This window comes from Physella acuta, unplaced genomic scaffold, assembly GCF_028476545.2.
Source record: "Physella acuta isolate Inbredline_101_S28 unplaced genomic scaffold, ASM2847654v3 ptg000161l, whole genome shotgun sequence".
Lineage (NCBI taxonomy): Eukaryota > Metazoa > Mollusca > Gastropoda > Physidae > Physella > Physella acuta.
The window spans coordinates 802,059-858,037 of record NW_026731680.1 but is presented as its reverse complement, the minus strand read 5'-3'; the positions used below and the strand labels follow the sequence as shown (position 1 = coordinate 858,037).

Sequence of the window (55,979 nt, the reverse complement as noted above, 5' to 3'; positions counted from 1 at the left end):
TAAATTGTACAATTCAACCTAATCCTCGATTTTTATACATTGAGAACAAAAATGAATAGGCCTATAGAATCTGGGGTAAAATGCGTAGCTTTTTATCAATATAAACAGTGTTTCTTCCAGACTTTTTTCTCCCGGGGGGGGGGGGGGGGGGCACTTGAAATTTTCGGGGGGGGGGGGGGGGTGGGGCGGTAGACTTTCTTCTCCCCCCGCCCCCCCCCCCCCCCCCCCCTCCGAAGAGATGCCTGGAAGAAACTCTGAATATAAAGCCTATTAAAAATTGTTGCTGCAGGCGATGTTTATGCTAATGGTAAAACGGGTAGAGTGAGCATCCTTACAAAAAATTTAAGACAATTACAGGCACAGTGGATGTTTCGACCCAATGTCTAAGTCAGCACCCAACAGTATGGTTAAAAAAAGATACTAGATCTAGGTCTAACTGTATTACTAATATTACTACAAATTTATTACTACCCGTTTTATCACTAATAGCTATTTATAAACAGTCGATGACTAGGAAAAGACTACCGTGAAAAACTTTCAAGAAAATTAGGTTGTCAGTGTAGCCTCCCTTGATTAGTGATAATTTCCTTTCGGAGCGATGGCGGGTTAGAGGAGGAGGGGTTATAACGTCCTCTCCTCTCCCTTGGGACCCACTACACAGAGGCGTAGCGAGGGGGGGGGGGCGGGACATATGTCCCCGGGCGCCGACCTTAGGGGGGGGGGGCGCCAAATTGAAAGTTTGAGGGGGGGGGGGTGCAAATGAAAAGTTCGAGGGGGGGGTGCAAATTGAAAATTTGCTCCCGAGGGGGGCGCCAAATTGAAAGTATGTCCCCGGGCGCCGGGAAGGGTCGCTACGCCTCTCCACTACAAATTAAAAAATTGTGTATCGTAATACCACTGTTACTTTCTTAGCCCTTTTCCCGGCAAAATATTCACTATTCTGTCCCAGTAACTTTGTAGATCACACCCAAAGACTGTCTCATAGAAAATAAGTTTCATTTTAATTGTAGGGTGGTTGACACGGCGACAGTTTATGATATTCAGGGCATAGTTGCCAATGTGAGAGCCGCAAGGTGATACTACAGGTTAATCGTACGCATAAGTAATAGTAAACCCATAGGAGACATGTGATTTGTGATTTGTGCTTTTTTCTGGAGCTCTGACAAGCAGTTTAAAAAAAAGTGCTGCCGTTTAGAATTACAACAGGCTAACGAATTACAGGTGTATAATTGCTTGAGGGAGGACTAAGGAACTTAGATCAGTATGTGTTCCAACTTTTAAAAAATGCATCTGCCGAAAATTGTCAATTAATTTACAAAGAACGGCGTGAAACTATTTTTTCTCTTTGAGGTACGATAACATCATCAAGGGGTATAGCTCTTCACTACCAGCTACTCCTAGTTACCAAATTTATATTTTTTAATAAATAAGAAAAATGGGAACCCTTCTTAAAACAAAATTCCTGGCTACGCCACTGTTATATATATATATATATATATATATATATATATATATATATATATATATATATATATATATATATATATATATATATATATATATATATATATAATTTCTAACATTTCTTTTAACATGTACCAATCAAAGTTTTTTGAGTTCCGCCTGCTTCAAAGGTTTCCAATACATTGACGTGGGGGAAAATGAAACCTCCATGTTCTTTACGAAATATTGGCTACACATGATTAAGAATGATTTTTTTTAAAGGACTCTAAGTACGTATATAACCCCTATGAACTACAAATAGATCTAAAAATTTAGATCTATGCACTTTTAAACATAGATTGGATTTTTTTTAAAGCACCATCTGCAGCTAATGATGAACTGGTGCGAACTATAAAAAAAAATGGCATGAAAACAAAAGACAGCGTAAAATAATTTGTAAATTTGTTTGTACGGTTTTATAGTTGAATGATGGAGGACCCCAATCGATCGACCTCAAATGTAGATTTTGTAATAGAGTAAGTGGTCTATCCACCCATGTGTTTTGAGCATAAAGGGTTGTCCATAAACGACGCCAGACTTTCTAAACGTATCCCCCTCACCATCGCCACACATCTTCATTAAAGTTCGAGCCCACACACCCCCACCTATCCCCTATTATTGTAACATCATTCAAGGGCGACATAGTATCTTTAATTTTTAGTCACAACAGCAAATTGGTAATTTTTTATTTTTTTTTGTGAATATGATACAAGTATTTTTCCTATAAAAACACTGATGTGAGAATTATTTTCAATCAGAGTTAAGAAAAACAAAGTCAAGCGCAAATCGAAAATCGAGACGACTAGACGAGCGTACACATTCGACGATGTTGAGGACAAATACACTTATAGTAACAAAGAACCTATCACACAAGTCAATGAGGGATTCAGCTGCTCCAGGTTAGTATGGCACGGCAGTGGCGTAGCGATGGGGGGGGGGGGGGGGCAGGGGGGTGCATATGTCCCCGGGCGCCGACCTTAGGGGGCGCCAAAATGGGTTGTAAAGACAAATTAAAATGTCATTTTAGCTTCATTTTTGCATTGTAAATAGTTTGAGGGGAGGTGAAAATCGAAAGTTTGAAAGGGGGGGGGGGGGGTGCAAATCGAAAGTTTGCTCTCGAGGGGGGCGCAAAATGGAAAGTTTGTCCCCGGGCGCCGGAAAGGTTCGCTACGCCTCTGTGGCACGGTGCTGTTCCAATTGTATGTCGTGTGGATGTGTAACCACATGTATATTTTAAATATACATAGCTTTTTGTGGATGTATAAAGGAAGTTACCCGTTCGAGCACGGCAACAGATGAAGTAGAACTCATCTGTTTTTGTGATTTAAGCCTTATGAAGGCATAATATGAAGGGATGGCGTTTTCAGTACTATGCCCAGCCGCTTTTACTTTCCTTAATACATCCGTGATCCGAACTCGTTTAGCCGTCGGGAGCTCTGCTATAATGCTTCTCTTAATCCGGTTATTGCCCAAGATTCCAGACCTTTTTCTCCGGGAGGGGGCACTTGAAATTCGCGGGGGAAGGGGGGGGGCGGACACTGTTAAAAGTATGTATTTTCTAGGCGGGGCGGTACACTTTCTTCGAAGCCCCCGAAAAGATGCCTTGAAGAAACACTGTAAAGTATAGTTCATCTGATTCATAGACCTGGCATATGAAGGGATAGGTGCAGTAGCGTAGCGAGGGGGGGGGGACATATGTCCCCGGGCGCCGACCTTAGGGGGGGGGCGCCAAATTGAAAGTTTGAGGGGGGTGCAAATGAAAAGTTCGAGGGGGGTGCAAATCGAAAGTTTGAGGGGGGGGGGGGTGCAAATGAAAAGTTCGAGGGGGGGGGGGGGTGCAAATCGAAAATTTGCTCCCAAGGGGGGCCAAATTGAAAGTATGTCCCCGGGCGCCGGGAAGGGTCGCTACGCCTCTGGATAGGTGTGGTCAGCACTATGCCCAGTCGCCTTTATTTCTCTAACGTAAGCTAGGTACCCTTCAGAGCTGGGTGGACTCAGGGACGTTCCACTGATTTGAACCCGGGTTAGCCGTCTAGCTCTCTACCGCTAGGCCATGTCATCCCTTCTGCCATAGTGCACGCATAGCCAAAAAAAATATTTTGATACGTTTATTGAACCCTGACCCAATTTCCGCGCAGTGTATCGTTACAATTGTTTAGCTTAGGGGAGTGGATTGAAATTTTCATTGTGCGTTTCTTTATCCACGAAAGCCTGAAATTTAAGCCTTGGTGTGAATGGTAAAATGGAGATATACCAACAAATTTTCTTTTTTATCAAAACACTAATAGGACTATTACAGCATATATATATATATATATATATATATATATATATATATATATATATATATATATATATATATATATCCAGAATCTTGCCGGTGATTAATACAGTGAAGACTTACAACGTGAAAGCCTATATGTACAGTGATATCGTGGCCGGTTTATCTGTGGGCTTCCTCCATATGCCCCAGGTAAGTTAACACACAGATAGGTAAGTTAACATACAGGTAGGTAAGTTAACACACAGGTAGGTAAGTTAACACACAGGTAGGTAAGTTAACACACAGGTAGGTAAGTTAACACACAGGTTAACACACCGGCAGGTAAGTTAACACCCAGGCAGGTAAGTTAACACACCGGCAGGTAAGTTAACACGGCAGGTAAGTTAATACACAGGCAGGTAAGTTAACACACCGGCAGGTAAGTTAACACACCGGCAGATAAGTTAACACAGGCAGGTAAGTTAACACATCGACAGGTAAGTTAACACACAGGCAGGTAAGTTAACACACCGGCAGGTAAGTTAACACACTGGCAGGTAAGTTAACACACCGACAGGTAAGTTAACACACCGGCAGGTAAGTTAATACACAGGCAGGTAAGCTAACACACCGGCAGGTAAGTTAACACACCGGCAGGTAAGTTAACACACAGGCAGGTAAGTTAACACACAGGCAGGTAAGTTAACACACAGGCAGGTAAGTTAACACACCGGTAGGTAAGGCAACACACCGGCAGGTAAGTTAACACACCGGCAGGTAAGTTAACACAGGCAGGTAAGTTAACACACAGGTAGGTAAATTAACACACCGGCAGGTCAGTTAACGATTTGTTGGCTGTCCCCATAGACATTAGGTGATTTATCTACCACCTAACAGGTGATTATGATATACCTGACCACTACTTGTTATAGTAGTGTATACGGTACCGTAATTAGTGACATTGTGATTTTTTTTTGGCTTAAAACACAAAATATCTTCTCCTTAATCTGTTTCCAAACAAAGGACATTTTTGGACAAGGATATCTCTACAAAGGGCGACTATAGAGTCCTTGCAAACACGTGACCTAAATCACGTGATACCTACGCCCGCCGCCACAGTGGTGTACATCAGACGTAAACACAATCAGCTGTTCGCCAGCGCTGGACGTGTTCACCGTATGGAAAGAATCGCGCCCGCGGAAAAGGAAAAATATGTTAAAAAACTTGAACTCTTAGGAATTGAAGATCCTTATACAGTTATTGACAGTTTCGTGGATAATATAAATATGTGGCCGAAATTTCTAAATAAAAATACTGTTAGTAATACCGTTTGCGTTTAGAGTTTAAGTAGACGAAGCTGATCAAATGCAGTAATATATTAGAGGTTATCTACTGTAGCAAACGTGAGACCACTTAACTCCTACAAAACCCACACTACAACGGCTAATATAATCCATGGGTAATAACCAATCTGGGTAGCATGTTATACAATTTAAGACCCTTATAATCCAGCAGGGAAGTAATCAGACACATTAATACTGACGTTCAACCCTCATAATGGCTGCCTCCACCTGTATCTAGCCCACAATAAAACCAAAGAGGAGTCTGCCCTGCCCTCCCCTGAAAATGTCTCACCTCCGTGATACCCAGCCCCACAGAGATAGTATTTCTTATATAATTTTGACCCTCAGGGCCCAGCAGGGAGAACAAAGGGGAAAATCCCACTGCTCTCCCCTCAACACTTCTCACCTCGGTGTCATGTTATGTCATTTATAGCACACACGGCTTATCAGGGGAAAGCATTAAGGCATTAAGAATCTTAACTCTGGACAGCTACACACTAGTATACTAGCTACACACTAGGTGCCTACTGTAAACTACTAGACTGTAGGCCCTATGTAGACCTGCAATTGTATCAATTGTAGACTGGGTCCATTGTTATTATTCTAAACCATCTCACTTATAATGTTTCTAGCTTGATTTGTTTCTTTTATAAACAGTGGATTTAAAAAAAAATTAGCCTAATCATTAACCACATAATAATAATGTGGTTATTTGTTGTTGGCTGGTATGATCTAGATTGTACTACTAGGCTACAAAAACTTAGTAGACCAATTACTAGATATGAATTTGAATTTAATTAAACTCAGTCCAGTATCAGATACATATTGCTGTAAAAAGACAACAAAGTAGGTAGGCCTTAGTAATTTATTAAAGCCTTCTACTACAATAATATCAACTACATGCTTGTATAAAGTTTTTACAATTTAATTTAAGTAGCAGATTCTAGATCTAAGTCTAGTCATATAATCTATTTCAATTTCAGAAAATTTCGTTTGCTAAAAAAATGATTAGATAATAGAGCGAGATTTTAGATCTTAGAGACAATTAAATGCTTTATTAGGCCTATTATGACTACTTTTGATTTATTATGGGTGTATTTTGAATCGAATGTAGATCTAAAGTAATTAAATTTAAGTAAAGAAGTAGATTCTAGATTCTATGTCTACCCAGCGGAGCCAGGTATTAGGCCTACTATTAGATCTTATTATTCTTATTAGCCTATTACTTTTGACTTTGTCTTTTACTATTAGTATTTGTGAAGGTCGAGCATATTTGTTTTATTAATAGTTATCTTTTATAATTAAAATGAAGTTTATTATTTTACTGTCCTTACATGAAACAAAGTATCGAGAACTGCATTTGATCAGATTCGGCTACTTTAACTCTAAACGCAAACAGTATTACTAACAGTATTTTTATTTAGAAATTTTGTCCACATATTTATTTATACGAAACTGTCAATAACAGTATAAGGATCTTCAATTCCTAAGCGTTCAAGTTTTTTAACGTATTTTTCCTTTTCCGCGGGTGCGGTTCTTTACATACAGTTGATACAGTGAACGCGTCCAGCGCTGGTGAACACGTCCAGCGCTGGCGAACAGCTGATTGTGTTTACGTCTTGTGTACACCACTGTGGCGGCGGGCGTAGGTATCACGAACGGACGTGACGTCATATGAAAGGACTCTATTGAAGAGTCTCGAGTTTATATATATATATATATATATATATATATATATATATATATATATATATATATATATATATATATATATATATAATAGAAATATGTTGTATCGTGGTGCTAAGCAATAACATCCATCGCTCCCTCCCACCTTTCAGACCCGCCTGTAGTTCTGTCTGATACAAAAAATCAGAAAAAAATATTAATTAAGAATGTATCAAATCTGAATTTCCCCTCAGGGTTTGGCCTACGGACTCCTGGCATCGTTGAGCCCAATATCCGGTCTGTACACGTCCTTCTTCCCCGTGTTGCTGTACATCTTTTTCGGCACTTGCCCTCATATATCCATGGGGACTAACTCGGTTTTATCCCTCATCACCGCTGCCATGGTGGAAAATCAAGCTTTAGTAGCCGGGTATGGACAATCAGGTACCTTCGTTTGTTTTTCCTCTTAAGTCATGTATTAAAAACTATAAGGGAAAGTATTGTAATAGAGCAACAACAACAATATTGAAATCTCGATTTTAACAAATCTTGTGCAGGCAAAAAAAAAATGTTGCCATTCTGTCAGTATGTGCCTATCTGTGTGTATGTGTTTGTGCGCATGCGTGTATATGACTGCTCCGACGTTGCCCTTTTGTATAGATGAAGTAGAGTTCACCGGTTTCCATGAGCTCGTCGTGTGAAGTGATAAACTAAACAGTACAGTTATCAAGCTCGATCGCCTTAAGTTTTCGTAACGTTGTATCATGCACACATCAAAACTTTGGCGGACTCATGGGCCGTCCAATGGACTCGTCCAGGAATCCAACTTTTATACTTAAGCCGTTGTGCGTTCGACTGTATGACCGTACATAATAATATTGAATTAATCGTGTGGGTCATTCATGGAGCAAAGAGTGCAACTACACCCTTCAAACGCACTCTAATCCGGGTGGCTCTCTTTAGTTGGGTCCATTAATTCCAGCAGCCTTTACTTCACTTTCTATAGACATCCAGTACGCCTTTTTTGTCTGCCCACTTTCCTTTTTCCTTGAGGATTTAAATATAGTGTTTGTTGACTATTAGGCGATAGTCTATTGCGTTTATCTCAGTGGATGCCCAAGCTATCCCAAAGCGTATTTTCATAGCCTTATTAATGGGATTTTGCCTTGTACTTTGCCACTAGGGGTTTTCACATAGTTTTAGAATGCTTCGTAGACATAATTTGTTAGTGAAGGCCGTACGATAATAATATACAGTATACAAATTGTATAGCTTACAACATAATTAAAACTTATTATCATATATGACCGCAGCAACGCGCGGGAAGGGTACGCTATATTATATTTATGTAAAGAATTGTTCAACTTCAATCTAGACTATCTAAATTGTATGCATTTTTCTTTTCTAGAAAAGGAGCCGGATCCCAATGCAACCTTACCGACTGCTGAAACCCTGGCGTCTGACTCTGAGGCAGCTATGAACTACAAAATCCGGTTGGCTATGACGTCGGCGTTCTATTCGGGCGTCATCCTCATTCTAATGGGGCTCCTGCGCGTGGGTTTCGTCACGAGCTACATGCCGTCCTCCTTCGTGGGCGGCTTCACCACGGGGGCGTCTGTCCACATCGCCACTAGCCAGGTAAGGATAGCGGCACTGAGGTGAAACGGGCGGCCATATTGGTTTATTGTTATTAAAGTTATTTATACTTTAGGGGATTGGGAGGGAGAGTTTTTGGAAAGTTTTGACGATGTGCTACGTGGGGAAGGGGTTGAAAAGGACGAATTGAAACGGGGCATATACTTAGTGTCTGTCTTAAAAATAAATAGGTAACATGCAGAGACGTAGCGTTTTGCACCCCCCCCCCTTTCCAACTTTCGATTTGCACCTCTCCCTCAAGCTTTCAATTTGTTTTTCCAACCCATTTTGGCGCCCCCTAAAAACGGCGCCCGGGGACATATGTCCCCCCCCCCCCCCAGCCCCCCCCCCCCCCCCATTCTCGCTACGCCTCTGGTAACATGATACTAATTCAAGTTGTGGGATATTGGCCAAGTGTACGATTGAGCCCAATCAGTACTTATAGGTACCGGTAATTATACTGGTAAAATTTACGCGGGCAGGTCGCAGGATAGCAATTCCATCCCTTCCTTAAAAACTACAAGAACCTTATCACTATTCTCTTTAAAAGCGCTTTAAAATGCTTCAGCGGTATAAAGTAGCTGTAAATGACTTACTCAAAATTAAGTTTATTAAGTTTTAATAAATAAAATACGTCGTTAATTAAAATGTTACATTTATTTCACCGTGCAGATGAAGCATGTATTTCACATCAAAGTCAAGACGCATTCGGGCGCGGGAAAGTTAATCAAGACGTATAGAGACATCTTTAAAGAAATCCACAACACCAATTACCTAGACGTGATTATATCCATCACAAGCATCGTGGTTCTTCTCTTCTTTGTTGTCTTCGCTAACCCTCGCTGCAAACGTCGCTATGGCTACGAGCCACCCATTAATCTAATCCTAGTCATACTTTTTACCTTCGTCTCCTACGTGACGGATTTGAATAAAAAATATGGCGTCAATATCGTCGGGCACGTGCCGCTGGGCTTTCCCAAACCGGAATTGCCAGATTTTTTAGCGATTGGGCAAATATTCGGCGACACGATTGTGCTGACGATGATCGTGTTCGCCATGACGATATCGATGGCGATGCTGATGGCGAAAATCCACGGGTACGATGTGGATAGCAACAAGGAGCTTATCGCCTACGGAATCTGCAACCTGGGGTCGTCGTTCTTCAAATGCCAGGTGTCCAGTGTGTCCCCACCCCGGACTATGATCCTCAGCAACGCCGGGACTAAAACGGTCCTCAACGGCGTGGTGACGGCGGCTTTTTTGTTCTGCATGTTTTTCGCCGGCACGCTTTTGGAGACATTGCCGATTCCTTATCTAGCCGCTATGATCATGGTGGCCGTCAAGGATCTCCTCCTTCAGTGCTTGACCATCTTCAGGATATACGTGGTCAGCAGGACGGATTTCATCGTCTGGGTGTTCACTTTCCTGATAACGGTCTTCGCGGATTTGCATTACGGGATCGTCTGCGGGATTCTGCTGTCTGTTTTCGGGATCATCGTCAACAACCAGCGCGTGGAAGGGACGCTTATCGCTAAGGCGGACGACGAGAACCTTCTCGTGCAGGGAGAGAACCGGGAAGGCGTCAGCAACATCCCTGGGATCCGGATTTTTTACTTCCCTTCCCAGCTTTTTTTCGCCAACGCCGAGACGTTTAAGAAACAGCTGTACGGCAAGGTGTTCGACCCCACGACGGTCCACGACATCACGTACCAGCTGGACGACGACCCGGACAACGAACTGATGAACCTGCGCAACGAGGAAGAGTCCATCAAGTGCATCATCATCGACTGCTCGGCCATGACCTACGTCGACCTGGACGGTTTCAACATGCTCAAGATGGTGATCGTTCTCTACCACCAGGCCGGGATCCAGATGTTGCTGGTTCGAGTCCCGGCCAGGACGATGGCTACCTTTGAACGAGGGGGTCTGTTCTCGATCATCCCGCGGAGGTGCATCCTGCATGACGTGGAGGACGCGCTCCACAACGAGGAAGACACGAGGGATGGCGTCAGCCGTCTCTCTATAGCACCGCCCTCGGGGTTCGCTCAATTCTCTACGGCAAGACAGTCGTTTGCTAGTCGGCTGTCTTCTGTTCTTTAAGTACCGGTACGGACATAAGACAGGAACAAATGTTCGGGTTCATTATTCTAAAGCAAGGGTTACTGGACTACCAGGTTAAAAGCCCTGTATAATGATTGCATAGGAGTGTGATTGGGGTAGAAATTTGATGGCTGTACAGGTGCATTATTGGATTGAAAATGATAGCATCATAGAATAAATGTAGGCTACGTGTGTGTCAGTGGGATACTAATTACATTAGATTTACTATGTTGAAAGAAATGGCGTATCTGCTCACTTCAATACCCCACTGCTGACGCTTATCATCTCGTGTATTTAGTTTTAAAGCGTGCATAGGGTGGGATTCCCGCCTCCCGCCTTCATACTAGCACTTGGGATAAAGTGCTTCATACTTTCTGCAATACCACATTGCAGGGTTGTGTTCAGCACTTTTTTTTATTCAAGCTCAGTATATTAGTTATCATACCATCGATGATGGTAATGATTTGTGGGTTTAAATGAATTCTCAAGTCAAGTGGGCTACAATGATGGGTTTTTAAAGACCTTTTTTTTTTTTTTACCAATAATGATGGTAGTGTTTTATTGGGTTAAATTGTCATGGCATATTCCATTAATGATGGTAGTAATACGTTATTTTATTTTTTTTACACAACCATGGTAGTGGTTTATAAATTAAGATGTCAAGCACTATCAACACTGGTAGCTGGTATGTCTATTTTTTTCCAAGTATGATATTACAAATGTGTTATAAGTATAAACTTCTGGAGTGTTAGTTATACTTGCTTTGAATACATTATTTGTACTGTGATTATTTAATGATGTCAATTCATTCATTCACTTGGATGGGTTTCTACATTACTTATATTAAAATAGAAACTTCTCATATTTGGCTTGTTAAAAATTATTAGTTATTCACATGACAGAGTAAATAAACAAAAATGTGACTGTTTTAACAGTAATACTTTCATTACTATTTAACAAGGGAGTTAATCATCATTAGACATGAAAATTACCAATAAATTTCTGTAAAATTTTAAAAAAAAATGAAAATACCTAAATTCAATACAGTAGCATTCTGATAAAGAAAAAAAAGAGAAAAACAAAATAGTTGCCATTTAAATTTGATTACTTTTGTTTATTATTTTTAGAGCAATAGAAGTCTTAAAAGAACCGACTTCTCTATTGTCTTATCACAAAATACAAACAATCCATAAAAAACCTTGCGGGCAGGTATTTATGGAAACGTGTGCATACAATTTATAAATATTTTTCAGTTTCAAACTAATCGATAGAATAGCATGAAATTAATGAAAGCCTACATTTTTAAAGGTCGTGATTAACATAAATTCTCCATTTGAAATTATACATTAAAAATGTAAAAAAAACAACCAAAGTTAAACAGTTCAACAAAGTTAGACCTTCTCTAAAATAACTGTGATACCTTGACCTCCACCGATGCATGCACTGCCCAATGCATACTTGAGGTTTCTGCGCCTGTAAAATACAAATCATAAATTTAGCTATATATATAAGACGTCTTTTGAAATGAGAGGTTAACTCTTCTGTGTAACTATTCCAAGGTTGAAATATTTTGTTCAAACATGTTTAAACTGTTAAATTTGTAGATGGTCTAGGAGTAGAGCACACACTTTTAACCAGCAAGACACCAGTTCTGCATCTTGGTTTATCATGTACACACATCCAAACCAGGTGGTGCGATGCACCTAGAGCAGCCAGGTAGAATCATATGAGTCTAGTAGCTGGCAACATGGATAGAGGAAGTACTCATTACTACCTTCTCTTGTTGTCTGTGTAGCTTAAGATCAAATCACCAGCAAGACTGAGTGTGTGGGTTCAAATGACACCCAACATTAATTCCTTTGCTGAAATGGTAAAATAGGAATCTGCAGTAGATTTATTTAGTTACCTGATTTCATAGACCAGGTTCGTTGTTATCCTAGCACCTGTGGCCCCCAAGGGATGACCCAAGGCAATGGCGCCTCCATTCACATTGGTCTTGTCGTTGTCCAAGCCCAGCTCTTTACTGACAGCCAAAAACTGAGGGGCAAAGGCCTCGTTCACCTGCGGAATCAAATAGTCAAAGACATTGGCGTTAAGTTAACATGAAACAGATGACATAAGCAGCTGAAAAAATGTCAAGGACAGAGGAATCCCCCCAAAAAAATGTCAAGGACAGAGGAATCCCCCCCAAAAAATATGTCAAGGACAGAGGAATCCCCCCAAAAAATATGTCAAGGACAGAGGAATCCCCCCCCCCCCCAAATGTCAAGGACAGAGGAATCCCCCAAAAATGTCCTTAAGACATCCGAACTGAAGACAGCAGGGATGTATATTTTGTATATTTTAATTGAATGAGCTTTAGACCTTTTTATAGAGCCAATAAATCTAAAATTAGACAACTGACCTCAACAACATCCATATCTTTAACAGTTTTGTTCAGGACAGCAAGAGCAGCTTTAGATGAGGGCACTGGTCCAATACCCATGATTTTAGGGTCACAACCTGTGAAATATAGTACAAGATATAATGGTACAATTTTCATTGTTGTTTAAAAAATTTTTGTTCCTATTTAATTTGTATGTCAATTAAAAATTTAAAGAACTAAGAATAAAATGTACTTCCAATGAAAGAAAGCATTTAAAAATCATGTACTTTATACAGGCAAGAATGTCAGGAAATTAGAAAAAAAATACATTTAGGACAGACAGTGTAGCTTTTAATAAAATCTAACCTAAACAAAATTTCAGTAGCAAAATGGTTAGACACACTAGTAAGATTCATGTAACACATTACTCATTTTTTTATTTCAATAATCCAAACAAATCCAATTTGTGTTTGTGGAATAATTTACCAGAAATTCCATAAGCAGCCAATCTGGCAAGTGGAGTTAGGTTTAATCTTTTTACAGCAGCCTCACTGGCCAGGATTAAAGCACTGGCTCCATCAACAATTCCCTTAAAATACAGTTCAATCACAATTTATTATTTTGTTTAAAAATTTGAAAAAAAATTCAATGTTAAAAACTTAAAAGATTCAATATTAATAATTTTAAAATGTTTTTATAAAGTAGGTTTGCTTTTTACAAAAAAAGTTTAAAAATTAATTCTGTATTTTTAAAAATGGCAATATCTGCATACCATTAACAAGTAAAGCATTTTTTCCAATAGTTCTGTATATAAAAATGTAATGAATACTTACAGAAGCATTTCCAGCGTTTACAACACCATTCTTCTTGAAAACTGGAGGAAGTTTGGCAATAGCCTCAAGGGTCGCTAACCTGGGGTGCTCATCAACTTCAAACACCTCATCACCTGAAATTGTTTTAAAGTCATCAGTGTATGGTTGTAACTTGAATGTTTATAAAAGAAATGTTATGTAGGAGCCTTTATAGTTTTTACTTAAAGACTTATAATGTAGGAGCCTATATGGTTGTTACTTAGAGGCTTATAATGTAGGAGCCTATATGGCTGTAACTTGGATGCTTATAAAACAATCTTCATAAAATTTCAAATTAGTTTTTTAAGATATATTATAAGATATAAAGTCTATATATCTATTATTATTTTCAAAATGAAATAAAATTTACAAACTTAAAAATATGACTAGTACAATACAAATATCTGGTAGAAAACAAATTACCTTTTTTCCCTTTGAGTGTAATAGGCACAATTTCATCTTTAAACACTCCACTTTCATTTGCTACAGAGAAAAAATATACAAGTTTAGTTAACAATAGCAGTTAAAGTATCCCATAACACAACAATATTTATCTTAATTTAACATTAAAGGGAAGTAACAAGTATATATATATGTGACACTTATTTTCTAAGAGGTAAAAACATTCATATACCTTTCTTCCACCTAGTCTGGGACTGAACAGCATATTTGTCACAGTCTTCCCTAGAAAGGTTGTATTTTTCTGCCAGGTTCTCGGCTGTCATGCCCATGGGCAGCTTCACATATGTATCTGTTAATCCTTCCCATAGCATGTCTTGCAACTAAAAACATATTTTTTTTTATTAATCATTAAAAGTAAAAACAAAAAAAAAATGATACTAGATAACCTAAAAAATAAATTTTAACATGACAGTTAATAATAGTAAAGTAGACGATTTTTTTTTTTATTTTTAAGATAAAGGGACATTTAGTATTTTAAAAAAAAAAGAAAAAAGTTGAATATTTTCTAGAGAAATAAACTTTTACCTTGAGCTCTTCCCCAAGTCTAGTTCCAAATCTGATGTTCCTGACAGCATAAGGAACCTGTGTCATGTTCTCCATTCCACCCACCAAGACCACCTGGCTGTCCCCTAACATTATTTCCTGAAGATTAAAAAAGTCATAGGTTTTAACAGCATCGTGTCAGTAATATTAATACAATAACATGCCACCTACTAAAACAACATCAATCATATAACATTATAAGTAAAACAAGTGAAGTTTCCGTCCTGGGGTAAGTGAAGTAAAGTTCCCTTGTTTCTATGACTCTGAAGGGGTAGCGTGGTCAGCACTATGACCAGCAGACTTAACTTTCCATTATGTTAGTCAGGTACCCGCCTAAGCTGGGCGGACCAAGGGACATTCGACAGACTTAAAGCCAGATTTGAACTCAAGACTTTTTGGTTACCAGTCATATGCTCTATCATTCAAACAGGCCGTCCAAAATCTCATATGATTTTCTAAAACATCTGAACATGGTTATCATGCCACATCTGGTAAGAATGATTTATTACAAACATTCCAAAACTGAAAAAAAAACTAGTTCCATTTTGCTCAATCTCCTTCAAATTAACATTTATACTGATTTGACATTTCTGTGTGCAACCCTCAACAAAACTCTAATTAAACCATCAAACAAAGAAAACACTATACCAAAATTAGTTATCTGAATTTAATACAAAGTTACAAAATATAAAATAACTTTTCAAATACCTGAGCACCATTTACAACAGCTTGGAACCCTGAGCCACATAACCTGTTGACTGCGAGACTTGGAACAGCCTCTGGGATGCCACTCTTAAGGCTGATATGACGTGGTCCATAAATACCATCTATTGCAGACTAAATTAAAACATGAAAGATAAGATAACATAATTTTTAATTTTTAAAGATTTTTTTTTGTTTAATTTTTTTAGACATTTAAAAGAAATAAAATATTTATTATATATTATTTAGTGTAAGCATTTTAGACCTAGTAACAGGGCAGTTGCTTTCTAACTATTGGCATTATTGCTTAAATTACATATATTTAGAGTCTACAAAAAATATTGGTTTTAACATCTAAATGAATTATAGTAATAATAACAGATTTTTTGTTTTAAATCCCTGTTTCATGAGTAAGTTGTTACAATTATAATGTTAAACGTTAAAAATATAATATTGGTACGTAAAAATAATAGAAAAAAGTGCTAAATATTTTCCCTTGATTATTGTCTCCCCCTTGTTAACAATATATTTTGTAAAATTGCAAATTATACCCTGAAATATTTTGTAAGAAGTGACATCATACTATAAGCCAAATACTTGGAAAATATGATAATTTACAAGCGTGAAATAAAAAAATTACTACACTACCGCAATGACATTGCCAAACACAACAGAATTGATGTCCTGGGGGTTGACTTTCCCCGACTGTAAGGCCCCTTGAGTTGCATAGACACCTAGGTCTGTGGCTGATATATTCTTTAGCTTGCCACCAAAAGTACCGAAGGCAGTTCGTTTGGCAGCCACAATGTAAACACCTGTCACAGCTGTTGAATAGAATTAGAAGGCTAATTAATTAGTTTGTTATTTAAATAATAAGTAAACAGGAAGCTGATTAAATTAATTGTAAAGATACATATTTCTGAATAGGTCCAAATAGCAAGAATTTATATTGACAAAATTTGTACATGCCATTTGTTTGAGATTTGTTTAAGATTTATTAGGCTAGGGTATTATCACTGTGGTGTGATGGTGTGGGTGGGCGGTAGAGTGCTCGACTCGTAACCCAAAAGTCACAAGTTTAAAATTTCTACTAACGTCTAATGTCCTTCAATCTACCCAGCTTTAAAGGGTACCTGACTCAAGATAGGGAAAATAAAGGTGGCAGGATATAGTGCTGACCACACCATTCCTTCATCTGCCGAAATCAAGAAACTGTTAAACTCTACTTCATTTACCCTATAAAATATAGTCTAATATAGATCATCAGTCCTGAAAAAAGTAATTTATAAGTAATACTTATAATATTAATATCAATTATCATTGTGTTGGTTTTTACAGTTGACAGAGCATGCAAGTACAAGGCTGCCGTGAATAATGTATAATATAATAATAGTAGACTAACTATATAACTAGGATAGTCTAATTTCTAAATACTAGATCTCTATAGTAAAATATTTTTGATATTAATTAATTTGACAGTAAGCCTAACTAATAATTATTAATTAGGCCTATAATAATAGATCTAGATCTAGATCTAGATTCTAGATCTATTCTATTTATTTATTTAACTATTTACTAAATTTACGGCAAAAAAAAATTGAATAGGGCCTATTAAAACTAGATCTAGAAATAGAATCTACCTTTAGCCACAGCCATTGTTGCAAATATTTGAGTCAAAGACTGCTGTATTGAAATAATATCTGCAGAGGTTCAAAGTACACAAGAAAGTTATCGTTATCAACTGTACTATGAACCTGTGTCACTAAGTTCTACGACATGCAAAGGTTGACGTTGTATTTTGGCCGACTTAATTTTTTTTAACTGGCGTAACCTCTGTTCACGTGACTTCGAAAATGGCAGCTTCCATAAGGAATAATAAAGACAAATAAATCATTAAAATGGGTTCTGCCTAGGAAACGGGGACAAATCAGATCTAGAATTTAGGTCTACGTACTAATATAATGGGAAAAAGTTAAGCGATGTTTTTGTTTTATCATTTTTAAAATTGTGTGTATGGGGAGGGGGGGGTGGGATCCGTACATGTCAATACATGACGACTACGATGTCTTCAAAACGTCTAGTTTGATGATATGACGTCGCACTTTTCCTCTTTAAAGAGTATTTTAATACTAAAATTTTAAAGGTATTTAAAAGTTTTGAAAATAATTTTTATTTTATAAATTGTAATGAAAAACTAACAAACTAATCTAACAATTTTGACCAGGATCATTCGAAGGGAAACAATTCATTTGTTTTCGTCTAAATAAACCTTGCTTGGTTCCATCCCTTTATGTGACTTACAAAATATATTTCGTACTAACATCTATAAATCCCAACAGCATTATTTTAATGGCATATATATATATATATATATATATATATATATATATATATATATATATATATATATATATATATATATATATATATATATATATATATATACATTATTGATAGAAGGATTGCAAATTGTTTCATTTTTATTTTTTAAGCATAAATTGTTTTTGAGTATTTTAAAGATAAGTTGTCTCTCTTGGTTTTCTTTGCATTAACATATGGATGTAGCATACTTAAACAATTTTTCAACAATGGGGGGTGGGGGCTGGGGGGTAGGGGGGGGGGGTTCTTACTTAGGATTTTTCAGTTTAAAAACTATGAGCTTTACTTTCTCAACCATGATGGCCCAGTTTCTGCCCTGAATGCATCCCATTTAAGATTTATTAACTCATTGCCACAGGTGGGTAATGTAATTTAAATGTAAACACAGTAGCCTTAACTAGGTCATGATGTAGTCTCCAAGTAGAAAAAAAAATTCCTCAGATTCCCAGCTTTTGTGGTTCTTATCAAATAAAAACTAAGGAATTGAAATTTTTTTTTAGTAATTTTTTTGTAAGTATAGGTAATGATAGAATGGTAAAAACAAGTTGTGTTTTGTCCATGTCAACAATAACATTTGTGTCACTCTTAGGAAACCTGTCAGCGAGTGTTAGATGCCATTCTATGTCATCTTGACCCTCTTCAGGATAAAATAAAAAAATAAAATATAACTTATCTGAAGAATACATTGTTTTTATTTCACAACAAATCATAAAGCACATAGTTTATCTTAATACAGTTGGTAACGAATTTGAATACATATCTTACACTCAAATTACCATACACATTCTGCCAATGGTTTACTTGCAGTAAGTTTTACACATATTTTTTTTTCACTCAAATATTATATTATACCCATTCCTTTTATACTTAACTTTTTAATTCATTCTCTTAATCTCTGGTTTCTTTCACCAAATTGCATTTCTCTTTCATCCTAATAGATTATATTTATCACAGCCAATGTTGATAAGTATACATGTAAATATGCATAGATTATTTGTGTGGTTTAAGTAGCCTCTTTGTATTACTTTCTAACATTAACAAAATCAAAACTTAAATTTACATTTTTGTTTTAAAAATACTTTAAAGAAACAATTTTCATATTATTTAAAATATGACAGTTTTTGCACAATTTCATTGGTGTATAGTTTTTTCAATCTAAAGATATATTTTTAATAAACTTGTATTTCTAGAGTTTAAAGGCACTGTTGTATATAATCAATCAAGTACCAACAATAGTCGATATACACATGATTAAAACAAAATATATGAATAAACACTCTTATATATTTGGTTGTTTCATTTACAATTTGAAACACAATTTTATTAAACCACATGTGTAGCCTACATAGCAACTGGCTAATTTTCACATTAATATTGGCGAAATTAAAAATTCGCTGAAAAGCATCTATGATAAATCTGGCTAAAGAAAGACAGCTGGTGAACAAGATTATCAATTACTTCCCACTTTCTTGATCATTTTTAATGTATCTTGCAATATCGGACATATGAACTCTATGGGAAATTATCACATAAGCAAACATACACTCATTCCCATATAAAGATTTTAAAACTAGTTAAAATCTTATCCATTATACATTTATAAAAATACCATAGGCCTACTAACTTTACATTTTTACTGATATTTAAATGCAATAATAAAACTAACATTTAGCTTTTATTTTTTAGATTCATTCCAATCAAGAATACTGAATTGCTTGATTTTTAGCAAAGTTTAAGTTTTTAAAAACACTTAAGTTTGATTGCTTTAAAACAAAATGGAATGTTACGTTTTGCAAAAATAGTAATATATACATACAGAGATTATATTTTTGATTTTGTTAAAAAGTTTTGCTCAACAAAAGACGGCTATTTACAATAAATAGCACATTGAAAACATAAATTTCAATGTTTGTCAACAAAGCACTCTGAAAATCACACTTGTGTATACCATGAGTTATAATTACATTAAGCAAAAACACTTGTTATAATTAAACTCAAATATGAAATTATTATATGAAATACAAGTCATAATTACATTATACAAAGTAGGAAAAAATATGCCATTTGTGATAAAACAACATTAGATTTTTAAATTTGTCATACTTGCAAATTAATGAACAATATTTCCTCTTTATATGCTTTTTTAAAATGTATTCCAAAAAAATGTTTCTCAATTTTGAGCAGTAATGGTACAAAAAACTCGGATACATCTTTTAAATCATGACACATGCAGATTTTTAAAATGTGTTTATATATCATGAGAAACTGTACAACCTTTTTCAAATATAAACTAAAAATGTGGGTACTACCTTTAAAACTGGAAAATATTGCCTATTTAAAATATAAAATATAAATGTTTTTATTTGCAAAGAATTAAAAATAGAGATTTTGTTCAAACATAATAAAATGTGAGTGAAATCCTTAAAATGTGTGGTCCTTATCAGTGCAATAGCTTTTACAAAACTATTTCCCTATATACATAAATACATTTTTAAAATAAAATCATCTCAAACACCCCCCCCCCCCCTTTCACCTCCAGACATTAGCTGTAGCCTACCATTTATATCACTATACTGCCACTTATCCTTACAGATGTTCTTGTTGTAATGCACTTAACTAGTAAATCTGTCATCTTTAACCCTGTGTGTTACTTCAAACTAGCAATGTTTAAAATGATTATAAAACACTAGCCAACAAGGGTTCTGATATAAAAAGTTTGGTCACAATGGTCAGGAAAATGATAAATCCGACGTGGACGGAGATTCTCACGGATGCGTTAAATGGACATGTGCGGCAGCAGTCTGTGGCGGCCTGGTTGCAGGACACTGTCTGGCATCGCTCTGGGTACCTGTCTCCGTACTCGCAGTCTGCGGAGAAAACATTTATGTTAAAAGTTAACATCTAAATAACGTTGAATGCTGAACAAATACCGTAGCGTCACATTACTGGACAGCAGATTAAAGTGTAGGTGCTTAAGTATGTAATTTACAGTTTAAAATTCTACTTTAGATTGAATTAAAATAAATATATTATTTTATACCAATAAAATGCAAACAAATTTCGAAAAACCACAACAAAATTTCAAAATAATATTACGTTTTTATATAAATTGATCAGCAAGAAGTGTTAAGGCTTTATTTTTAAGTTTATATAGATAAATAGATATAGATAGAAAGATATAGATATATAGAAACAGATTTAGACAGATCTGTTATTTTTTTAAATTAACAAAATGCATGTTGGATTTTAAAATTTACTTTTAAACAAACAAAAATAAGAAGATACTTACATAGTTGTTTTCTATTTTTAAATTAAGAAATCTAATAGATAAGGGTCTTTAACTTTTTGAAAATAAATGTTTAAAAAACAAAATTTTGAAATAAAAATGTGTATGTAATGATGTAAGCATACCTTTGGTTCCAGAATTGATCGACTATCAGAACAAAATTTTGAAATAAAAATGTGTATGTAATGAGGTAAGCAAACCTTTGGTTCCAGAATTGATCGACTGGCAGGAGTCACAACAAAAAGAGTAGACCTTTTCCTCGTAGCACAGGCTGGGGACTCTCCTCACTGCAGTCTGGCACGTCATGTTGTTCACCAGTGTGCCCTCCACGTCAACACAGATGCTTTTTATTGTTGTTGTTGTGCCTGTGAAAAATTACACAACTTTGTTTAACAGCAGCCATGCAAGGATTGAATTAAGTTTTTTTTTTTCGAGATGAAAAATACAATGGACAGTGGTTGATGTTAACTAGAATGATAAATTCGTAGTCATTTAAATATAGATAAATTTTAATCTAAACAAAATGTATTGTTAATTTATTTACACTTGCACACAGACACACTACGAGTGTGACGTAATTTATGGACGACCCCCACCCACTAATACCTGTGTACATGGACTTAGTGGAACTACGTAGATATAAAATATGTATAAATGACTAACTGGCAACTGTTGTGACCACTGGTACATCTAAAATATGTCTAAATTACTAATTGGCAAGTGTTAGTGGAACTACGACCATCTAAAATATGTATAAATGACTAACTGGCAACTGTTAGTGGAACTACGACCATCTAAAATATGTATAAATGACTAACTGGCAACTGTTAGTGGAACTAAGACCATCTAAAATATGTATAAATGACTAACTGGCAACTGTTAGTGGAACTACGTAGATCTAAAATATGAATAAATGACTAACTGGCAACTGTTAGTGGAACTACGACCATCTAAAATATGTATAAATGACTAACTGGCAACTGTTAGTGGAACTACGACCATCTAAAATATGTATAAATGACTAAATGGCAACTGTTGGTGGAACTACGTAGATCTAAAATATGTATAAATGACTAACTGGCAACTGTTAGTGGAACTACGACCACCTAAAATATGTATAAATGACTAACTGGCAACTGTTAGTGGAACTAAGACCATCTAAAATATGTATAAATGACTAACTGGCAACTGTTAGTGGAACTACGACCATCTAAAATATGTATAAATGACTAACTGGCAACTGTTAGTGGAACTACGACCATCTAAAATATGTATAAATGACTAACTGGAAACTGTTAGTGGAACTACGACCATCTAAAATATGTATAAATGACTAACTGGCAACTGTTAGTGGAACTACGACCATCTAAAATATGTATAAATGACTAACTGGCAACTGTTAGTGGAACTACGACCATCTAAAATATGTATAAATGACTAACTGGCAACTGTTAGTGGAACTACGACCATCTAAAATATGTCTAAATGACTAACTGGCAACTGTTAGTGGAACTACGACCATCTAAAATATGTATAAATGACTAACTGGCAACTGTTAGTGGAACTACGACCATCTAAAATATGTATAAATGACTAACTGGCAAGTGTTAGTGGAACTACGACCATCTAAAATATGTCTAAATGACTAACTGGCAAGTGTTAGTGGAACTACGACCATCTAAAATATGTCTAAATGACTAACTGGCAACTGTTAGTGGAACTACGACCATCTAAAATATGTATAAATGACTAACTGGCAACTGTTAGTGGAACTACGACCATCTAAAATATGTATAAATGACTAACTGGCAACTGTTAGTGGAACTACGACCATCTAAACTATGTATAAATGACTAACTGGAAACTGTTAGTGGAACTACGACCATCTAAAATATGTATAAATGACTAACTGGCAACTGTTAGTGGAACTACGACCATCTAAAATATATATAAATGACTAACTGGAAACTGTTAGTGGAACTACGACCATCTAAAATATATATAAATGACTAACTGGCAAGTGTTGTGACCACTGGTGCGGCCGTGGCCCTGGCCACCGACGTGTCAGCTCGTACAGCGCTCATGACCGTGCTCGTCTTCCTAGTGGCGGATGTGGTTGTGGTTGTGGTGGTGGTGAGCCTGCTGGTGGTGTAGGGTGTGCCGTGGTTGCAGGTGCCACAGCACTTGTTCAGTGTGTCGCTGTCGTACCGAGAGCAGTCCTCAGCCTTGCAGCCACCCGCCTTGTCCCCGTACTCACAGTCTGTGGAGAGGAATCAGGTTGGATCACTGTGGCTTAATGAGTGCATTGATAACCAGCTGGATAAAGTGGTGATTCAACATTTAGTTAGATCACTGTGGCTTTATGAAAGTATTGATAACAAGAGTTGTAGAATGGTTATTCAAAATTTAATTAGATCACTGTGGCTTTATAAAAGAATAACCAGCAGTATAGAATGGTTATTTAACATTTAATCAGATCACTGTGGCTTAATGAAAGCATTGAAATACAGCTGTATAGAATGGTTATTTGATTTAAAATAAGATCAAGGCATTTATAACCAGATATATACAATGGTTATTTAACATTAAATTAGATCACTGTGTTTTAACTTTAACGAAAGAATTTATAAGTAACTGTATAGCGAGGTTATTCAACATAAAATTAGAATGTATTGTCCCACGTGATCATCTCTAGCCTACTTTACACTAATAATCCTCAGTACAATGCTTTATGATCTAGCCAAAAACAGTTTGTTTTTTTGTTGTTGTTTTTTTTATCTCACTGTAGAGAGGAAGGAAGATTTAACTAAAAAAATTTAAGATTTTACTAAAAACAAATATACTTTAGAAGATTTTACTAAAAACAAAAATCTTACTGTAGACTGTAGAGAGATGGAAAGATTTAACTAAAAACAAAAATCTTACTGTAGAAGATTTTACTAAAAACACAAATCTTACTGTAGAAGATTTTACTAAAAACACAAATCTTACTGTAGAAGATTTTACTAAAAACAAAAATCTTACTGTAGAGAGATGGAAAGATTTAACTAAAAACAAAAATCTTACTGTAGAAGATTTTACTAAAAAAAAACAAATCTTACTGTAGAGAGATGGAAAAATTTTACTAAAAACACAAATCTTACTGTAGAGAGATGGACAGATTTTACTAAAAACAAAAATCTTACTGTAAAGAAGACGGAAGATTTTACTAAAAACAAAAATCTTACTGTAAAGAAGACGGAAGATTTTACTAAAAACACAAATCTTACTGTAGAGAGATGGAAAGATTTTACTGAAAACAAAAATCTTACTGTAGAGAGAACGGAAGATTTTACTAAAAACACAAATCTTACTGTAGAGAGATGGAAAGATTTTACTAAAAACAAAAATCTTACTGTAGAAGATTTTACTAAAAACAAAAATCTTACTGTAGAAGATTTTACTAAAAACACAAATCTTACTGTGGAGAGATGGAAAGATTTTACTAAAAACAAAATCTTACTGTAGAGAGATGGAAAGATTTTACTAAAAACACAAATCTTACTGTAGAGAGATGGAAAGATTTTACTAAAAACAAAAATCTTACTGTAGAAGATTTTACTAAAAACAAAAATCTTACTGTAGAAGATTTTACTAAAAACACAAATCTTACTGTGGAGAGATGGAAAGATTTTACTAAAAACAAAATCTTACTGTAGAGAGATGGAAAGATTTTACTAAAAACAAAAATCTTACTGTAGAGAGGTCGAAAGATTTTGCTGCAGCTCCCACAACACCTCTCCAAGACCGCACCCTGGTAGCAGTAACCACCGAACCGGCCAACGATCTGAACGCAAGTCTCGCTCTGGAAGGCATAGCCCGGCTGGTCGCCAAACACACAGTTCGCTGCAGGGGAAAACAAAAGGGGAAAGTGACGGTTAAAACGATAGTAAAATATAGTAGACTACCTACATGCGGGGAAATTGGCGGTTAAAACGATAGTAGACTATCTGAGGGGGGGGGGGGGGTAACATGCGGGGAAAGTGACGGTTAAAACGATAGTAGACTACCGGAAGGGGGAAAGTGACAGTTAAAACGATAGTATACTACCGGAAGGGGGAAAGTGACGGTTAAAACGATAGTATACTACCGGAAGGGGGAAAGTGACGGTTAAAACGATAGTATACTACCGGAAGGGGGAAAGTGACGGTTAAAACAATAGTAGGCTACTTAAAGAGGAAAACAAACGGAACAAGTAACGGTGAAAACGATATTAGACTATATTGTTAAAAGCTACACGTTTGTTATTTGTACTCATCAGCACAGAGACGTATAAAAGACGAACTTTAGCTTGGAATCGAAATAGAGATGGCAGAAGTGGTTAACATCCCTCCTTCCCCCCCCCCCTTCCACAGCAAGCTATCACATAGACCACAATAGCCCAACCCTTTTTGTAACATATCATCACTTTGAGCATATTAGCCCCCCCCCCTCCCCCTCATAACATGTAAGCACTTTATGGACTGAAGTACATCTACGAACTAACGTGGGAAGGTCGTATGGAGAAACGTAAAAACAAACTGCGACTGAAGTTCCTAGTCGGAGTGGGTAGGGATAATCTTTAATCCAGAATAATCCTAGAACCACCTGGAATGTATGGATGCGACAGGTCATGGCTGGTCAACTAATGACCTTGAGCTAAATACTCATGACAGGTCAGACCCCATGACCTACACCGACACCGTCATGAGTCATTGATGACGCTATAATTAATTTAAACACCCGGAGAACCTAATTAGCCTGATGTAATGGGTAACCATAATTACTGGCGTCACTAATAAAATATTTTAGTTTTACACCACCCCCCTTCCACCTCTAGTTTAGCTATTATATTTAAATACTTGCATCGTGTTATAAGCCTACAGTTTAATAATTTACATATAAAAGTATCGTTTCCACGTTTACATATAAAAGTAACTTTTCTAAATCTAATATATAAAGCTCAGTTCTGTATGTAATGCATTTGTATGTCGTTGGAATTGTACGAATTTAAAAGTTAGAAAATTATCGTGCGCATTTGTCTAAATTTATGAGCTAAAAAATTACCATTGAAAGTGTTGGGAAATAATTTTCATTTTTCAAATTATAGTAATAATTGTCGGCATGTTCATTAAACACAAGTTTTAAAAAAAATATCATCTTTTACAAAAATTCTAATTATGTCTTTATTTAGTCCTATAGCACTTACTTCCCTTTGATAAATTAGGAAAAACACAATTACTTCCCTTTATAAAACCATTGCATTCCGTGAAAATAATTTACTTTTTAATTACTTTGTTTTGGTGTTGGGAAAAAAAAAATAATTACATAATTAGCGGGGATTGATCAAGTGCAAATGTTGTAGGTATTTTACGGATAAGCTTGGAGTATTAAAATTGTTTATTAAATTGAAACAGGCGCGTTCGTTTAAGTGAGTGCAAAAGACTGTGAATAAGTTGGGGTACTATAGTCGTTCATAAAGTAAAATAGGTGATTCCGCCCCGGGCGTTTATGTTCGCGTTAGTGTTTTCTTTGTGTTTAGGTGGGTTTGCGTTAGTGGTTGCGTTTTAATTTGGTTCGTTTTTGTTCTTTCTTTTTTCGTTTTTGTTTGTGTTTTTTTTGTTTGGGTTTGTATTTGTGTTTTTGGTTGGTTTTGCGTTTGGATTTGGTTTGTTTTCGTTTGCTTTTTTCGTTGATTTTTTTTTTGTTGGTATTGGTGTTTGTGGTTGGGTTTGTTGTTAGGTTTTTGTTTTCGTTTGCTTTTTTGTTTGTTTTTTCTTTGTGTTTGTATTGGTGTTTGTGGGTGTGGTTGTGTTTGTTGTTAAGTTTTTGTTTTCGTTTGTATTTGTAATTGTGTTAGCGTTATGTTTGCGTTTTGTTGTTTTGGTTGGTTGTGGTTTGGGTGGGCAATGCCGGGTTTATGATGATTACTAAACACACAGGTAATGGTCTTTAACAGAAAGGTTTTTCACAGAAGCCAGAGCAGGGCCTGGCCGGGACGGCTAGTTTACATATAAATGTAGCTTTTCCACAGACCTTAACTCAATCTCCCTGATTTATTCCCTACAAAAATTCTGTGTAAAATCAATAATAGATTCGCCTAAGCCTAAAAAAATTTCGATCTAATTAATTTCGCTTTGTCAATAAATGGATGACTCATTTCCTTGTTTTCCCACAACACAACACCGACAATCATTAAACCGGAAGTTGATGTACAATCCTCATTAATCGATGCTAATTTGTCAACCAATTAAGTGTTCACAGGTAGGCTACAACTAGCAGATGGCGTCACTCATCGATCAAACAACCCCATCTCCACCAATCAAACCTGATCACAAGCAATCGATCAGAACACATTCAAAAAAAGGAAGAAATTTTGGGAATGATGTGGAGGAAGGGGGGGGGGGGGGTGTGAGGGGGTGCCCCGCGGAGCTATGTTAATTAATTAAAAAATATTTTGACACATGAAACGACTGGGGAGGTAAATCTTGGAAACTTACCGTCTACTACAGGGGCGCTTGGGTGCGACACACATTTCCCGCTGACACACAGCTTAAAGAAGAGAAAAAAATTAACTCGCTTTAAAAGATATATGGGTCTATAAAGTACAGTGTCTGGGCACACGTTTGTACAAGATTGTATCGCTCACAACAAGGAATACTGACCACCATTAACAATAGACCTAACTCAAGCAAAACTTTAACGGTTAACCTATCATAATAGTCAATCCTTACTATATATATATATATATATATATATATATATATATATATATATATATATATATATATATGTATATATATATATATATATATATATATATATATATATATATATATATATATATATATATATATATATATATATATATATATATATATATATATATATATATATATATATATATATATATATATATACAGAGAGAAAAAAAGAAATGAAAAAGACTGCGTTACATTCTACACTAAGCAGAAATTTAAAGAAAACCAGCAAGTGTATGTTTTGTAATTTGTAATCATACTCTACTGAGATGAGGTCAAGAGGCTTCAAAGGTGTGTGATGTTTAAACCCACTGTTTTTTGTTGTTATTTTTTTACTGTTCTCTTCTTTTAATCCCGTTCGTGCCCAAGACACATGGGGTAGATGTATAGTTCATCTGATTCATTGACCTCGGCATATGATAGGATAATGTGTTCAGCACTATGCCCAGCCGCCTTTGTTTCCCTAACGTAAGTTAGGTACCCATCAGAGCTGGGTGGACTCAGGCACGTTCCACTGATTTGAACCCGGATTCGAACTCGAGACTCTCGAGTTAACAGTCTAGCTCTCTACCGCAAGGCCAAGCCGTCCTCTGTTTTATTTACTCTTTAACACTACGTATTTAGCCCCCCCCCCTGGGTTAAGCTGTAGCCGTGCCCTCACCATGCCATTCCCGCAGGTGGTGCCCTGGGCTGAGGTCATGGAGTAGCAGGTGTTGTCCGTCAGTGGGTTGTAGCAGTACATGACGCTGCAGATGTCCGATGCCGTGCCGAAATTCTCGCCCTGGAGAAGTTGGAAATAAAACACGTCAGTCTTAGGGTCTCCAAATATACTCACCCCATATATATATATATATATATATATATATATATATATATATATATATATATATATATATATATATATATATATATATATATGTGTGTGTGTGTTTGTGTGTGTGTGTGTATGTATATATATATATATATGTATATATATATGTATATATATATATATATATATATATATATATATATATATATATATATATATATATATATATATATATATATATATATATATATATATATATATACAGATAAAAAGAATCCAGCTTTTCAATAAAGCTATGCAGACGTGGTGCGTGGTGATATGTAAAGGGACGCTTCAATGTGCGTATTAGTTCATACAGGTGTACTTGTCATGGATATAATGTGTCACTCTTTTAGTTCTACAAAGTTACGACTACCACGAAAAGTTTTTCCATAAATGAAGCCAACCGTCATCCTGAGAGAGTTGTTCCTTGACTTTCTTGTCTCTAGAAATTTAGTACATAATTCAACTTGTTTTTTTTTTTCTCTTTACGCTAGAGCCAATTAATAAATGTAAAGTTAACGAAATACAACGACTAAAACAAAATCCAAAAATTATTTAAATATTCTTTTTGTTTAATACTAAAAGTTAGTGATGGGCAGTTTTATGTGTAGAATATTTAATCTGCTGGGTTTTTGACTACAAATTGTGTTCAAAACTGTAGGTTTTTCCCCTTGTTATTTTTATCAGACACGCGTACACACACACACACACACTACACACACAGTCAAACGGACAAGATTGCAAAATTAATTATTTCCGACTCAGGTAAGTGTAAAACGCCGAGAGTTGTAAAAATCTCGAATGCTGTACAATGTGTATTCGAGAGAGTAGAAAGTATCACACACCCAAGAAAACTTCAATAAGGTAAATGCTCAACTTTCTTGTATCTAGAAATTTAGTACATGCTTCAACTTCTGTTTTTCTATTTACATTAGAGCCAATTAATAAATCTAAAGTCAAAGAAATACAAAGACTAAAAACAAAATCCGAAAACAATTTAAATATTCTCTTTGTTTAAAACTAAAAGTTAGTGATCGGAAATGTTATGTGTAGAATATTTAACTTTCTGGGTTTTTTACAACAAATTTTGTACAAAACTATAGGTTTTTTCCCCTTGTTTATCTTTATCAGATTGAAATTAACTATAGGGTAATCCATACACGATGTCACGCTTTAAAAATATTATGCCTGCTTCTTCCAACACATCTTCATTCATGATAACTATAAACCAGACCTACCCCCTCCCCCATCTATTATAAAATGACGTCACACCTCAGCCTACTACCCCTCAAAATTGTAAGCTTTTTTTTAAACAGCGATTATTTTAAAAAATATTTACAGAGGTTCTTTTAAAAATGCACGAGTGTGTCGTCACACTTTCTGAACCCTCACCCTCCACCATGACAGCATGACACTTTGTCAGAAAAGTCCGACACCCCTGAGCCGTGACGTTGTTGATGGACGACCCCTTTAAATTAACTACTAATAAGAAATCTCATGTATTGGAAGGGATCCCCTCTAACACAATTAAGGATACGTGTCAACTGGTTATGCGCCATTGATCATTGAGACCATTGACTCCAATTTTAGCCTGCTTTTCCTTTTTCCATAGCCTTTGCACAACCAAGAACAAACTACAAGGCAGCAGTTGTTTGATTTAGGAGTTGTCTCTCCTAGAAGAGTGGCTGTCCCCAGCTAACGAGCCTCATCTGCCCGAGGGTTCGAACTCAAGACATTTCGGTTTAGCAACCATGAGCTTTATCGACTCGACCACGGCGACCCACGCTTGTTTCTAAAAAGAACCATTGCAAGTCCGTTTCCGTTGAGTAATACCGCTAGAACCGGAAGTGAGCACTGACCCTGCAATAGCGCGAATTGTTCCCGTAGATCATCTGGCACTGTTGGTCCGGCGTGTAGAGCTGACCAGGGAACAAGTTGCTGACGTCTGGGAGGTCCGCGCTGATGGGCAGGGCGTCGGTCAGACAGGCGCTCGACCTGTTGGGATAGGGGGATAGATGGTGTGATGGGGATACATGGTGTGATGGGGGATAGATGGTGGGGTTAGGGGATAAATTATGTGATGGGGATACATGGTGTGATGGGGGATAGATGGTGGGGTTAGGGGATAAATGGTGTGATGTGGATACATGGTGTTAGGCGCTCGACCTGAGATAGAGATGGTGTCCTGTTGATGGGGGATAGATGGTGGGGTTAGTGTATAAATGGTGTTAGGCGCTTGACCTGGAATAGAGATGGTGTCGTGTTGAGGGGGATGGATGGTGGGGTTAGCATATAAATGGTGTGTTGGGGATACATGGTGTTAGGCGCTTGACATGGAATAGAGATGGTGTCATGTTGGGATAGTGTGTAGTTTGTGTTGTGGTGGTGTGTAGTGGTGTGCGGTGTGTGGTGTGTAGTGTGTAGTGTGGGGTGTGTAAACTCACCGCGAGTCGATGAGGTTGTTGATGGTCTCTGTGAAAGCTTGGATGCTGCAGGCAGAGAACTGCCAGGGGTGGTACTTGTTGCTGTCTGACGCCAGACTCGATGTGGACGACATGATGTAACGGTCCGCTGAGCTGCAGGCGTTACCGTCCCCGTCATGCTTTGCTCCCAACCTGCATCGGGGGGGGGGGGGGGGAGAATGAAGGATACGAAGGTCAAGGTGAAACAGATGTTGGTAACGTTAAATAATGACTTTTGTATATTTGTTGTTGTTTAGTAGTACGCTGGTGTGTGTGTCTAGGCCGTAGCAAAATTGGGTGGATGTCCATAACAGTACATTTATATCATTAAAATAGTGGAATCTTATTTTGAAAGTCTGTGGGCGTGGGGTTGGATACTGGTAGTAAACTGTCAAAATTAAGTCTGTTCAACACCCAAATCCTAACTCGTGTCATGGGGAATTTGTAATCGGGAAATGTCACAATAATAGGATCCAACACACCTATATTTGGAAGAGTCTATTCTCAGACACCGATCAAATCAATACTCCTGGAGATGAATACAAACATTGCTGGGGGGGGGGGGGGGGTGAGCAGAACTTACCCGTGGCCCAGTTCGTGGGCGGCCGTGTCGATACACTGGAGCCCTCCCAGGTCCTCCACGATGGACACGCTCTTGCCGTCCGTGCGACACATGGTGGACGTGTACGCCATCCCTGGGGTGGGAAGAAGGGTGTGTCATTCATCGTTTGAAATACCAGACCCATGGTTGATTAGTTAATTGGTTGTTGTTGTTTTTTTTTAACTTTAAGACTAATCTTTGACCGATATAACAACCTCTTGTAAAATTTAACCGAAACAATGTTAGTCATCTTCTAGATTTATTTATAATTTTACCATTGTAATAAACTATTGTCTGGGACGAAGTAGAAGAATGGGATATATATATATATATATATATATATATATATATATATATATATATATATATATATATATATATATATATATATATATTATATATATATATATATATCACATATATAATTATATATCACATATATAATTATATATCACATATATAATTATATATCACATATATAATTATATATCACATATATAATTATATATCACATATATATATACACTTAATTTGACCAAAATTTGGAGGTCAGCTGGTGGAAGTTTACCTGTTGTTGTGGCAGCGATGCCTGTTGATGTCGTAGAATACAAGTCATAGCTGCAATAGACGTTTTAAAATGCTCAGTCGGATTTTTATATGGTAAGAGATGGTATCAAGTTAATGTACATAGGACGTGCTCCCTAGCTGATGCCATACAGGGGAGGGAACTGGCCATATACGCTAGAAGTTGATTACTAATCTAATCTTTAAATTCCAATATGGGGAGTTTTGTGATGCCATATTCAACGAAAAGGGAAACAACGGGTTTTAAAAACCATCCGAATCGTCTAATGTCATTCAAGATTGTACCCCATAGGTGTTTCTTTCAGACCTCCCCCCCCCATCCTTTCCCTCAGATTTTTTATTTTAAAAAATGCATATATTTCAATAGAAGGTCTACACTGTCCATTCTTATAACTTCGTCTGGTCATAGTGCTGACCACACCATCCCTTCATATAACGAGGTCAAGAAACACAATAACTCTACTTCATCTGCCATACGGACTATCAGGTCTGAAAGCGGAACTTTACATTCTTATGATCCCCCCCCCCCCCCACCCCCATCCCCGGAAACTTCCGATCCCATCAAAGTAAAATATCTGAAAGAAACCCTTGTCCCCATACACCCTCCAGCTACCAACTACCCCCCCCTGACTTACCCCGTGAAGAGTATGGCGTGGTCGTATGGCGTGACGACAATCCCGCTCTTGCCCAGGACGAACTCGCTGAAGGCGGCCAGGACCTTGTTGGCGTCCACCTGGTCCCACGGTACCTTGGCCACACGGAAAGTCTCGGTGAAGCTGGAGGCCGCGGCGGTCTGTGGACCACGAGAAAGTTGTTAGATGTGTGTTTGTTAACTACGTTAGTGGAATCTTGTAATAGATGGGTGGGTTAGGTTTTTAGTAGTTTTGTGTATTGCGATTTCAGGTTTAAAGTTGGGTTAGAAATTAGGTCTAGATTTATGTCAGGACTTGGATTAGGGTAAAGGTAAGTGTTGACATTAGCAAGGTATATTTTATTAAAGTTTACCAGTAACTTAAATGGGACGGTGTGGTTGAATTGCAGAGTGTTTGACTACTAGCCCAAAGGTGTTGAGTTCGGGTCGCGGTTTGGACTTGTGATTGTAAGATGTCCCTGAATCCACCTACCTCTGATGGGTACCTGACATACGTTGGTGAAAATAAAGGCGGCTGGGCCACACCATTCCTTCATATGCAGAGGTCAAGAAACATATGAACTGTACTTCATCTGCCCAAAGATGGCTAGATCTAAAGAGGAACTTTATTTACCAGTTACTTACCTTACACATTTCAACACTAACAGTATGTTTTACCCAAACCTTAACCAAAGTTGAACCCTAGCTATTAACCAAACCCTCTAAACCGGTATTACACCACCTGACAGCTTAACAGACTTGTTAAAGGAAGAGTCCATTGTTGGACAATGGTATGAAACATCCACAGATAATCGGATCAATGTTATTTTAAGATTTTATTTTTAAAAAAAGAGTTACCTCAGTTATAAGAATCTTGTTCAGTCTGACACGTAGTCTGTAGCTGGCTGATGTGATGCCTTGGTAGCGTAGGTCAACCTGTTGATAAGTTAAGATTAACTTTTAGTATTAATCAGTTTGTTGATAAACAAGTTAAGATTAACTTTTAGTATTAATCAGTTTGTTGATAAACAAGTTAAGATTAACTTTTAGTATTAATCAGTTTGTTGATAAACAAGTTAAGATTAACTTTTAGTATTAATCAGTTTGTTGATAAACAAGTTAAGATTAACTTTTAGTATTAATCAATTTGTTGATAAACAAGTTAAGATTAACTTTTAGTATTAATCAATTTGTTTATAAACAAGTTAAGATTAACTTTTAGTATTAATCAATTTGTTGATAAACAAGTAGGATCAACTTTTAGTATTAATCAATTAGTTGATAAACAAGTAGGATCAACTTTTACTACAAATCAATTAGTTGATAAACAAGTTAAGATCAACTTTTAGTATAAATTAATTTGTTCATAAAAAGGTAAGATCAACTTTCATTACAAATCAACCCATAAAGAAGATCAACTTTCACTTCAGAACAACCAGTTGTTACACTTTCACGTCAATACAAAATGCCAACAGCTGTATCTCTACACAAACCAGATACATATTAAAATAGTAACGCCCGGGCTGGTACCCCACCCCCTTTCCCTGCACCACCCTAGCAGCGCCACTCATATTAAATACTAAATTCACATAGAAATAAACAGGTATCTAAAGGTAAACGCTATAAAACATTTATGACATGTAATTTGATGTTGACTTTGTAAACAGCAGCACGTTGCGAAGTAGTTTAATAGCCAATAACTTCCTTACTAAACTAGGCAATAAAAATCTGTTGACTGTTTTATTTCTGTTGGCTACAGCCTTAGGCTCTATCGCTCGATCACTGTGTTTCCTTCAGGCTTTTTTCTTCGGGGAGGGCGGGGGGGGGGGCTTGAAACTTTCGGGGAAGGGGGCTTGAAACTTTCTGGGAGGGGGGACTAAGCTTTTCGGGGGAGAAGGGGAAGTGGCGGACACGGTAGACGTGCTTTGGTGCCCACCTCCTCCCCCCCCCTCCCCCCGGAAGAGATGCCTGAAAGAAACTCTGCTCGACCACCCAATGATAATTTACTCCAAAAGTGTGGTCTAGTAAAAGCGCTAACATCGCCATAGTTCCTTTATCCTCCCTCACACCAACTCATCATACCCCATTCCCCACCCACCTTACCCCATTCCTCACCCTACTTACCCCATCCCCCACCCCACTTATCAGAATCCCCAACCACCTTACCATATTCCCCACCCCACATTTCCCAACCACCTTACCCCATTCCACAATCAACTGTCTTCATTTCTCACCCATCTTACCCCATTCTCCACCCCACTTACACCATTCCCCACCCATCTTACCCCAATATTACCCCACCCACCCCACACCCCCTTTACCCAAACACCCCCACCCTGACTTACCCCACTGAACACAAAAGCATAATACTGTTGAAGTGTCTTCAAGGCCTCTAGCTTATTGTTGTTGGCGCTGGTCAAGAATCGTCGGTAAGCACCGTAATCGATACACGCTGTGACATCAATACTGTAGGTTGGAACAGTTTGACGCCGACGACGTATCAAAGGAGATGATGACGGGGATGATGATGCTGATGATGTAGATAATGGTGGTAGTGGGTCTGATGTGGTGGACTCGGCTACTATTGGCATGAAGCGAATCTGACTTGGAACCTCAATTGGCGTTTCTTTCTTGGTCAGTAATATTTTTATCTCAGGAGCTGTGGAGAATGTGATTACATTTTCAAATCTCGGCACAGAATGTATTAATATAGACATTGTATGTGCCAAATTATTTAGCAAAGACGTTTTTTTAATAAACAAAAAAAGACCTTTGAAAAAGAAATCCAGAAACAGATTTGTAAACCTATAATACAGGATACATTAATTAAAGATCAGTTAGTTATTTTTGTCGAAACTTTCACAGGGTTAGGTACGCAAAAGAGCTGAGTTGACTCAATAGCGTCCTATCTATTAATGTCAGGTACTAGCTTCAGCTAGGTTGGCTTAGTTGTATCAAACTTAAGCCATTCAATTTAGCTAGGTTTACTCAATAGTAGCCTACATATTAATGTTAGGTACTGAATTATGCTGGGTTGGCTCAGTCATGCAAGAGCTGCTAAGAGTTTCATTTGAACCTGTAGCTATTGTTAGAGCTTGCTCTGCCGACCTAACACACCACCACCCCACCACCATACCACACAACCACCTCCACCACGCCACACCATCCACAACCACCGCAACATTTCCACAACCACCCCACCACACCACAACCACCCTACCACACCACCACAACCACCCCACCACACCATCCACAGCCACCGCAACATTTCCACAACCAACCCACCACACCACAACCACCACACCACACCACAACCACCCTACCATACCACCACAACTACCCCACCACAACCACCGCAACATTTAGACAACCACCCCACCACATCACAACCACCCTACCACACCACCACAACCACCCCACCACACCATCCACAGCCACCGCAACATTTCCACAACCACCCCACCACACCACAACCACCCTACCACACCACAACCACCCTACCACACCACCACAACTACCCCACCACAACCACCGCAACATTTCCACAACCACCCCACCACACCACAACCACCCTACCATACCACCACAACCACCCCACCACACCATCCACAACTACCCCACCACAACCACCGCAACATTTCCACAACCACCACACCACAACCACCCCACCACACCACAACCACCCCACCACACCATCCACAACCACCGCAACATTTCCACAACCACCCCACCACACCACAACCGCCCTACCACACCACCACAACTACCCCACCACAACCACCGCAACATTTCCACAACCACCCCACCACACCACAACCGCCCTACCACACCACCACAACTACCCCACCACAACCACCGCAACACTTCCACAACCACCCCACCACACCACACCACAACCACCCTACCACACCACCACAACCACCTCACCACACCATCCACAACCACCGCAACATTTCCACAACCACCCTACCACACCACAACCACCCTACCACACCACCACAACTACCTCACCACAACCACCGCAACATTTAGACAACCACCCCACCACACCATCCACAACCACCGCAACATTTCCACAACCACCCCTCCACACCACAACCACCCTACCACACCACCACAACCACCCTACCATACCACAACCACCCCACCACACCACAACCACCCTACCACACTACCACAACCACCCTACCACACCACAACCACCCTACCACACCACCACAACCACCCTACCACACTACCACAACCACCCTACCACACCACCGTGCCACCACACTCACCACACAACCACCCCGCCACACCATCCACAACCACCGCAACATTTCCACAACCACCCCACCACACCACAACCACCCCACCACACCACAACCACCCCTCCACACCACAACCACCCCACCACACCACCATGCCACCACACCCACCCTACCACAACAGCCGAGACAGCCCAACAGCCGCTGTACTTACGTGGGACCACATAGTCATTGAAGACAGCCGGGGTGGGCTGTGGGACCAGCGTGTACAGTTCACCCTGCGATGACGTGGCTGTGACGTCACGCCTCACCCTCTCCTCCTGTTTGATGGTGTACTTTGTGGTCTGTATACGGACCTCTCCCTCCTGGGAAAAAAAATTATAAGACAATTTGCACTTTCAGACGGGACTCTGTGCAAAGGAAGTAGAGTTTACGTATTTTTTTTAATGAGCTCGGTAGAGATCTTTACTCTCCGCTGCTAGTGCTGGGTACCTTTTATGAGCTGAATGAGCTCCGCGGCGTCCTACGAATGAAAAAATAAATTTTCAACCGTTCTGGTTATTATTGTGTGCTCTACTAAAAGACCGCGCTGTCCAGTTCTCTTTGATGGGCACAATTATAAATAGCAAAAGGTTTTCAAAATGTATTGGTAACTTTAACTGCTGTGTCGGTTTTTAAAAAGTAGTGGGATGGGTGGGGGGGGGGTGTTACGGGTCAGTTGTAGGTTAGATAGAAATAGGTTAGAATAATCTAGAAATAGGGGCGAGTGCGTGTGTGAGTTGAGTTTAGCCTAGAGTATTTTTACCCCGGTGTGTTTATGTATTGTTATCCCAAGGTCGAATGCGGTATAAAATTTGGAGGGAATGGTTGTAAGGGGTTAGTTGGTAGTGGTTAGGGCGAGGGCTACTCTGTTATATGAAGAACTGAGTCTAAATAAAAGTATTGAAGATAACCACGAATCGTTTCCTGAGTTGAACCTAACCCGGACGCAACAGGGGACACTAAAATACAAATGCTTTAATTGTTTATTGATATATTATATTTTTTTTTTTAAATTGGTAATACTTAATCAGTATAAATCAAATAAATATTCAGATCATAAGATTCAACAAGTAAGCGACTTCTCTTGTTTTAATCACGTAGCTTATCGCCCATCTTATCCGTGGTTGACAGAATGACCTCCCTTAGAAAAACAACCCCTGCGGCCACACATGTCTATTTGTCGTTTAAACGTTCACACCCTCGTCATTTGTTTACCAACAAGGAAGGGAAACAACCCCCAAACACCTAGCAATAAATTATCTTGACAGATTGTGTTTTGATTAGTTTTTTTAATATTTTGTTTAAATTAGCATTTAAATATTTGGCCGCGATCCAAATATTTGTTGCGGATCTATAATCATCAACATCTAAACTTTAAACAAATATTTTCGATCAAGTAGATTACCGTTTTCAAATTGATTGTACGATTAGGTTTACTAGACCTTGTTACATTTTATAGTTGGAAATGCAGGCTTGTATACAGGAGTGTTTTGATTTAAAGTATGCAAATCAGTATCTCTAGAGAAGGAATTTAACAATTCTATTCTAAAATTTTAAATGTGGTTTTAATTTAGAAGATCATTCAGTTGGGTCATATTTTTTTTCTCTATATAATAGGAGCTCCGAAATTAAGAACAGGACGTCGAATAAGAGCGGAGTTATGCGATAGGTTAATAATATGCAACATTATTTCATAATAAGGGAAATAACTACAGTCACTTATATATGGGAGAGACATATCATAACTGGGTAAAACATTTTTAGCGGTAAGACTGTACGACCAGAGAAATAGACACTACATTGTACGCCCATATCAAATGTGTTTTTACCAGTGTCAGATTGGCTGTCTCCTCTGTTAGGCTGTTCGTTCTTGTTATTTGTATGACAGCTTCGTTGGCTAAGTCCTGGTAGTAGCCTATGTGCTGTAGGTTATAAAAAAAACCATTTAAATATAAATAAAAGATAATAATAATGATTACAATGTTGATAACAATAATGATGATTTCAAGGTTTTGTTTAGATGTGTTTATCAACAGTGCTATGTTTACCAAATTATACATCATTAGTACTTTAAAATTTAAATCAATACTATTACTATACATTTTTTTTAAATTACAACACGATAGTATGATTGTCTTTTCATAAGTAGTATAGAGCTGATATGGGATGGAGTGACCTAGAGGTAGAGCGGTAAACTGCAAACCCAGCTCTGATGGGTACCTAACTCACATTAGGGAAAGTATTTGCGGCTAGGCATAGTGCTGACTACATTATCCCTGCTGATGCTGAGGTCAGTGTTTCTTCCAGACTTTTTTCTCCGGGGGGAGGAGGGCACTTGAAATTTTCGGGGGGGGGGGGGCGGTAGACTTTCTACGGGGGGGGGGGGGCGGACACTGTTAAAAGTATATATTTTCTATATAAATTTCATTTCACTCGGGGGGGCGGTGGACTTTCTTCGGGAGGGAAGAGATGCCTGGAAGAAACATTAAATCTTCTTCATCTGCCCAATGGATCGTTAGGTCTAAAGAGGAATCTTTATGTTTTACTTTAAAGAGCTGATAAAAGTTGGTCTACAAAGGTTTTGGAAGTCTTTATGCTCAATTTGCCCCTCCCTCCTATACAAAAGTCGTTAATGGTTAACATCAACGGTATCGACTACAACTTCTGGGGATTTAAATTTAATAAAAGGCCAACTTTCTAAAGCCGTGGATTAACGTTAAAGTTAAGGGCTTATCCGTGTAGCCCAAAAGCACAAGGCTAGCCAATCATATTCCTGAGCTAAAGCTTAGATTAAGCGTTAGGATCAAGACAGCCGGTAAGTGTAGGTGTCTAACAGTACGTGCACAGAAGTTTTTGTTAAGTTGGGATCTGTTCTTTTGTGTTTCGAATTGTAAATATATCCTTTCACTAAACTTGATATCTCAAAAAAAAAGTAAGGGGAAAGTACATTGGATTTCTGAGTCTTGATATAAAAAATGTATTTATGAACAACTTAATTTTATAATATTGTAGTATGGGAGGAGTGATATTAAAAGAAGCCTTATTTTGAGTTAATTGTGAGCTTATTTTGACCAATAATAAATGGGTATAAACAAATTGTGCTCAGCTATGTAGGTGTTCAGAAAGGATGTATGTGTAATGGTTGAGTCAGAAAGGATGTATATGTAATGGTTGAGTTAGCAAGAATGTATGTGTAATGGTTGAGTTAGCAAGAATGTATGTATAATGGTTGATGTTCTTACCTGTCTGTTCCCTAGATGCTCCTTCCTACTGACCAGCTGACCGCTGGAGTCCGTGCTAATGGTGTAGATGGGGATGCTGCAGTTGATGTGTTTGACGCGCCGCAGGTGGAAGGTCGTGGACGTGTTGGCGTCGGTTGTCACGGTGACGTTGACGAAATCTGGCAGCGGGTGGTTGGTCGAGTTGTGGCTGACCTTCACGTGGGCTAAACAAGAGACGAAGGGGGAAGGAGGTTATTTAACGTCATTTCTTCGGGCATTTTCTCTGGGGGATTTCTAATTGTTGAGTATTTGTTGTTTTGTTTTGTACTTATGTATCTTTCGATATTAGGGCATTAGTCTGTGCTCCTTTATTATTATATTTTTTGCCATTTTTATGTAATTTTTTTTAGATACAAAATTTTCTTACAAATTTCAAATTTATTCAAACAACGGTTACAATTGTAGGTACAAAGGCCTTTTTTCACATTGGCCGTTTAAACAAATAAAACAATTCAATAACACATAGCAGTAACATAGCACTAAAAATGCTATTTGCAGCACTTAAAAATAACTTGTCTAATTTATTCAGGATCTAAATGGAACTTCTTGTGTCTCTCGAGTAAGAAACAACTAAGTCAAAATGTCAATAAATAACATCGCAGGAAGAAAATTCATTCAGTGTTTTGTTTTTCTAATCAAAAACTTCAAATAAAATGTTTCGCGTTTATAGCGCAGCGAGTCAAATATCCACAAAAATATTTTTTTAAATGCATCTATGGCTGCGGTCGATGTAAATATTTAAAGTGAATGGTACAAAATACCCTTGAACCAAGAGTCTATGTTTATTTAACGTGTTATATAAATACACGCAGAAGAAGATCAGTAGTACCTATAAGATCCTTATAAAAATGCGCTCAGTAAACAGATGGGGTTAAGTTTAATCGCACTTACACTACAAAGAGGGGTTAAATTTTAAGCAGGCCTACCAGTTTCTTTGTTTCAAATCTAAATAGACCTTTATTTAAAAAATACGTGTGTAATGAACCTATGTTTTGTTCTTTGGTATTTTAATTCTAAGTCTCTTTGGGATTTTGTAGCTTAATTCCTTTTTTACTTTCTCGTATATACGTAGTATAGAGAAAGTATTGTAATCGTGCAAAAAAAAAAAAAATCGAGATTTTTACAAATCTCGACGTTTTACACCTCACTGATACGGAAAAACATAATTTTGCAATCTTGTCCGTATGTCTGTGTGTGTGTGTGTCTGTGTGTGTGTCTGTCCGTGTGTAAACACGATAACTTGAGTACCGTTACAGCTAGGTTGATGAAATTTCATATATAAGTATTTTATCAAAATCGTAGATCCGTATCAACTTTTGAGCGATTTCCGATAACCGGAAGTGGTACTTTTCCTACTTTGAATTTTTCAAAAGCCTATAACTTGAGTACTATTTCAGATAGATAAATGAAATTTCACATGTAAGTAAAAGATCTAATTCTTTACCTTCTGTTAAATTTTGAGTAATTTCCGTTGACTGGAAGTAGTAATTTACGCTACTTCCGATTTCTCAAAGACTAATGTAAATTTTTAAAGTACTAATAATATTTCGCACTATTATACGCGTTTTTATTCGGCGTTTGCTTGGTGCGCAATGTTTTTTTTATGAGATTCTATTCTATTTTTAAAAGTTTAAGTATTTAAAATGGATTAAAAATCATAACTATATCCCCAGTTACCATCCCCTGTTGTTTTATATAAGAATATTCGAGAAAGTTTAGGGGAGATCACTACCGGTTTATTTAAGTCGTCTTTTTTCCTGGAGTTAAAACTTTTTTTGGGTGTGTTCCCAATGCATACCGCAGTATAAAAATAAATTACTCAAGACATGTCTAATGTGGTATTTGCATAGGTTGTACACCAAATATCTTGATAGATTCCATCAAAAGAGTATTTGCAAGTATGCTAAAATGTAATTGCTACAAGTGTGTTTGTAGGTTTGACAATGCTGTATCGAAGAAAAATGGCAATACCGTTAACATGACCCACGACCTAACACTAACCATGAACCTGAAAATGACCTAAAGCTTGACCATAACACTGGACCTGCGCCGAACTCGAACCCTGCTCACAGCATGTCCTCCTACAAGGAAATTAGCCTATCCTTTCTACTAGGACATAGGTTTGAAGTCCAAACTAAGACTTAGACCTGTGGTCCCACTAGGTAGAGACCTGCCGTCCCACTAGGACATAGTCCTGCCGTCCTACTAGGACATGTTTCTCGTCCTACTGGGACATAGAACTGTGATCCTACTAGGACATAGTCATGTTGTCCTACAAGGTAGAGACCTGCCGTCCTATAGGACATAGACCTGTAGTCCTACTAAGACATGTTTCTCGTCCTACTAGGACATAGTCATGTTGTCCTACTAGGACATAGTCCTATTTTCCTACTATGACATAGACCTACCGTTCTATATGACATAGAACTGTGGTCCTATAAGAAAATACATCTGGTCCTACTAGGACATAGTCCTGCCGTCCTACTAGGACATAGTCCTACCGTCCTACTACGACATAGTCCTACTAGGACATAGTCCTACCGTCCTACTAGGACATAGTCCTACTAGGACATAGTCCTACCGTCCTACTAGGACATAGTCCTACCGTCCTACTAGGACATAGTCCTGTTGTCCTACTAGGACAGAGTCCTATGGGCCTTACATGCAACTCAATCTTGAACGACTATAAACGGCAGACTCCTAATTTTGGTAGATCACTTTGTAAATAACAAAGATACCATTTCGCACTTCACGCTCATTAGGGCGGGTGAAGTAGAGTTCACATGTTCCCGTGACCGCGGCATATAAATGGGTTAGTGTGGTCAGCTCGATGCCCACCGTGGGTCAGGTACCCATTTTAACTGAGTGGGCTCAACGACGTCCAGAGGACTGAATCAAGCAAAGATTATTCACTAATCTCATGGTATCCGATCTCCACTTCCAACGTTCGAATGTCGCAATACGAAGACAACAACAAGTTTATATCTAACAACTGAGATTTGATCCAACTGTAAACAAAACAAGACACATAGTACTCACCATTCATGCATGACGTCGTCTTCACGTGAACGATGCTCGCTAGAATCAAACTGATCCAAAATCTGTAAAACTGTCTATGCACTAAAGACATTATTACACAGTTGGGTTACTTCTCTTGATCGAATAAAAAAATTGTTCACAACAAAGAGAGTTCTGGTCCTTGTCTGATATGTAAAGATTGTTATCTCCCTTTCCGATGCCATGAACAGAGGAAAATTTTCATTGCAGTTTGGTTCGCTTTACTTCTGCAAATAAAAGAAATAAACACTTTGTTATTCACGTGTCTAAGATAGAGTTCAATCGTCAGGGGCGTCAACTTTCGAGGTCAAGTAGGGGGTCACCCATCTTAAACAAAAATGTAGACACATTATTATCAAAGTATAATTATTATTCACATAAATATTAAATGAAAACTAAACCGAGTTGTTGGATAGAAAATGTTATGTTAACCCTCTAGTGATAGAAAATGGTTTATTAACCCCTAGCTTGTAATCCCAGTAACTCTGTCTGAATTAACTTGAATTAACTCCCCTGCAGGGGGGGGGGGGAATCCACCAGACACCAAATGTCACTGGCCTATATACGACAGTCACGCTTCATTGCTTGCCAGTTACACAACCTACCCTCCAGCGGAAGGAATTCATTACCTACCTATACGGGAGGAAATAACAGACGGATGTTAATTTTTTTTTTTTTTTAAAGCGCTAGCACAAAGAACAGAAATTTAATCTACACCGAAGGTTTTTTGTTACCCATAATGCACCAGCCGGTGATTTTCTAAACTAAAATGGTACACAAGGGGCCGTGTGTTAGCCGGTCAAGTCTAAAAATCACTGATGCGTGACGGGGTTGACACGCCCACCAACCGCGTGTGTACTCGGGTATTTTGTTATGTACATGACGTTATCACCACACACCATCGTACAAAACTTGCGAGGTTTGGAGTGTGTTCACTACGATGGTTTTCAAATGGTGTGAATTCAAATCCAGCCCAATTCTATTAAAACTATATTCTAGATAATCAAACGCTTTCCGATAACAATACAAGAATATTTCCACACCCTCTCGTTCACTTCATAGAATAGACTATCTAGTTGATTTTTGTATAAAAAAAAATGTAAAGAAAAAAATTGTATTTTCCATTTTCCTTCATCGCTTAATAATGTTTTATTATTATTATTTTGTTGCTATACCGGTTGTGTTTCTGATTAATTTAATAGTATAAGTAGTGTTGCGTCTTTATCTACTAATATAGATGGATACAATATATATATATATATATATATATATATATATATATATATATATATATATATATATATATATATATATATATATACAATAGGCATATGTACATATATATACATATATATTATACATTATATACATATACATATAGGCCTATATACATATATATATACAGATATATTATACATTATATACATATACATATAGGCCTATATACATATATATATACAGATATATTATACATTATATACATATACATATAGGCCTATATACATATATATATATACAGATATATTATACATTTTATATATATATATATATATATATATATATATATATATATATATATATATAATATATATAGCCTATATATATGAACTATATAAATAAATAGTCTATATTATACAGATTTGTCAAAATTTACGTTTAAGTTTATTTTGTTCTATTGAAAGAAATGTAACAAGTAAATTAATATTATTAAGTTTATCAAAGTCTTATAATATAGGCCTACAAACTTCAAACACTGTTTAATAAATGTAATTATTTCACCTACATGTTAAGACAGCTTGTTATTAAAACTTTATGAAAACTTATAAAAAACTTTAACTCCCAACTGAAAAATGTAAATATATCCGTTAGTTTTCAGAGGCAGTGATAATTCCGTAAGCTAGTTGTGATTTATATTTATATGGATCCACTGGCGGATTTTAAAAACCCACGTGACTATTATAAAAATAAGAGGCCTAGGAAATCCTTTCACTGTTGGTTCGTGACCTACTTAGCCTAAAAATAAACAATGAGATCACTCGCGTTACTCATATAGATCTAAAAACGTATTTTAATATATATGGATGTTTATTTTGTTTTCTTACCTGAATTAAGTTCATGTGTTCTGGTATTTATCGTGCCTTTAAAAGGTAAACGTATCGTTACAACAAATTTACTTAAAACAAGCGAGGGCGATAGGTTTTCTAAAATTCGTTAAAACGTTTTTTTTTTAGTATGAATTGCTGTTTACAGATTGATTTGTTTGGTAGTAAATGTATATAGATAGATATTATAGATTTTATAGGTTTTTTAAAAGACTGAAACTTTCATGAAAAAGAATAGTTTTCTTTTCTGAGAAAATTTTTGAAAACATTTTTTTTAGTAACCCAAGTTTTACTTCCCTCCCCTTTTTTAAAATAAAATGACCAGTTGACTCTAGTCAAAGACTCGTTTAGTGACTGATCTTTAGAGGGAAAATGACGCTAAATCAACCAAACCAAGAGCTGTAATAAATTTTACGAAACGTAATCATGCGAGCTCTCGTTACTTTAATGGCGAAACTATAATAGGAGTAAATGGAAACTTCTTGTCTTCAATGAAACATTCCTATCCCCCCCCCCCTCCTTCCATATCCAATCCACATTTTGAAAATATTTAAAAGCACATACAAGTCTATGTCAATAGGCCTATATATCTTTAAAAATATCTTTTAAAAAAAGAAATATCTGAAGGACTATATAACGGAATACAAAAATCTCTGACAAAATTTCACAAATTCAAGAAATATTTCAAGAAAATACATCCAGACACGCTATCTTTGACAAAATATATTGTAACAAATGAACGGTCATAATTCCTTATTTTATATACTACATTTTGGTCTTGGATTATCTAGGGTCTATAACTAAAGAGAAGTGGGCTTAATCTTTGCTTTCCACCTTAAGTTTCAACGTTTAAACATCAATATTTTAAAAACAATAATTAGTGCTGACCACATTATACTCTTGTATGCCGAGGTCATTGTAACAAATGAACTCTACTTCATCTGCCCCACGAATGTGAAAATCCCATGATAAACACTATTTCGAAATCAATCGTATTTCTTCTTTACATAATTCAACACCTTTTTTTTTCTCTATTTCCATATGTTTTTTTTAAAAATTCTTTAGATAATTATATCTACACTATAATGTTTTTATTTACATATTTAACGTGCATGTTTATCCAACCACCCTCCTCCTTACAAACACACATCCTAACACACGAATGTGCAAGCGTGTCGAGCATCTTGCCACGGCTGGCTATTGTATTGATTCACACCTTCTATCCTATTTGAATAAGACTTAACAACCAGGCAGGATGTGGTAGGTAAAGATAGAGGGGAGCAGGAACAAATACAACAGATGGTCAAACATGAAATGTGTATCCACTTTCTCGACAGATGGTCAAACATCAAATGTGTATTCACTTTCTCGACTGATGCTCAAACATGAAATGTGTATCCACTTTCTCGACAGATGCTCAAAAATGAAACGTTAACACTCAAATGTATCTATGTATATATATATATATATATATATATATATATATATATATATATATATATATACGGGGCAGAGTCAGAGTTTGTGTTTAAGCATTTAAAATATAGGGCCTATACAAAAAATCGTCACACGTACATGGTTATTATTACAAAGTTTCATTTAAAATGCAACACGATTTCCGGAATTATAATAAAGTAGCAAGTAGTTATTGCACGTGTGTATTGATTACGCCACAGGTGAATAGATCACTTGTCACGATTTTCAAAGTTTCTTTTCTTCAAAGACTCAAAACGTGTGTACTGCTATAGACCTTTCACAGCCAGCGCCACGCTATGCGTGTGTTTTCTAACGTCGCTATAAAGGCAAGTCTGGAGGACCACCGCCATACAGGCATGCTCAAATCTGGAGGACTGGAAGAAAGGTGGGGCTCTCTAGGTGCTTGCAGGGGACAGGTACATACAGGTGGCATTTAATGGACTCGATATAGGTCAAGTCTATTTCAACATTGCCGGTTATGGGTTAAGTCTATTTCATATTGCCGGGTATAGGTCAGATTTTTCAAACATTGCCGATTATATTCAAGTTTTCTAAAGATTTTCGGTTATAGGTCAGGTTTTCTTAACTTTTCCAGTAATAGGTCAATTTTTCTAAATTTTGCCGGGTTTTAGTCAAGTTTTCTAGTCGGTGCCAGAGACCAATTCAGCTGACCTGTTATAGACAAAGTTAGCTGACCTACACTTGCTATAGACCAAGTGACCTGTCCCTGCTATAGACCAAGTGACCTGCCCCTGCTACAGACCACCTCATATAACTGGTGCTGTGTTTCTCACCACTCCTGTGGTCACGCATGATTTACCAAGCCACCCGGTGAAAGGACGTATATAGACCAAAGATTCCACCAACTGTGACTAACATCGGGGTCCCATTAATGCGTGACTTTAAAACACAGACAAAAGTTTATTGGTGGTTACACGGTGTAAGATGTAATTAGTGTGGAATTTTTTAACTCCGGCATTCTGTAAACCGGTCATTAGTGACTTAAAGAATGACTTGTTTGAGGGATGACTTGTTAGAAAAATGACATGTTTGAAGAAAGACTTAATTGAACACTTGAAAGTCTTTATAGAATGACTTTTTGAAAAATGACTTTTTGAAGAATGACTGGTTCATCAATCTAGTAGTCCGTACACGGTTTAGTCACAGACGCGCTAGGTACTACTTTTTCCATAAGTTACATCTTGGCCAAAGCACAAACATAACAGGTGAAGTAGAGTTTCCAGGCGATCAAAAGCTTAAAGCGATCGCCTGCCTAGTGCGTTGCCTAACAGACTTATCGGATGAATGGACTCATTTATGGACTATTCTGTGAGCAATGTCTCATTAAGAACGGCAATCGATTCCTTTAAAAAGAAATCAACTTGGTATTCCGCCCCACCTCCCTTTGGTCAGAGTTGGACCAAATTTTCAGATGACTTGCTAGACCAAGATGCTATTAGACAACGTTAATTTTACGATACTGTACCTATTTAATAAACAAAAGGTAAAATATAAACTATCCTACAAAGATTACTAGAATTTCATTCATCTTTTCATTTAATACAGCTGTTATAGCTTTATGTTTTTAAATGGGACCTGCCAAGTTGCTGTTTTTTTCACGAATATAAATTTAACCGCAAGAAAACATATTTTTAATTTATAGAACTTTCAGGCTACATTATTGTCAACTTGATCTGGCAAGTTTTTGTTTTATTTTTTTCATGGCCGTAAGTTCAAATGTGGGGAAATATAGTTCTACTGACATAGTAAACTCATATATTTGTTTTTGAAAATATAATGTGTGTCATACTTGAAACATTGTAGAACAGATTGTATGTGAATTTTCGTGAAAGCTTTATTACGTTTTACTGGCTGAAAAATTAGACAAGCAATAGTTTTAAAAGATTTTATACAATGATTTTATATAGAATTTCAATATAGTATGATCAGAATGTTAAAAAAAAAACTTGAATACGAAAGTAAAGCATAAATGTTTTTGTTATCGAAAGGTTTCTTTATTATCGCAATTAGATGAACAATGTGATTTTAATAAAAATTGGTTACAACTATTTAATAATTCGAACTTTGCGAATACGCAAATGAAGTTAATGAAGATAATTGATTATTTTAAAGATGATGTGAATCAATTCTGTCGTTTGTCAACACATTCCCTTCGTCACGCAACACTTTCGTCACAAAATTATTTCGTTATACAATCTTTCTATCACACAATCATTTCGCCGGATACTCTAATCGTCACACATTCTTTTTTACACAATCACTTTGTTACACAATTATTTCGACACCAAATCATTTTGTCACACACTCCTTTCACCGCACAATCCATCTCACACAATCATTTCTTCACATTGTCATTAAATATACAATCTTTTTGCTCACATGATCGTGAGTCATTGAAGTGATTAGTCATATTAATTAACTGTCAGATTTTTACAGATTTTGACCTGCTTCCTAGTCCAGATCAAGGTCAGGACATATCGATACCTGAACAAAACATAACGAGCCTGGAACTAGAATCGATAAAAGAAAGTTGTGTTAAACAGTATCGATTGTAATTATTTGTTTAGTTCTATTTTGAACACACGGGAGGTTACTATGAGAAACTGCGGAAAACCTTCTAATGAAATAATGCGATAAACTTGACTGCCGGCTTTTGAACCTGCCCGTCTTTTTTTTCGATTCAAAATAGTTATTTCTTTTGGGCCTTGGTATTTTATAGAAGCCAATTTTATTATAGAAACTTTAAACGGGGTCATGTTGATGGGGTATCTTTTTGAAAATGACGTTTCGAGAGAGCAGTTTTGTCAAGGTTATTTAGATAGAGGTGATCATTTTGATCATCGTCATTATCATCGTCATTATCATTATCTCTCAATGCCCTTAGGAGCACAACACACTAACAAGCGAGCGTCATTTCGGTCGTTTTGAAAGGGAGTTGTTTTATCGGAAGCCATTTAGACAAGGCACATAACCAGATAGTCGATGACGCCCCATTCCATAATAAAACCACTTAGTATTTACACACAGGTTGCAGTGTGTGTCGGTAAAATAAAAACCACGAGTAAGCGACGAATAAATTTGCATAAATTACTTTATGTGCGTGTCGGAGATAGCTATCTCAATCGATAGAGAATAACATGTATTCAATGCTGTACATATGATGGGAATAGGAAAGATAAATTAATTAATACATGGTGTTTATAGAGACACACAACCACACACACACACACACATATATATATATATATATATATATATATATATATATATATATATATATATATATATATATATATATATATATTCATCAACCTAGCTGTAATGGTACTCAAGTTATCGTGTTTAAAGACATACAGACATACATACACATACACACATACACACACAGAGAGAGATACGGACAAAATAGCAAAACTATGCTTTTCCGACTCAGGTAGGTGTAAAACGTCGAGATTTGTAAAAATCTCGATTTCGATGTTTTGCTGGATTACAATACTTCCTCTATACTTCATATGCGAGAAAGTAAAAAAAAAACCAAACAATGGAACAAGTCTAATCCTGGGGAGGCGACAGTTATTTATATATTAAAATTTATGGACATTCTATTCGAGGAACGAGTTATTTATGTGTAAACTAGTCTGGGCTATGCCTTTGTTAATCAGTGAATAATAGAAAGTTTAGGGAAGTGGGAGGGGGGGGGGCGTACGAGCCCAACATTTTGTGACCCAGGCCGGTCTCAAGAATGTTATCTTAAGTCGCGTGTAAAGTTTCTTTTTGTCTAGGTTCTATAGGGACATCGTGTGTCGTATAGGTTCCAAGTATGTATGTGGTAAATACCTTTAATTAATAATATACATTTAGAATGACAACTTACATCTTTAAGCGAATATGACTAGAAATACTGTGGTAACACATTTCACGGTGAATTCACAAATAGCCTACATCCACGACAAGAACACATCAGGATCATTTGCGCTGATTTTAAAGTATCTGTAGATTATGCTAATCCGAAACGCTGGATGGATTAAACAGTGGATTACACTAATCCAGATCACGGGCTAAAGTTAGCCATAACCAAGCACACAATCAGCGCGTTAGAGGACCTTCGACACGCTTCATTGACCACACGTCAACTGTGGGCCCGCTCGTGAGATCTAGCATCCCGTGGTCCCACATTCTCTTCCTCGGCCCACATTTAGTTCCCATCGATTGGCTTCGATTTAAACCTATTGATTAGCACGAGTGGTGTTTAGATGATCTGTCACACTGGCACAGCATACGTTACACACCAACACACAACACAGGAAAACACTTTGTACCACCGGTACAAAGTAATCACATACAATGCACACCTATACACACCTACACGACACATCTGTATACACAGCACACTAGTGCAAGTGCACGCATACACAGTAAACGGGTACATGTACACAACTGCACACCACACTAGTACAAAGTACACACCAACACAGCACACTAGAACATTGTACACACCTCCACAGTATACTGCTACATGTACACAATTACACATCACACTTGTACAAGTACACACATACACAGCACACTAAAATATTTACACACCTTTACAGTAAACTGGTACAAGTACACACATTCCATGTCACATTAGGCACCTACACACCAACACAGTACACCGGCACAAGTACACATCTACACACACACACACACACACACACCGGTAAACGGCACACACCTACACAGTAAACACCAACACGGGATTAAGGAATTAGCGCGTTGATTAAACACGGCTAAGCTGAGACTAGTGACCTAATCCATCCCTTCTGTTTACCAACATTCCAGCCGTATCTTCTCTCCTATTCAATAATAAGGGGACAATGCAAGCTATAAAACACGAATTATAGATACTGGTTGCTCCTATTTATAGTACTTAATCATTTTTTTTTCTGTTCTATTCATCACACGCAATTTTGTTTCGCTACTGAACGTAGTTTGAGTTTTTTGTTATTTATTGAATTCTATGGAAATGTAAATCAAAAGGGTTGTTTAGATACATTTATTTTAGCTAAACATAATTTGAGATTTCATAAAAGTATTTAAATTTCGATGAAATGGATAGACATCATGTCAATTAGACCAATTGTTTCGTTATCAAAACATAGTATGTGTTTTTAAAATTACAATTGGATGGACGTAACCGGTAGTTCAACCCTAATCTGTCGGCCACTATCGGCGATTTTAAAAATATTTTTCCTTTAGATAAATCGAAAATATTCACATACACACAGTTAATTATAATAATCAGCAATCTCTTTTATCTGGTAAATTTACTTTCGTTTTGTTTTGATTTTGTAAAAAAAGAAGTAGAGGGAAGTCCAAAAAATTGAATAGCCTGTACAAAATTAATTTTAGAATAAATTAACAAGTGCTACGTTATCTTTTAAAACACATTATTTATAGATTAAAAAAAACGTCTAAAAAATAAAATCATAGTTGGTTTGATATGTCGTTATGGAAATACTTTACGCTTAATAGTAGCTTATCATGTCAAGATGTAAACAAACAAAACATCACAAAGTTCCAAACTCACGTTAGTGATATATCAAACTAGAACTCTCGTTAATGATATATAAAACTAGAACTCACGTTAATGATATATAAAACTAGAACTCACGTTAATGATATATAAAACTAGAACTCACGTTAATGATATATCAAACTAGAACTCACGTTAATGATATATAAAACTAGAACTCACGTTAATGATATATCAAACTAGAACTCACGTTTGTGATATCAAACCAGCTGACCACATGTGTTAAGATCCATGTGAGAAAAGCAGGTCAGCGTGAACCAGCACAGGTAACCAATTAAGCCCAGGCTCTCTACCTGTCCCACCGTCCACATCTACTTAGTGGTGGTGCAAATATTGACAGCTGTGGTCACATGTTTCCACGGTGTGGGACACCAGCGCTCCTCAACATCTGGATCATGGGGACATCAGCGGTCCTCAACATTTGGATCATGGGGACACCAGCGGTCCTCAACATTTGGATCATGGAGACATCAGCGGTCCTCAACATTTGGCTCAATGGGGACACCAGCGGTCCTCAACATTTGGATCATGGGGACACCAGCGGTCCTCAACATTTGGATCATGGGGACACCAGCGGTCCTCAACATTTGGATCATGGAGACATCAGCGGTCCTCAACATTTGGCTCAATGGGGACACCAGCGGTCCTCAACATTTGGATCATGGGGACACCAGCGGTCCTCAACATTTGGATCATGGAGACATCAGCGGTCCTCAACATTTGGATCATGGGGACACCAGCGGTCCTCAACATTTGGCTCATGGGGACACCAGCGGTCCTCAACATTTGGATCATGGGGACACCAGCGGTCCTCAACATTTGGATCATGGGGACACCAGCGGTCCTCAACATTTGGATCATGGGGACACCAGCGGTCCTCAACATTTGGCTCAATGGGGACACCAGCGGTCCTCAACATTTGGATCATGGGGACACCAGCGGTCCTCGGCATTTGGATCATGGGGGACAGTGGCGTGAAACCAACGGTCCTAAACATATGGCTCAATGGGGGACAGTGGCGTGTAGCTAGCGGTCCTAAACTTTTGGATCAAGGGGACAGTGGCGTGTAGCTAGCGGTCCTAAACTTTTGGATCAAGGGGACAGTGGCGTGAAACCAACGGTCCTAAACATATGGCTCAATGGGGGACAGTGGCGTGTAGCTAGCGGTCCTAAACTTTTGGATCAAGGGGACAGTGGCGTGTAGCTAGCGGTCCTAAACTTTTGGATCAAGGGGACAGTGGCGTGTAGCTAGCGGTCCTAAACTTTTGGATCAAGGGGACAGTGACGTGAAGCTAGCGGTCCTAAACTTTTGGATCAAGGGGACAGTGGCGTGTAGCTAGCGGTCTTAAACTTTTGGATCAAGGGGACAGTGGCGTGATCACACATCTCAGCGAACGGGATCGACTTGGAAACTTGATTTTAATTTTAATTATTAATCTTTTAACTTTTTAATTATTTATCGAAGCGAAATCTTTTTTAATCGATCAAAGTTTTTGTTATACATACTCTTTAGAAAAATAGGCGACATCACCTACCCCTACAGATATAGGTGTATCAAACTCTCAAACACGTACATATCGCACTTCATTCATTAGTTATACTAAATACATTTTTATGATGCTATAGGCCTATATTTCGAAATATATTCATCATGCATTTCTAAATTTTCTAAATTATTTTCTTATAATCGGAAACATAATTTTACGGATTTTTTTTTAGATTTTAAAACCCGTTTCTATATTTACCAGATATTTCAATTCCTTTTGTACAGAAGACTACACAAAATCTGACTCAACACATTGTCTAATACGAATGCTAGTTGTTTGACAATCGACTGTGTTCCTGTTAACATCGAGGTCATTTAGAATTGCTATGCCTGGTCAAAATGTTTACGTGTGTGCTAAAATCTTACCTGGATGCTGGTGAAGCGGTCACTGTTAGAACCGTTGGTGTGTGGAGATGTGTCCAGGTGTGTCCAGGTGACTGGATGCCGTGGGGGAAGCCACTTGCCTGATGGCACTACTGTCCCCCGCGGTCTTTTATAGAGTCGGGGATCTTTGTATTGATGGGGGCGGGGGGAGGGGGAGATTATAGGGGGGGGGGGTAACTGGGCGGCGCCAAAGCTCAAGAGGGAAAAAAATATTTAATAAACCGGTTTACTGGCTTTGATTAATTGGTGCTTACGTTTGTAAAAGTTAGCTGACCTCTATTTAGGTCAGGTATGGCTGGTTACCAGGGACAACCGTTCTGGTGACCGGTTGAAAACAAAGTGCATGCTAGGCTGATGGTCAGTGGAGATGTGTAAGGTGACACTATTGATTGACAGGTCGCCAGTGGGGTACCTGGAGCCGGTCACGTGGTCAGGGTTAAGAGGTTTTTTTGTTGACATGGAATGTATGGGAAGACCTTGAGGATATAGGTAAAAAGGTATTGATTGGTGGGGTGGGGATGGGGGTAGAAATGGGGAAGTTAATTAGATGGGTGTTGGGTGGTTTTGGGGTGACGAAAAGTGGTGGGTTGTGTGTGGTGTATATGGTGTATATGGTGTATATGGTGTATATGGTGTATATGGTGTATATGGTGTATATGGAGTATATGGAGTATATGGTGTATATGGTGTATATGGTGTATATGGTGTATATGGTGTATATGGTGTATATGGTGCATATGGTGTATATGGTGTATATGGTGCATATGGTGCATATGGTGTATATGGTGTATATGGTGCATATGGTGCATATTATGGTGTATATGGAGTATATGGAGTATATGGAGTATATGGTGTATATGGTGTATATGGTGTATATGGTGTATATGGTGCATATGGTGTATATGGTGTATATGGTGTATATGGTGTATATGGTGTATATGGAGTATATGGTGTATATGGTGTATATGGTGTATATGGTGTATATGGTGTATATGGTGTATATGGTGTATATAGTGTATATGGTGTATATGGTGTATATGGTGTATATGGTGTATATGGTGTATATGGTGTATATGGATGGTGCTCGGTGGATGGGGTGACAATTATACATGGATGGTTTGTGGATGGGAAGTTAGTGGATGAAAAATTGAAGAGGTGTGGGTGGGTGGAATGGTGATTCTGTCAGAGTGGTGTTGTGAGGGTGTTTGTGAGGGTACTGGTTATTATACGACTAAGA

At 37.4% G+C, this 55,979-nt stretch overlaps 3 protein-coding genes across 7 annotated transcripts; 1 reads left to right on the top strand and 2 right to left on the bottom strand.

Moving 5' to 3' along the window:
• Window positions 1-3,865: 3,865 nt before the first annotated feature.
• Window positions 3,866-10,828, top strand: LOC131935839 (sulfate transporter; the record flags this gene model as incomplete). Its single annotated transcript, XM_059292532.1, has 4 exons — window positions 3,866-3,976; window positions 7,032-7,221; window positions 8,186-8,415; window positions 9,085-10,828. Coding segments are annotated over 4 exons (1,959 nt in total), but the record flags the coding sequence as incomplete, so codon positions are not given.
• A 773-nt stretch (window positions 10,829-11,601) lies between these two features.
• On the bottom strand, window positions 11,602-17,243 carry LOC131935862 (3-ketoacyl-CoA thiolase, mitochondrial). The gene is made up of 11 exons (XM_059292580.1): window positions 17,076-17,243; window positions 16,084-16,259; window positions 15,442-15,570; window positions 14,716-14,832; window positions 14,363-14,510; window positions 14,152-14,211; window positions 13,711-13,823; window positions 13,364-13,466; window positions 12,917-13,014; window positions 12,419-12,573; window positions 11,602-11,985 (listed from the first exon to the last, which is right to left on the bottom strand). Exons 1-11 carry the CDS (start codon window positions 17,089-17,091, stop codon window positions 11,904-11,906), a joined length of 1,197 nt encoding a protein of 398 aa, XP_059148563.1. The 5' UTR covers window positions 17,092-17,243; the 3' UTR covers window positions 11,602-11,903.
• A 1,229-nt stretch (window positions 17,244-18,472) lies between these two features.
• On the bottom strand, window positions 18,473-53,119 carry LOC131935861 (uncharacterized). 5 transcript variants are annotated; one of them, XM_059292576.1, is made up of 18 exons: window positions 53,003-53,119; window positions 43,621-43,865; window positions 40,543-40,745; window positions 39,130-39,222; window positions 37,473-37,623; window positions 35,357-35,670; window positions 33,870-33,947; window positions 33,016-33,173; window positions 32,364-32,413; window positions 31,778-31,889; window positions 31,177-31,347; window positions 30,592-30,727; window positions 28,541-28,660; window positions 27,619-27,670; window positions 24,836-24,985; window positions 23,115-23,360; window positions 21,301-21,465; window positions 18,473-20,681 (listed from the first exon to the last, which is right to left on the bottom strand). In XM_059292576.1, exons 2-18 carry the CDS (start codon window positions 43,709-43,711, stop codon window positions 20,491-20,493), a joined length of 2,481 nt encoding a protein of 826 aa, XP_059148559.1. In that variant the 5' UTR covers window positions 43,712-43,865; window positions 53,003-53,119; the 3' UTR covers window positions 18,473-20,490. The 5 variants fall into 5 exon arrangements, with proteins under 5 accessions (XP_059148559.1, XP_059148560.1, XP_059148557.1 ...); XM_059292577.1 differs by having other exon boundaries at window positions 53,027-53,106; XM_059292574.1 differs by lacking the exon at window positions 53,003-53,119 and adding an exon at window positions 51,112-51,334.
• Between the last annotated feature and the right edge of the window lie 2,860 nt (window positions 53,120-55,979).

What these genes read in the sequence shown, in the direction of transcription:
- LOC131935862 (XM_059292580.1), bottom strand. An exon ending in TGTTTGGCAATGTCATTGCG is followed by an intron (nt 15,571 to 16,083) that starts GTAGTGTAGTAA and finishes GTTTTAATTTAG; the next exon opens with TCTGCAATAGATGGTATTTA. An exon ending in AAGATATGGATGTTGTTGAG is followed by an intron (nt 12,574 to 12,916) that starts GTCAGTTGTCTA and finishes TTGATTCCGCAG; the next exon opens with GTGAACGAGGCCTTTGCCCC.
- LOC131935861 (XM_059292576.1), bottom strand. Translation starts at nt 43,711, where the DNA reads ATGTCTTTAGTGCATAGACAGTTTTACAGATTTTGGATCAGTTTGATT. An exon ending in AGACAGCCAATCTGACACTG is followed by an intron (nt 37,624 to 39,129) that starts GTAAAAACACAT and finishes TTTTTTTCCCAG; the next exon opens with GAGGGAGAGGTCCGTATACA. An exon ending in ACAAGATTCTTATAACTGAG is followed by an intron (nt 33,174 to 33,869) that starts GTAACTCTTTTT and finishes CGTGGTCCACAG; the next exon opens with ACCGCCGCGGCCTCCAGCTT.